Here is a 63,931-nt window from a genome sequence, read left to right on the forward strand (position 1 = left end):
TGTAATATCAAAAAGGCAAGGACTGCAGCATTTGTGTTACTGATGATACTACCAATGAGAGAGAGAAGTAAAGTGAGACAATTAAACGATCATTATTTATACATTTGACGGCTACAACTATACATGTTTTTACAAGTTGAAAGAAGTTATAACTATATACAAGGTTAAGCTGTAGATAATAGCTTTGAGTTTTTATAATATTCAATGACTATATGTAATTAATATTAGGGTGTATTTACATTTTTATATACATGATGAAAAAATATGGAAAAATGGTAGACATAGAATTTGCAATCAATTTAATTATTGTCAATAAATATTCGTTTCACTCTCACTGTTTCAAAATTTTGGGGTTTCAAGATGCTCAAGATGGCAAATCGTAATTTTCTAACAGCTTTAACAGGTTCTACAATTTTAACCCCCCCCCCCCCAAAAAAAAAAAAAATTGTTCAAATTTTAAAGAATCAAAAGTAAATCTTGGATAGGTATAATCGATTTTACTTCAAAATCATTACAAATTAACAAATTTGGTGAATCAAAGAAAAATCAGTGACTTATATATCCATTATATATGGTAAAAATAATTTCGATTTTAAAATACTTCTTAAATATATCCTATCAAAAGCTAAATGCAAAAAGAATCTACAATACTATGGTATAGAAATGTGACAAGTAGATTACTATATATCACGTTAAAGAAAAGTGTACCAATGGACGTCCAAATGGACAGAATGGACGGAATGTACATAATTACAATTATAATTTTCTTTTACACCATTTATGAAATAATTCAAAAAGGAAACATATAATAGACAAATAGAATGGGATTTTCAACAAAACAAACATACAAACATTATTCTTAAACAAAAACATATACTGTACCAATCGAAAACAACGATAATAACAAAAAAACATCTTTACATAAAAATTTCTTTTACAATCATACAGATACTTTAATCGTAGAACTTTAAGCGAGACTAATTTTAGCGTTTTAGCGAGTTTTCCCTATTTTCGCTAAAATAAATCTCGCTAAAACACGCCGAATCGACAGATCGCTAAAATTTATCGGCGCGAAATTTCTGTTTATATTGGCTTGATACATTTTTATCAATAGGAAGGGTTTCAGTGCAAAGAAATGCTAGAAAACGAGTTCAGTCAATAATGTAATACGAGTAGTCGCTAAAATTTATCCAACGTGAAATTTTTTGAAATCGTGATTCGCTAAAATAAATCCAAAAAAAATCAAGATTTTCCTGAATATACGCTAAAATTTGTCTCGCTAAAATTTCTACGATTAAAGTACGTAGTGGACACGTAGGGGTGAATGTAGACTCCTCCAGTGGTATCCTATTACACCCGAACTTTCTAATATTTCATCCAGCTTCAAGGAGTTGAGACACAAGAAGTCTTTGTTGGTGCAACATGTTCCATCCTTTACAAGAAAAAATTATGTACATTAGTTTTCCCTTTTTTCACAATACACAACACTGCAACCGCACTGCAATGAGTTCACGAGATTGTATGTAACTTTTTCGTATGTGTTTTTTCTCCCACATTTTTTATTCTCATCAAAGGCGAATTTTTCCTCATGTAGAAAGACCTTTACTCCTGTTGCAAACGATTGACCAAATTCTCAAGCATTTCCAATTTAAGTTCCACCAAATCACAGTCCATGCTCATTGGTAAAATACCTTTAAACAAATGAAAATTAATATCGTCCGCTAGCGGAACGCTATCAATCTCTTGGCGGTCGCGAATACTCATCACATCACGGCGTAGAAGATCAACAAAGTCTGGATCATCAATTATCTAAGAAAATAATTATTTTAGCTCTTGAAGTATCAATAAAATTTTCTTACCGTAATAACGAACAAAAAGATGATTAAAAAGCACTCTCAGTTGCCTGATAAGCGGGACCCCCGTTAATTGTTCGTGTTTTTTTTCAAACCTCAACCCAACTCCGGGCCTTATTAGGACCCCCTCCGTTTATCAATTTTCGAAAATATTTTCAGCTGTCAACAGAAGAGTTCTTTTTAATCTAAATAGCCAGATTTTAGTCTATAATTACCTTATTTTAGGGGTATTTAGAGGTACAATTTCCAAGCAAATTTAGGTCCCCCCGTTTATTACAATTTGAAGATATTTCCAACTGCTCGTTTGTTTTGACCCCTCCCCGTTTATCAGGCACCTGAGAGTAGACACTCCATTAGTTTTGTTCACTCCATTAGTTAAATAGATAAAACCGATCTCAAGAAATCACTCTGAGCACACCGACATGGTTTTCACATGGCAACAAATAAAGAGTTCAAACTTAAAGCAAATGGACTATAATTCGTTTAATTTAATTTTATCCAAATTTTAGCTAAAACGAGTTTCACCAGGCCACTGAGAAAAAGATTTTGGACTTGGGTGCAAGTCAAGAGTACTTTTCTAACCTCATCCAGATGCATAGCCATGAAGGCTGCACAATGTTGTTCAAGTGCTGGCATCTCATACAGCCTTGCAGCTCGTAAAGTTTCACATATATTGAAAGTATCCAACTTCCCTTTCATGAGTTTCAAACAAAACGTCTTCAAAGTGGGCAGAATGTACATACAAGCGAAATGTAACACTTCCCCAATAAGTTCGTCTGGAATCTGCGAAAATAAGAAAGAGAATAATAATTTTTTTTGTTTTTAATAAGCTTTCAACCACGGTTGAATACATTCAAGGTTATTAGTATATTTTTAACCTTTTAACAATGCTACGTTTTTTGCAAGCTCAGCATTGTTTTCATAGCGATTCAGACCTCAGTTCAAATATCGTTAATCTGGCTTCAAGACAAATTCAAAACTTATACATAGGGGGTTGAATTGGAATATTCCACTATCCTAAAAGAATAATAATGAACAACACAGCAGACTCACCACAGCAGTATCAGTATAAACGAAAGTGTATATAATTGTGAACACTTCAGGTTGGATATCATTCAGTGCGATCACGTGATGTCGTGTACTTGTCGTTGAAACGTCTTGGAAATGGAATAATGCTTTGAAGTATTCACTTCGTCCACAGAAAAATAACTGAAAAAGATGAAAAGAGAAATGGTCGAAATGTTGTACTGTAATCGTTTGTAGTAACAGTGTAATAACGGCATAGCATCAGCCTGGGTTTAGGTCCCAGGCCAAAATTAGGTCCCCCCCTGAGTTTTAAGTCCCCCCAAAGATTTGTGAATTTTTTGTTAGCCCCCAGGACTTTTGATCCTAGACACTTTCAAAAAATTGATCCAGTAAAAACGTTTTTTCGCAATGTAAATTGTGTTCAGTTCTAAGTTTAAGATAAAATATTTTGTACACTTTCTATAAAATTATTTCAGGGGAAAATTTTTCAGATTCATGAGCTTCAATTTGAGTAATTGAAACCAACTATTAAGCTGAATTATTTTAGCCGCCACGTTAAGTGATGAGATTTTAGCTCCCTCCAAGTACATAGGTCCCCCCAAAAAAGTGGTGTACTTCCAGCCCCCTCCTTTTTTGGGAAAAATTTAGGGTGTTAACCCCCCCCCCTCAACCAGCAGGGGCTGATTCAACACTTCGTTATTTCAAACGCAATTTGTACTGTATTTTTTTGCTACTTTTAGGTAAAATTAGTTGCTTAGAGCAAGGCATCTGCAAAACTACAGTGTCTTTGTCTGTTAGAAGCAAATATTGGCTTGCTGGTACTTTTTCTATTAGCGTACATCAAATATGGCGGTTTTTAAGTTATCAATGATGTTTTAAAAACGATGTTACCATACATACCTTATGTCCATAGAATCGATGTACGTTGATTTGGAAACAAACATCAGAATACAATGGAGCCTCACTTTCACGTAATCGACGAAGATCATGTGCTGAAAAGAAATCAATTAAATCCGTCAAATTAAAAATGGATGGAGAGAATCAGTGTTTGGGTATTCAATACTAACCGTCAGTAGCATGGTGTAGCCTCTTAACATTCCTATTCCCACACTGTACAATTAAAAAGCCTTGCCAAGGGAGTCACTAAATTTTAAACCTGAATATCTCGCAAAGACCCTGTAACGACTAGTCGATTACATTTTGTGACATTTCACGCTTTCGCGAATTTTCCCCTTTTTCGCGAAAACCAATATCTCACGAAATTGTGTGAGGTCGTAGCCCATATCAGACGCATCTGCTTTTTCTCTACGAAGTAACGTCTATTCCAATTTGCCAAGTCTTCGGGCTCCAAACTTTCGATTTTTTGACGTCACCTTAAAATTCTAATTCGTCAAAAAAATTTGTAGTTACAAATCTGTAGAAATGCTTTACCTTTTTTATCAATGGTGAGCCATTCAGGAAGTTCCATAAAAAAGATGTCTGGAAAACTTGTCCAGTATTGCTGAAAATAGTGAAGAGAAAGTTGAAAAGATGTGAATTTGAGCTTTGTTCAGAAAAGAGGTTTGACTTTCCTTTTCAAGCAACCCCCTCCACCTTTTTGGCATCCCACAACTTTTCAAAAATTGAAAAGAGTGTTAGAAAATTCACTATCCAAGTTCAAACTTAAAAACTTATAAAAATAATCTAAGGGGCTACATAGGATCAATAATATCAAATTTTTATGCGTTGTCATTCAAAAATGGATGTATGGAAAATTTCAGGCTCGAAATCCTGTTAATTCTGTCACGTCAACCGTACTTTACCAGACAATAATCTGTACTTTAAATGGCCGTATGAGTTGAAGACATGACTTGTTGTAGTTGACCTTAAGGGAAGTTATTTTGGCGGGAACTAATTTTGGCGGATTTGGCGAATTTAGACGAAATTCGCCAAAATTAGTTCCCGCCAAAATCAAATATTTTGCTCACTCGCCAAAATAAGTTCCCGCCAAAATTTTTTGTTTCCTTGCCTAAATAACCCCTGTAATTCATTAAAATTGCTCAAAATAAGGCAAAATAGAACAGATTTACGCTGTCATTCCCCAAAATTAGTTCCCGCCAAAATTAAAAAAATTCACTATTCGCCAAAATAAGTTCCCGCCAAAATTAAAATTTTTTAGGATATTTGCTGCCCGCTAAAATTAGTTCCCGCCAAAATAAGTTCCCTTAAGGTACTTTTTTGCTGAAAATTTCATACTCATCCAATGGTATTAATTTGATTCTCGTTAAATACTTCTTTAAAAAATAGTCAATTTATTATCCTCGGGTTAGGAATCTTTTGGTTATGAAAATTTTTTGTCAGGCGGGGCCCCTCTCAAACAGTCTCTAAACCCTTTTTTATTTTCGAACCAATTACTGCGATTGTGTCTCACAAAAAAATTCACGGTTCCTAAGGTTTGGTTGCTTGTACCAGATGATCATGGCTATTTCTCAACATTACGTGTTGGGATAGAAATACTTTAGGCGTACAAACTTTCGCGAGCAGAAACTTTCGAGATTTTCGCCAATTTTGGCCCTTTTCGCGAAAGTAAATGTCTTTAAAAATTCTAGGAAGGGCCATTCGCGAAAGTTTATGCTCGCGAAAAATTCTTGACAAAATAGAAAATCTGTTCGCGAAAAATATTTTTCCGTTAAATTCGAGAAAGTAAATGTCGTGAATTTCGCAATTTTTCGTCCTCGTGAAAGTTTCTGCTCGCGAAAGTTTGTACGCCTAAAGTAGTCTAAAGGTTTGCCCTACTTCTTTTCTTCTAAGTCAATTCCAAACTATGGTTGTAAAGTATTCCAGAAAAAATGTCGAGGAGATCTTTTTTAAAAAGGTGAACCCCTGGATTTTTTTTTTTATTTTTCAGGACCCCCTTGGATTTTTTTCTTCAATTTCTTTAGAGCACCCTTGATTTTCGACCTCGTTTATACTGACCACCCTGGATTTTCAACCCGATTTTACTGACCCTGGACATCACATCTCCTCGACATAGGGGTACAGAATATTCCATTATACCATACCGATGAGCAGAGATGATACGGAATTCCAAGTTGTGTGATCGATGAATATGATTCGTTGAGTTCTGTTGAATGTAGGGTGGGTTGGAAAGATAATATAGAAATGTTATTTGATGAGGATGTTGGCTTTGTTGCAGCTATAAAGAAATTGTTTGGAAATTTTACAGATATTATCGATATTTTCGTTAGCAGTTCCCAGTCTAATGATGTCTATTTTATAAATAGTTTTTGTGATTTTGATTTCATTGAAAAAAACACGAATTAAATCAAAGGTTGGCAGCTTAAAGTCGTTTTTAAATTCAAAGTCATTTAAATTATTGAGTATGAATAAAATTTCAATTTTGTGCTCGTTGAAAAGATTATCGTGAGTACTACCGGATGCACCAAAAATATATTGTCATTAAAATACTTTTTTGGCGCACCCAGTATGTGCGTAAATTCGTTTTAAACTTTTTATCAAAAATCAATTAAATATACACCCCAAGCTGATCACTCATTGAGTCCAAAAAACTTTTATCTCTAGATTGAATTTTTTTTTTTTTGAAATTTTGTTCACGATGATAAACTTATATATACAGTTGACGCTCTCTAATTCGATCTTCAGGGGGAATTGAATTTTCATCGAATAAGGGAGCTTATCGAATAAGGGAGCGTCGTTTAGGGAGTGGTCAGAAAGTATCTACTAGGGGGGTGGAGGATTCTAGGGGGGGTTCCAAATCTTTTTCGAGGGTTTAGGGGGGGGGGGGGTTCCAAATTTTTTTTGAGGGTTTAGGGGGGGGGGGTTCCAATTTCTTTTGGGAAACTCAAGAGAAAATGTAGGAAGTCTAATTCATAGTTTTACGTTTGAAGATTTCAAAAATTTTTCGGCCTGACGGCCGACAACTCATATTTGATCTTGTTGGATATATGTACATTTCATTTTGGCATTATTTGGGTATCATCGCCTTGCCCTTTTCGTTTGTAACATTGAACTAGGTGATGGAAGTAGATTAGTGGCTCTCACAGCTCATCAGAGTGGTTTGAAAAAGTACTTCTTAAAATAAATTTGTCAAAACAAAGTGTCTTTTTAACTAAAATGGTGGTGAAATATATTGAAATTTTCGCCCGTCGACGCAAACCATGGTTACTCCTCCTTAGCATCTGCTAATGTCTTCTAACTTACATACTAACTAACACACACAGGGCTTTGACAGACCCTGGAAAACCTAGAAAATATAGGTTTTATAGGAAAATTCAAACTCAGAGAATTTTATTTTTCAGACTCCTCTTTTAACAACAGAATAGCTTGTATTTTAGGGTCTCGAGTAACCAATCTTCAAAATTTTCTCTTGAGTAATCGAGATGCCTCTGTAATGTCTGATGAAAAATGCTATTCGACATCTCACCATCAGTTTCAAAATAGACTCGGGAAGATTGTGTACATTATCAGTAATTTTTCAGGAAATCAGTGGCGACCTGGCAGGGGGTGCAATGCACCCCCCAGAAAGATCTGAGAGGGGCGCCAAAAAAGCTTTTCAAGGGGGCGCCAAAATTTGGTTGATGTTTAATTGGGCAATTTGGCACCCTTCCACACGTTTATAGCGCCTTTTATAAAGTGTTATGTTAATTTTTTTTCGCGTCCGGCGCTTTTTCTTTGCGCTCTTGCATCTTTTCTCTTGAGTTTTTCCGAAACTACCATCAACATTGAATCGCGAAAAGCCGAAGTAAGGTGTTGTGTATCAACCAGTAGTTCAAGAGGATGCTCACCCCCAGAGAGAATACCAAAAAGATCGAAACTTGTTGATGCTCGCTGTGGCTTTTGTGGTCTTATGCCTGCTTATGCTGACTAAATTTCTCCTTTTTAGTAACTCTTTTAAGTTGTTTGACCCTTCTCACCAAAAATTTTCGTTCCCCTTATCCCTAGCCATTGATCTTTAATGAAGAGTAAAGTGGTGGCGCAAAAGCTTAATTAAGATGATCAGGTAATTTTTCTGAGAAAAATTACCTAATAATTATCAGGTACAAAACTTCAATTTCAAGTATCAACAGCTTATGTATTTTATTTGAGTGGCTTTATTTTTGATGCTATAATATGGGGCATTTTAGACAGATTAAAAGTTGAAAATTGAAAAATTTTCCGCCGGCGCAAACCATGGTTGCGCCTCCTTTGTTCAAAACACCTTAACATTTCAAATTACAAAAAACAAATTCCAAGTTTCTTGACTCAAAGATTCCGGGCGTTACTTTCAACCATACCGCTCTTACAGCTTAATATTTTCACTTAATAATGGAGGGCGCAAATAAGGACAAAAAATACCAGGGGCACCAATTTCATAGTTTGCACCCCCAGAAAATTAAGCCAGGTCGCTACTGGGGAAAATAAGCCGTAATTGTTTCCAAATCTTACAGAAACTCAGAGAAAACACTTGATGATTCTTGTCTTAACCCTGTTATACTTTAACTTAACAGGGCTAAACTAACTCCCTTACCTTATTTTGACATAAAAAACTGTCATACAAACAAATAATACTCTTTGTACCGCATCTGTATGAATTCTTTTTCGCGTAAAAATTTTTCTAGTAGGGGGGGGGGGGGGTGCGAAAAAATATTGGGCCTTATGAGGGGGGGTTCGAAAATTTTTTCCAGGTTAGGGGAGGGGGTGCGAATTTTTTTTTGGATTTTTCAAAATATCCTCCACTCCCCCCTAGTAGATACTTTCTGACCACTCCCTTGTGAGAGTTTCATGTTGACGGGGACTTTCAAATTTCATCGAATAAGGGAGCATATCGAATAGTAGAACGTCGAATAAGAGAGCGTCAACTGTATTATAAATATATATTTTCTGTTTTATTACTTAGTCTTTACTTTAGCGTCCATCAAAAGCATAAAGTCTTAAATACTGAATACTGAATTTCAAATCCAAAAGAAGTTGGATTAAGTTTGAGAAACTTTGTTGTCCCACATATACCCAGATTCTTCATTACTTACAATAAAAGTTGAATTCCTTTTCCATTCGTTCGACTTTTTCAGCAGCTTGGAACAAATAACATTGTTTCAACAATATCTTGATATCATCGAGCTCTTCCACGGGAATTTCCATACGATCTTACGAAAAAGAAAGAAAATTGAAAACAATACATCTTTTCGACCGTAGCTACCAATTGCCGCGCGGGCATTTTTATCCCACTTAAACCATCTCAGTCCTTTTTTCGCACCTATAGACAATAGAAAAATGTGTTAAAAAAGGACTGGGACGATTTTAGTGTGATAAAGTAGACAATGCCGCGCGGCAATTGGCGGCTACGGTCGAAAAGGTGTATTAGGATAAACGATAAACTTTGGAAGGTCGGATTCATCAACCCTCCATAGATGTAATTTTTTCAGTCTTGTAAGTGCCTAGAATTCCACAAGGTTGGAGCGTTTATAGTTGATGCTACAAAGAGGGGTATGTCACAACAGGTTGGACCTCCTCAACATGGATTATAATAAGGTTTTTTATTGAAAAGCCCGATACAAATACCAACATGGGACATACAATAATCACATCAGATTCCAATTTCATGTATAAACAGCTATGTTGACGTCACTTTTTCGCCCTGGAATTGAGCCCCGCTAAGGATTATCAACCCATTAACCTTGCGCGTGTATTATATTACACAGTACAGTCTCCATAACTGGAACCTTTCTGTAACTCTAATCAGTAGCGTGGTGGGTCAAGTAAACTGGGGAGGCAATTTTAGAAGATTTAGATTTTGGCGGCCCCTGTGAAAAGTAAAAAGTAACGCGAGCGAAGCGAGCACGAAAATTTTTGGGTAATTTCTCTCTTTTTGGACGAAAACTGCCATATCTAAGGTGTAAAAGAGCAACGGGGCGCCGAAATTAGTAATTAGAGGCGTCTTTTTGCACCCTTTGTATTTCGGCGCCCCTTTGAAGAACATCCGCTGCCACCCCCTGCCACCACGCTAATGACTCTAATGTCTCCTTCACTCGGACAAGCTTGTTGATGCCTTCTAGTAACAATCCCGTCCAAACAATTCTCTATAAATCGAACGAATTTCAATTCAACGTGCGTGTTCGAGGTATGGTGATTCTATTGTGATTTTTTCAGCCAACAAAGTTAAAGAAGTGGAAAAGCTCAATGATTTAGAAAGCTTAGTAGTAGTAGTATATTCACCTGGTGGCTGTCGGCGAAACCCGGAGTGAGGGAGTCTATCCCCTTTTCTATTTGCAAAAGACCTGGGAGATCGAATGCTGAGGTGGAGCGCCACACCTACTCTCAGCTCCCAGTAACTTACCGCCTAGATCAGATTACCCAATCTAAGCTACTCATCCGCTGAGTTGGCGGTGACCGGGGATCGAACCCACAACCCTTAGATTGTAAGGCGAATGCTCTACCGACTGAGCTACCCCACCAGAAAGCTTACCAGTATAGATGTATTGGATGAGTAACTCAAAGGCCTTCGTCGTGACCTAACAAAAAGAAGTATATTAGTTTCAGTTTAACTTGTAACCTGGTTATTAGCCTACGAAAATCCCATTTCATGCTAATTAATTCCCGCGAAATAGATTAATCTTGTGAAATTAAAACACGTGGAAATATGATTGTGCCAAGTTCACGATGAAGATGACACACGAGAGGCCATACATGAGGCGAGATTATACCATTCCTCCTTATATTCTCTTATCAATAACTGACCGAATTTATTGGTCGGAACCTTTTTGAGCAAAATTAAAACGATGAAATCATTAAAACCAAAATTTGTTAGAGTAGGGTCCCTTTATCAGGAAAAAAGGGTGGGCTAAAGAAAAGTCGGAGAAAAACATCGTTAGTTACAATTGAACACTCGAGTGTGTTATAAATCACCAGAGATATAAACTTTTCACCTTTTGGTTATTGATTCGAATGTTGTTTCTTTCTTTCCATTTTGTGGTGAACATGTGAGCGAAGTAAGGTGAACGAACGGACAGAACCAATCGGTGGGCAAAGAAATTGACACCGTGAACTGTGAAGCAAACATCTTTATACGTATGCTCAGATAAACATCTGAAAGGGAAAAAAGGAGGAATTCATGATATGCACCACTGGAGAGTCTTCTGAGAACTTTTAGAATCTTCCACTTAAAACTCCTTTTAGAATCGTCACTTAAACAATAGAAAAAGTGACGTATTGGGTGGAACAAAAACAGAAAAGTTGCATAATTTCGTGAAATCATTGCAGTGGTACATCATGATTTTAAACCAAAAGAATATGGAATTTGCGGCTCGGGAGTGCGGGTATTTCGTACACTAACAATAGTGATCTGTCATTAACAGTAATGTAGTACCGTCTCTGCGTCTCTGTAATGTAGTCCCCGTATATCTGGCCTGTTCTTAGACATGAATTTTTCCATTTACTCTTGACCCTTTATTTTGAAGACTGAGTTTTAAGCATAGGGGCATCAGAAAGATTTTTGAGGTCCTTTGTAAGAACCAGTAATACACGATACGGTTTGAATTTTTGCTAAATTTTGGCCAAATCTTATCTGTACAGTTATTTCCAAGATAGAGTGCCTCTTGGGTCTGTATAACAATCGTAGTGCAAAGTATTCGGCTACGGTACGCGAGGTCTTGGATTCAATCCCCGGCCAAGTCAAAGACTCCGTACTTGGTACAAAAAATTGTGCTTAATCCCTAATTGCTTGGTGCTAAGCAATAAAGAGAATGATTAGGGTTTTGGATTCTGACTTAGAGGCGTTCAGTCATAATCCAACAGATGGTAGCTTCGCACCATTGCCTTTTCAAGCAAGTGCAAATGCCAATTGTCTGAATCTGCGGTTCCTCTCGTACTGAGCAGAATTACTATTGCAACAACCGTACTCATCAGTAGGGTAAAACTAACCTGTCTCACGACGGTCTAAACCCAGCTCACGTTCCCTATTAGTGGGTGAACAATCCAACACTTGGTGAATTCAAGTGGATTAATCCATGGAGAGTAGCGAGATTGACACCCTCCCTACATTCGCGTAAGCATCTATCGAAAAGGAGAGTCTTTGGTGTACCTCCGACTCGTGGCAGCAAAGTTTAATGAGGAGAACATATACTTGATACCTTTTGAAAAATTCCACATATGCATTTCTTCGTATACAATCTTTGGATATTGCTTTGTAATCTTTTAACATCTTTTTGATATTTTGCGTCAAAGCAGAATATAAACATCTTTCACCATCGAAAGTATTGGCAGCACACTTTGCACCTGTTGGGAAAAATAATTCTACTAATCATTGTTAGTAAAACTAAGGACCATTTCTAGAAAATATTCGGGTGACCCAGAAAATATGCTTATAAAACATGTATCAATTCTTTATCTGAAGTTTTTTTTTATGGTTAAAGATAAAATCAAAATAACAAACAAAAAACAAAAGGTTATCAACGAAAGCATCTAAATAGTTAGTACACTGTGCAGCTAATTTTATATGGATACATTGCATCGGTCAGTGTTCACATTTATCATAGAGGCTTAAAATATAATAATTATATTTAAAAAAATATTAAACAGCTCCAACCAAACGACATCAAAAAATAGAGTAGCCAATAAAAACCTAAAAAAATCATGAGAATAAGCAAATTGAAAGCTTACCTTTTTGTAACAAATATTCCACCAGTTTCTCATGACCACATAAACACGCATAATACCTGAAACGAGAATGAAGAAACGGTCATTCATATTTCATATACACTCAGGCAATTTACCATACCCTTTCAGCGACCGGTTACCAGACGCTGCACACTTTCTGAAATCACTAAAATATTGGTAAAAACAGCCTTTTCAGTCGGAAAATACTAAAAAGTGTCCTTTTTGGACATCAACAGACGCTGTCCTACCTTTTTAAAATATGGCCTGACACACTTCGCCCACTTGCTTTTAGATTATCAAATTATATGGAAAGATTTAAGTGCTTGTAGAAGACATCTGGAAATTTCAAAAACTCCACAAGAACTACTTTATTTTGCTGCTCAGATTTGTTTTTAGCACAGCAATTCTTCAAGCAAGCTCACATGACATAATTCTAAGTGGCTCTGAGTCTTCTTACTGCTTATACATTGCTATACAATAGAATATTCTATTGACAATATCTTAAAAAGTAAAAGGCCCTTTTATTAGAGTTTATACCATTCCACTCCGAGTATATTTTCCTACTTTACTTTGTCCTCTACAAATAAGTATCTTGTATAAATGAACATACAGTGGAGTACTGTCCCATTTGTCTCTTACGTTGACATCAACTTCTTCTGCTTCCACTATGTTCCTGAGAAGAAAAAAAATTATTTCAAAATTGTGATTATTTGTGACGCACTTGTCAATCGGTACCACTACATGAAAAAGGCAACTAGAGCCTTAACGGGAAGTATTTCCTGAACGGGAAGGTGAAAATAACCCGAAAAGGAAACTGTTTCCAGATTGAAAATTTCATAACTTTTCTGTTTCCAGTTTTGGTCAAGTACTTTTCATCGTTCCAGAACGGGAAATAGAATTTTTGTAAACAAAGTAGATTTTTGTTTCCCGATCGAGAAAAAGTTTCCAAATAGGGAAGTTTTTAATTGGGAATGGGGAAAGTAGAATTAAGAAGCGATTACCCGGTGGATTTCTTAACTACCTGGTGAATATTATTTATTTTCCCTCCTTTACAAGAGGGACAAGTTTTTCACCTTCCCATTCGGGAAATATTCCCCGTTAAGGCAATAGTTGCCTTTTCCAAAAGAATTCTTCTTCTACAAAAATTCTTCTTCTTTGTAAGAATAATATTGTTTCTGATGCCCCCTTTTTTGGGGTTTTCATGATATGCAATGTCTTCTAACATTACATCCGTACCTAACAGCTGATTGGTTGCAAGTGACCTATTGACTAATTTTACGTCACTAACAACCAATCAGCTGTTGTTGGGCCTATGGTGTGAAGACATTACAGTGATGCATATCATGAATAAACAGAATTCTTCACCATATCGAAGCTCTGATGGTTTTACTGGCAAGTTTTAACAAATCTTTGGTTGTTCTTGGGTCTATTTCATGGAATTTTAATACTCAAATTGATTAGAATTAAAAGATTAAGAAAGAGAAAGGGTGAAAGAATAAGATACGAGATAGGGGATGTGGAAATAAGCCCAACTATACAGTAATGTGGATCAATAATTTTAGTTTACAGACAGTCACCAACCAGCACCAACCTAACCCTGGGTTTAGGTACAATCAAGGTACGCCGGACTCTAAAATTTTAGAAATGAAGGATGAAACTTTAGTTTTAATTCTAAAATTTTGAGTGAGGATAATCAGACTGACTTCTATTTTACAAGACCATAGTGTGCAGAGGGGTCCAGCCCCCAGAATTTTTCAAAAAAAGCCCTGGCTAAATTCTAGAAACATAGCCCCCACCTTCACAAAGCAAAATATCAAAGAAATTTTGCTTGAAAATTCTCGATAAATTTTTTTTTTCAAGAGGGATAAAACCTTCCCCACAGCTTAGATTTTTAACATAATTTAAAATATCTTCAACCTATCAGCTCTGCCGCCAGTTCTATTACACAACATTCAGCCCCCCCTAGCAAGGTAGCCCCGCAGTATTTTTTGAAAAATACAGCCCTAATCAAGCAAAATGGTTTATCCCCCCCTAAGCTCAGGGGGGGTGCTACTATGCAAGGTATAAGTTACTTACTTTAAATCAAACAAATTTCCAGTGCGACAGAAATCAAACAGCTTGGTGATATTCTTTGTTGACATCTGAAAAAGTCAGTTAATTTTTTTTCCTAAAATTGTATTACAACAAGACTAAAACACACAAAGAAATACAGCCGCTTGAAGTTCAAAAATATACCGACGTCAGTGCGATCAAGACAAAATCACAGTAGAGCTGGCAAGTTAGTTGGTCTTAAAGGGGCTGTATTTCTTTGCGTGTTTTAGTCAGATAGTTGTTGTAATACAATTTTTTGCACAGAATTTCATGCTCTATCAGATACCTATCCTACTCCTTATTTTCGGCCTAATCCGCATCCCCCCACTCAAAAATATCTTGTAATATTCTGTTCTTTGGAATGGACTAAAAATGGCTAGGTCGTAGAAAAGATGTCACGGAACCCCAGGCTTGGCCCCCTACTAAGTTGTAATTTTGTAGATTAAGATTATTTAACTCAGTTACGGTTACCAAAACCTTGCTGCTGCTCAAGCCACTCATCAAAATAAAAAAGACAAAATTCTTTACAAAACAAAATCAAAAATTTGAAATAATAAAACTACTCTTAGGTACCAAATAAACAGCCCCCCCGCTTGTTAATTTTTCGATTTTTTTCCAACCCTCCTCCCGGACCTTATTAGGACCCCCCCCTGTTTATAAATTTTTGAAAAAATTCCCAGCTACCAAAAGGAAAGTTCCTTATTTTACTCTAAAAAGCCTATATTTAGTCTATTTTTATCCTTTTAAGGGTTTTTTTAAGGTCCAGGTAAGGTTTTGCAACCCCCCGGTAATTAGGTTCCCCCATTTATTTAATTTGAAAAAATTTTCCAACCCCCCGTTTATAGGAACCCCCCATTTATTTGGCACCTAAGAGTAACCATTGATTCTGAATTCAAAATTTGGATTTCGATTCAATGTTTGACTCGTTCGTTGTGTTTATTACATACAAAGTTTCAAAAAACCCAAAGTTAAAGAATAAGCATTAGGCTGTACTAAAAAATGCCAGTTTGCCCTCAACTGACCGACCTTACCTCAAAAGGTGTTGTGGTATAGGGGTCATCAAATTTGGCTAATGCAGAAGCTACTAAGGTTTGATTCCTACTTGCAGTGGATAACGAGGCAAGTGAACATACCTTACCCCTGGTCAACCCATGCTACATGAGGAGGGGAATTGGGTAGTCAGTCTAAGGTGCTGACAGGACATATAGTTCCCAAAATAGGCCTTAGAGAGCTACCTCCTGCAACTCAACCAAATAGAGATAGAAATAGAAATAGAAAAACAAAACCTGCTAACCTAAAAAATTGTAATATCATTTTAAAGAAGAATTCTTTTTTCTTCAAATCAAAACGTCTAATTGTCCCTCTTGTTCTATCATAAGCTTAAGAATCGTGAGTTGCCTTCTAGCTCTTCTCTTTTCATTTTACCCAAATGTAAAAAGAACTTTTATAAATCGACCAGTGGACCCACCTCAAATAAATATACCTACCTATACGGTAGTCTAAGATAAATTGTTACAAAAGAAAGGAAAAGTAGCCGAGTAGAAAATAAAAAGTCGCGCAGGAATTTTGTCTGTGCCCGGGTAAAAATTTAGAAGGGGCTCAATCTAAAGTACGTTAATTCATCATTTCCGCAACACTGTTCCTCTGCAGCCATAAACGGCTTTAACCCTCGCACAATATTTTTCCAGTGCGCTGATTGATTGTTTAGGTCAGGTGATGACAAACAAATGATAGATCATGTATATTCAAGGTAACTCAAGCCATCAAAACAATAATAAGAAAGTATCTAGTACACATGTTTACTAATAGACCTTAAAAAAGGTTTATTACAGTACATAGAATTTGACCGTTTGATTGAGATTCAATTGTTTTTGTTAATCAAATTTCAATCAGCCGATTGCTTCCTTCGATGAAATCATCCGAGCATAGACCTTTTTTTAAAGAGGCAGCCATGTTGAATAATTATGTACTCCAGCATAAAAACAATGATACAGCCAAGCATAATTACTGTATCATGCATATTTTAAAAATTATGCATGGCTGTATCATTGTTTATATGCTGGTGCTGGAGTACATAATTATTCAACATGGCTGCCTCTTTAAAAAAAGGTCTATTGGCCAGGCAATGTCAATCAAACTGTCTGATTACCAAACTAATCGAACTCAATTGAACTTAATTACCAAACCAAATCAAAATTCCGGTAAAATTTGAATAGTTCGATTGATGTTCAATGTGTTCGATTTACGGTTTTTGTTCACAAATCATTCTCGGAGCGCTTAAAACTTTTCTGCTCATCCAATGATTGTCAGTCAGGCGCATCCTGGCAAATGAACGGGGTATTTTTCACTTGCGATTGGTAGTAAATGCAAGGGGTCGAAAACAAAAGTGATGTAATAGCGCTTAATACCCCACGCAGTCTATGTATGGTCAGATGATAATAACATGGAGTTTAATGCTGTCAAGTTTGAGCTGCTGAGATATGGCCCAAACACTGAAGTTAAAGCTGAAACACACTACACAAGCAGTAGCAACATTGAAATCAAAGAATATGAATATGTCAAAGACCTTGGAGTACTGATGTCCAATGATTGTAAATTCAAACACCACATCAACAATGTTCTTATCAATGCTCGTAAAACCTCATCCTGGATCCTGAGAACTTTTAGAACAAGAGCAGCTACACCAATGCTCACTCTCTGGAAATCTCTTGTTCTTCCAAAACTCATATTTCTCAATCTGGGAACCCATGGCTAAAGTGATAACAAAGTCTTGAAATTCATGGAGCTTCATTCAAAAATCATTAACCCCGAAAAAATCATACTGGTCAAGATTGAAGGCATTCAGCCTTATCGCTGAAGAAGACGTGAAAGATACATGATCATCTACACGTGGAAGATCCTTTAAAACCTTGTGCCTAATATCAATCAGTCAGACGGGTTACGACCTGTTTTCCAACCCAGACTTGGAAGATTGTGCTTTGTGAAAGCCCGAATCACAGAGAATCAGTTGCCCTACGCAATCCGACTTTTTCTTATCAACCCGTGGGCAATTTGTTCACTCTCCCTAAAGAATTGAGGAATTTAAGTGGATGCCCTGTGCTAGAATTCAAAAAGAAGCTAGACAAGTTCCTTGTTTCTGTTCGGGATGAACCTTCTGTTCTAGGTGCAACAACAAATGCTGCATCCAACTTAATCAAACATCAAATCAATAATCCGCAGGCCGACATTGGATTGTTCACCTAGATGGAAGAACATCGAAAGCACTTCCAAGTATTCCAAGTAAGTAATTTAACCGGGTTGGAAATATTTTTCTTCATTTTGAAGAACCGCATAGATGAATTTTTTTTTCCATGGGTCAATTTTTTCTTCGAAGATTGAAGAAACTTTTAACAAAAAAATAAAGTTCCCGGTTTTCTTCCTTTTTTCCCGTTTTCAGTTTGAAGTTCATTTTTATTCATTTTCACGCTTTTAGCCCCAGACGTCCTATCTCATTTGCACTGGGTGACGAATACCCCATGCAAATGCTCACCCCGTTCATTTGCCAGGATGCGCCTGACTGGTTGTTGGGAGTCGTTTAGGCTAGAGCTGTTGCGCTAGCAATAACTGGAACCATTTGAGCTACAAAAACACTGATCGAACTTAATCGAACTGCGATAAGTAATTGAACTGAAGATTTTCCGGTAAAGTTCGATTACTGTTTGATCAGGTTGGGTAATTGAACACCTATCATTTGATTTTGTTTGATGAAATTCGAACACAGTCAAAAATTGTGTGACATTTTTGGAAAGTCAAAAAATTGCTCTTTTTGGTAAATTTAGAATAAAATCTTAAATAATCATTTTTAGGCTTTGAAATTTTACACCCAGGGTCGATGTCTTAGCACGGTATTGTCATAAATTTTTCAGAAGATTTATGGGGATTTTGGGACCTCATTTTATAGTCGGGTACCTTTGAAACACCACACTTTTAGAAAAACTATTTTAACCTCTAAAAACTTGAGACATACTCTATCTGACATGGCAACAGTGGTCAAAAAAGGTGCGAAAATATTGAAGATTTGGTGTGATTTTTGAGGTTACTTTCGGTGGATTGTAGTAACTCAAAAAACCATCAAAATTTGAAGATTTGATTTCTTCTAATTTAATAATCTATCTTGAGATTGTGATTTAGTTTATGATTGATGTTATAGTCATGCAAAACAAATAATATGATCTTATTAATAGCCTTATTAGCTTTAGCTTCACACAGGAACAGTGAAAATGGTGCTTTCTACAAGAGTAACCTTAAATATACAAACCTTTTTGTTTATCAGTCATAATTTCCATGATGAATTAGCTTCTATTACCTTATCAAACAATTGCCAACAAATATCCACTTTTTTTTAAGCCAATTAGATGAAAAAGGGTTTATGAAAATTGTGAATTGGTACCTCAATTTTAGCCCCAAAAATTACAGCTTATAAGAAATCCAAATTAGTTTTTGCTTAGAATGAGGCCTACTTGAGGCATATTTAAATTTTGAGCAATTTTGCTTCAGTAGGTATTGATTTATAAGCTTTAGAATGAGGTAACCTCATTCGGGTAACCTCACTTAACCACATCATATTTTTAAGTATACTCAGGATTGAAGTAACCTCTTAAATTCGTGTTTCTTCTAAAACAACGAGAAATTTCTATACTTGAGTTCTTCAAAGTTTTGATATGGTAACCTCAAAATTCCACCAGATATGGTATCAGATATGACAGGAGGTAGAAATGTCACAAAACCCCCCTTTATTTTTGACTGTGTTCATTCAATGGTTTGATTACGAAAATCGATTCGATAAGGTTCAGTTGACATCACCTGACCTGGCATGGTACATAAACTCAATTTGAAATCAGCAATTTTAATAGCCAGACGATGTCAATCGAACGGAATCGAACGAAAATTCCAATCGAATCATCGAAGCCAATCGAACGCAATCGAATATCAATCGAACGAAAATTATGGGTAAAATTCGATTGATTCGATTGATATTCGATTACGTTCGATTGATATTAGATTACGTTCGATTGATATGCGATTACATTCGATTGATATTTGATTACGTTCGATTGATATTTGATTATGTTAGATTGATGTTCGATTACGTTCGATTGATGTTTGATTACGTTCGACTGCGTTCCACGGGTGGTCGATATAATTAGATTCCAATTTACCTCAATTCCTTTCAAGGTGATACAGAAATCGCGAACCGGCCAAACAGCCATCATAGATTTTGCGGGCAACGTGACATACAGCCGTCTTTTCTTCGATTCATATCATCTTGTTTAACGCTTCAAATGTTGAACGAGAATCAACGTTAATCAACAGAATCAATTAGTCGAACCAGTCGAATGCATAAGCCAATCGAACGTAGTCGAATCCATCGAATACATTAGTCAATCGACGCAAACGATCAATCGAACACAGTCGAATCAATCGAATCAATCGAATCCCGGCACTAATCGAACGCAATCGAATCAATCGAGAAAATCACGATAATATTCGTTGGCATTCGATTGCGTTCGGCAATCGAATTTCATCATTCGATTGCGTTCGATTGCGTTCAATTGATTCGGCGTTCGATTCGTTCGATTGACATCGTCTGGTAATACCAGGCGTAGTTAATCGATATAATCGATAATCTTGAGTAATCGATAAAATTGATAAAGTAATCGATGGATTAGATATCGATTAACCGATAGAACCGATAGGTGATCGATACTCAGATTTTTCCTAAGCTCGATTATTTATCGTCAATTTTGTCTCTCAAAATTCCACCAGATATGGTATCAGATATGACAGGAGGTAGAAATGTCACAAAACCCCCCTTTATTTTTGACTGTGTTCATTCAATGGTTTGATTACGAAAATCGATTCGATAAGGTTCAGTTGACATCACCTGACCTGGCATGGTACATAAACTCAATTTGAAATCAGCAATTTTAATAGCCAGACGATGTCAATCGAACGGAATCGAACGAAAATTCCAATCGAATCAATCGAACGCAATCGAACGCAATCGAATATCAATCGAACGTAAAATTATGGGTAAAATTCGATTGATTCGATTGATATTCGATTACGTTCGATTGATATTAGATTACGTTCGATTGATATGCGATTACATTCGATTGATATTTGATTACGTTCGATTGATATTTGATTATGTTAGATTGATGTTCGATTACGTTCGATTGATGTTTGATTACGTTCGACTGCGTTCCACGGGTGGTCGATATAATTAGATTCCAATTTACCTCAATTCCTTTCAAGGTGATACAGAAATCGCGAACCGGCCAAACAGCCATCATAGATTTTGCGGGCAACGTGACATACAGCCGTCTTTTCTTCGATTCATATCATCTTGTTTAACGCTTCAAATGTTGAACGAGAATCAACGTTAATCAACAGAATCAATTAGTCGAACCAGTCGAATGCATAAGCCAATCGAACGTAGTCGAATCCATCGAATACATTAGTCAATCGAACGCAAACGAATCAATCGAACACAGTCGAATCAATCGAATCAATCGAATCCCGGCACTAATCGAACGCAATCGAATCAATCGAGAAAATCACGATAATATTCGATTGGCATTCGATTGCGTTCGGCAATCGAATTTCAATCATTCGATTGCGTTCGATTGCGTTCAATTGATTCGGCGTTCGATTCGTTCGATTGACATCGTCTGGTAATCCAGGCGTAGTTAATCGATATAATCGATAATCTTGAGTAATCGATAAATAATTGATAAGTAATCGATGGATTAGATATCGATTAACCGATAGAACCGATAGGTGATCGATACTCAAGATTTTTCCTAAGCTCGATTATTTATCGATCAATTTTGTCATTGATTGTTTATTGATTATAGATCGATTATACTTCGATTAAATTAAGTATCGATTAAAAATCGATCGGCTATCGATTACATATCAATCAAAAATTGATTAATCATCGATCAAATAGTTAATTGATCAACTATCGATTCGTGATCGATTATTTATCAGATTTTAGGGATTGGTACTTTATTACACCGTTTAACAGTGTCGACTGCGCACGCGTATGAACAATTTTGAATTGTTTTGATTTTGGCAACCACGGGAAACTTCACTCTCCCCCGTAAAAAATGGTAGGTAAACATCCAGTTCTCATAAGAAAACCCAGCAGAGAAATGGTAGGTAAAGAACTCCTTTTAATCATAACTTCTTTTCCTCTGGATCAATTTTTGTGAAATTTTCAGGAGAGATCCATAAAATTATCATTGATATCATGTTCAAATATCTAAATTATTCTCTCTAAAGGAAAGAAAAAATGGCAATGTTTACATTTCTCTAACCTTCTACAGTACTAAAGTGAGCATTTTTACCTACCGCCCCTACGGTGGAGATGGCGAGACTGTTAAACGGTGTATTGGATTAACTTTCGCCTTCGCGAGATTAAATTTCTCGATTTCTCGAATTTTCGTCATTTTCGCGAAATTAAAAGCAACATTTTTCGCTGATCTCGATTGGGATGTACTTTTGAATTGAATCCAATCCCCTGGTAGCATAGGGCCTAGAAAAGCTACTACACTCATTTTTTTTATACATACAGTAAATTTTGGCTGAAGCATTCTCAAACCCTCTGAAAGGCTGAACAAAAAAAAGTTAAAAAAAAAACAAGGTTACCGTTTTATTTAGAGAAGGGGCGTTATTGAATGGTTTGCCTTTTTGGAGGAGCATTATTAATTCCAAAGCGGGCGTTTATTCCAAGTAATACGATATGTATGAGATTTGGCGAATTCCAGAAATTTTCTTTACTTCATTAAATACCTTATCTTGGCCCTTTTTACGCCGGACCTTATTAGCGTTATTTTTGGGCTCGTTGGTGGAATAAGGGCCGGCGTAAAAAGGGCCCGTAATGTAGTCAATAGTCGGTCACAATCGATATATAACCGATAACGATACGTGATCGAAGATAAGTAAATAATAGACTTTTTTTTAAAGAGGCAGCCATGTTGAATAATTATGTACTCCAGCATAAAAACAATGATACAGCCATGCATAATTTTTAAAATATGCATGATAGAGTAATTATGCATGGCTGTATCATTGTTTTTATGCTGGAGTCCATAATTATTCAATATTGCTGCCTCTTTAAAAAAAGGTCTATTGATAAGTAATCAATGCATGAACGATAAGTAATCGATGATTGTTAACAATCGATACATGATTGATAAGTAATCGATAGGTTGTCTGTAGTCGATATGTGATCGATAAGTGATCGATAGCTTGGAAATAATCGATTGCTGATCGATACTCAAGATTTTTTGAAGATCTGATTACCTATCGATTCTATCGGTTAATTGATATCTAATCCATCGATTACTTATCGATTATTTATCGATTACTCAAGATTTACGCCTGGGTTAATAGATGGCAGATGGAAAGGCGAAAAAGTCTATCGTGCATTCATGTGTTATCCTTGTAATGCCAGAGCTTTTGATTACTCAATGACATTAACCCAACAAAAGGTCTTATCACAGAGGCCTTCCCTAAAACCAATTAACTTAAACAATGTCAATGAACAAATTAATTGTAGACTCACCTCTTTTTCTTTTTGTTAGAAATTATCATTGGATATTTATGTGTGAGCGATTGAGACATCCAAGAAACTATACTGACCAATGTCCTATTGTTAAAGTTGAAGAAGAAATCAAAAATCTTCGTTTTTTTTTTCAATTCTAAAGTTATAAATTTTTCTGTTTCACCTCAGCTTTCAGTCCACAAACTCTTCTATTTTTTTTTAGCAAGCCGGTCTAGCATTTTTAGTTCGAAAAATAGTTTGTTTACATTTTTCAATGGTGTTTTGCGCATGCGCGATATTTTAACACGCGCGTTGAATTGATTTCCGCGCGCGCGTGAAGGAGAACGCGGATCTTTTATTTCAGTGAAATCGAATTAAATTAAAAATTGTTTCAAAAGAAATTGGCAGTCCTCTGCACTGAATTTTTATTTTTTGAAACTTTTAAAAAATTTTGAAGTCTTAAAATCATCCACTGAAGAATATCTTTTCAACGAGGTATTTCTTAGTCTGAATCGCATCGCAGACCTCTACAAAACCCCAGGTAGTATACGGAGCACGAATCCGTTAGTTGATGCCAGCAGCCTAGGTATTTCTGTTGTGTTATTTTGATTATATTCTAAGAGCAATGTAGTAGAATTGCCGACTACCAATTTTTCGGGGCAGAGTCTAATTACTCGCGTGGCGGTTGTTTAGCACATTCCAGGCACTTTCATTCTCAATTAGAAAGTATTGTCATCTTCGAGTCTTTCGAGTCAAGCAATCAAAATAGAACTATTTAAAGGGGAATGAATATAGCATAAGATAAAATAAAACTTTTCTCTGTACAATTACGCAATGGGAAAGTCTCGTGAATGCGGAAAAAAATCCTTGAAATGCCAAAAGATCTTAAGGGTTTTCTTCACAGGGGAAAAGATATATTGGCACAGGAGAACACCTCGTGTGACCCTTATTTCATAATATATCATCCACTCTGTGCACACCACATCAATGAAGTATAAGCCTGAAGGGCTATAATCGAATCTCCTTGGTAGGGTTTGAAGCCTACCAAATACTATCAAAGTTGGCGGCCTAGCGCAGTTCGCCTAGTTTTTACACAAATGACAGATTGAAGCTAAAATTTACACCTATAAATTTCAAAAAAAAGATTTCACTCAAAAACAAAGGAATTGCTAGATTTAATCCGTCGTAAAAAAATACGGCGTATATTTTAAGGCTTCACTTTTTCTTGCCTGAGAAAGGTTAAAGATTCGATTCTAGCCCTTCGGGCTCATACATACTTCATTGCACCACATAAACAACTTATGTATATCTATCTGCTATCTATTTTTTCCGTGCGTTTCTCTTTACGGATGATAACACCGCCTGAGAAGTCTGCCATATTGTTATCCCTCTAAGCGCTTTCGGATAAAAATATATATCAACATTGTTGTTTGTCATCGTAAGTACTGCTGATGACGTCAATCAGATGTTTAGGTTAGATTTACTTATTCTAAAATTATCACGGAAAGTTTTGAGGCCGCGTTATTACTACTATCATGAATTTAATATATATAAATTCATGCTACCATTGCATGAAAAACTGGGATTTCGTTTTTCTTAAATCTGTAGAAATCCGTTTGAGAAAGATCAGAAAACGTCTAAATGTGAAATTTCTGTCGTGTTTACTTTTGTAGTAAATATGGTATTTATTTTGAGGAAATGTTTGAATGTGAAATTTTGGCATGTGAAAATATGAATGAACATGTGTTTATTTTATATTTACTGCAAAAGAAATATCATATTTCCAAGAAATTATATTTCTACTGGGAAATGCCAAAATAAATCAAATTTACATACAGTGCAGGATTGGGAAATCCCAGTTTTTCATGCAGTGATCTTGGATGTTGACTCATGAGAATAAGGCTCCACTCTACCCAACAAAAAAAATTACATCAGTGGATAAATAGCCTTATGTCGGTTAGCCGCAATATTCTTATCTAGTTTCGAACCAGTCATCCCAGGCAAAAGCACGAATTTAATCTCGCCCACAAAATTAAGATGGTTAAAGAAATCTTTTTTATTTCTGTTCAATTTACTGGGGAAATATGCACAAATCTGTAGGCAGATAAAGCTTTAAGAGAGACGATGAAAAAAATAGACAAACGGATTGCAATGGTATCAACAGGTATCAACAGAATAAAAGAAACGGTGTATTAATACTTAATCAGTAGTTTCGTCCTGTCCCTTCTCCCAACACAAATCATCCTCAAGTAATAATAAAGCAAGAGTATTCTTTGATAAAGATGGTTGATGAGATACAAAGACTTCAATGCATCATAGTCCATTTATAACAATTTCTTTATTGTGCAAAAATCAATTACAAAATTTACAAGGTTTCTTGAGAACAACCATTTCGGCTAAGATTTCACTTCTTGAACTGAGATTCTACTGATCAATCTACTACACAAAAAATATTGGGACACTTAACGGAGGATACACATCTGTTTTGACTCTTTAATAATAGGGAAAAGTAGCTTCAGAATATTGGTCAGTCTCATGCTATTTCGCATAGCTTTGGAAGCAAACCCTTTCTATTTTCAGCCGGTAAGCCTGGAAAAAGTTATTAGAAACATGAAAGATTAGTGTAATTTTAGCTTTGGAAGTAGAATCTTTACAAAAACGACAGTACCATTGGTAGAGCAATAACTTCTCTAGTTCTCAATCTAATGTTCATAAGATTGGATAAATGTCTATCATTGTACCATAATATTTTAGATGAATCTACGGCATTTGCAATGAACTCTACATCATCCATAACCGACATAGCGTATTTTGGACTTCTGCTTTCATAGAAAGATTTAATCTAACGTCAGAAGAAAGTGTCAAAATCTCCCAAATTTGATATTGATAGTTAGTTGATCACGAGTTCATAATTTCTGATGTTGCTTATTTTAATTTGACTTTTTACTCGTTCTTGAACAGTTCACCATTTTTCAGAGCGTTGTCTGTATTTCCTGGTTGTGAATGATAACTAGCTGTACACTGCTCTCGTTCATTCAACTAACTTGCTAGATCGAGCCTTCGGAATTTATCGACATTGTAGAAGGATGCAGAGACGGATCGTCCGCCGAAAAACCGATTGTTCAAATCCATCAAAGCTGAAATAGATAATGTAAACAAAGAAAAATAGTAAAAATCTTATTTTTTTTCATCTTGTTTTGATCCCTTAGAATATTCTCCTCGTAAATATCTTTCCAACGGTGTAACGACTTTTTAATATAGAATTTTAAGTGGGTACTGAGAAATCGTGAAAAAGTTGAGTGTCAACATAATTTTGAGACGGACTTTGAAAGGATGGGAATCTTTTGATAAAAAAGAAGCGTTTATTTGTGCGCAGTCATGATTACCTTAAGGGAAGAAATTCAATTTCGCAGTTGGTCAAATTATTTTTTTTCGCGGGAATTTAATTTCGCGGTTCATCAATTTTCGAAAAATTCGCGGGAATTTAATTTCGCGGTTGCAGGATATTTTTGACCAAAAACGTTATTAAATAAGCAAAAAACCTGTTTTAAGGCTTATAATAGTACGAATTTGGGGGAATGCGCGAAACAAATTAAATTTCGCGGGAATTTAATTTCGCGGATTGACGATTTTCTAAAATTTCGCGGGAACTTAATACAAATTACAAATAACGGGGACTTGAAACAAGGGAGCAAATTGATGAAACATAACAAAACAAGGCTGACCTAAAGGACTAAAATTTTCTTCCAGCAAATACATGTGTGTGCAACAGGCCGTCCCAGGAAAAAATTAATTACAAAGAGCCAACTTCCTTAGACGTCAAATCGAACTCGTTGGGTAACATGTTTTCAGGGCTAAATTGATTAAAAAGATTAAATCTTTTAACAATACCTTTAATGGCAGATTCCATTCTTTTGAATTCGACAAAAATACGAACAGCCTCTTCTTCTGGTGCATTGGGGATCTTCAAGACAAAAAGATAACTAAAATTTAGCCTTTTTATACCGAATGAGTTGGCTCAGAGGCGAACATAGTGAAAAAATGAAGGTTAAAATTAGGCTTTAACGATTTAATCAATAAAATCTTTGATAGTTTCTAATAGGAATGATCAGGGACTGCTAAGTTGAGTGAAAAGTTGAAAAGGAAAAAATTCAACAGGTTTTGGGTATCTTCAGATTAAAACAAGCTAGATGCTGAATGGACCTACCTGATGATGAAAGTTAGATAGCAATGCGATGAGAAAAATGAAAAAAAATCAGTCAGAAAACATAGCGTTTAGCGAAAATGCACAACGCAAGAAATTCATCATTGATTGATGATGGGGGGGGAGAGGGAAGGGTTGTAGGGAAAAAATAAATAGAAAGTTCTGGTCGCAAAAATCAGTTTTATTGATAATGGAATCATGCTCGATGGTGAGCATTGTTATCAATAATGTTTTTGTGTGAAAAAATAGAAATGATATACGGCATTTTCAACCGGAAAAAATTTTTTCCCAAAAATCGAACTCGGCCATGTTTTGAGCATTGCGAATACGCATCTTTCTGCAAAAAATCAGAAAAAATGAAAGATGAAAATTCGACAAAATGTCAAAAAACCGGTTTTTCCGACATATATCCGGCATTTTCGGCCGGAAAAATGTTTTTCGAAAATCGAGCTCCGTCACATTTTAGGTATTGTCGTATTGAAATCTCGAGAAAATGCCAAAAAACCGGTTTTTACGGCATATTTCCGGCATTTTCGGCCGGAAATGATTTTTTTTCAAAAATCGAGCTCCGTTACATTTTGGGCATTACCATTTTGCATCATTGTGCCAAAAATCAGAAAAAACTAATGAGCCAATCTCGAGAAACGAACGAACGAACGAACGAACGAACGAACGAACGAACGAACGAACGAACGAACGAACGAACGAACGAACGAACGAACGAACGAACGAACGAACGAACGAACGAACGAACGAACGAACGAACGAACGAACGAACGAACGAACGAACAGGTTAATTTATAGGACAAGACTATTTAAGTACCTCGAAAATGATGACTTTGATGATATCACCGTATTTTGTGGTGCATTCTTCCTCAATCTCCGGCTGTAATTCGTCATCCACTTCACCAGGACCAACCATGTTCTGTGGAAAAAGCAATGAAATCGAAAGTGAATAAAATCATCGAGCTTAAAGTTAGAAATCTTCAGCCTTTTTCAAAGCAAGAAAAAGTGAAAACGCAATTGGGGACAGTGTATGAACTCTGGCGCTGTATTTCTTAATCGCGCGACAAAGTTTCCATTATTGCTATAGATTTTTACTTTCAATACGGTGTTCACCTGTAATCCAGAAAAGACACCTTGGCTATTTTAACTAGTTTATTAGCTTATCGGTGAAAGCATTCTTCGACAAAAAGTGACGATAAATCCCCTTTGGACGAATTTTTTTTCCTACGATTTATTATTGTCGACGAATATCTTTATGAGATATATTTTAGATCTTTTAAAATATTTCAAATTAACACGAACTACTTGTTTTTTTACTTTGACACTTTATTTAATCAAGAGAGCTTTTTCTCATTTGTTCTAATTATTATGTATCGTGTAATAGGATAAAACAATGACTAACCTTCAAAAGGACAACTTTCGATGGGTTCTTCATTAGATCCGCCATCTGTGAGTCATTACCAGAAACGTCCGGTGGTTGTGGCTGTGAAGGTGAATTCGGTACACTACCCATGGCACCGCCCATGGGTGGAGGAAAGGAGGGTGGTGGGAAAGAAGGCGGAGGGAACGAATCTTTCTCTTTGGCCTTTTCAACGTCTTTGTTGATGATTTTGCCCGCCCTTTTACCAGTTTTCTCGACTTGTAAACAGGTGGATAGACCTTGTTCTTCACGACCTAAACCTTGACCTTCTTTCCAACCGTATTTCGCCATGATTTGAGACGCGATAAGATTTCTGTAAAGATAAGGTTGCAGGAAGAACCGTCAGTGATATAAAGAGTAGTCAAGTTGCTCTGGGAATGGGTTAATCATGGTTGCGACAAAGTTAGTTTTATGTCTATCTGCGTCAAGCCAAAAGACTTACAAATACAAGACTTACAAACTAAGACTCCGATAGAAACATATATTGTCTATAAAGTAAAAACCGCAGGTAAATGGGAGAATTCGGGAATTCAAATATAATAACCAATCATGTTCATGCATACCCTGTAGAAAAGCCACCTGTTCCGGCACTGTTTTCCTTCTTTTGGATGATTTCCACATTCACAGGCGTCGTTTCTAGTAATGAGGGCGGAGGTGCGATTGCTGCACGCCCTCCGTAATCTAATGAACAGAATAATATTTCGATAATATAAGACTGACAAGAGTTTTTCACACATATAAATGCGTTGATTTAAAATTCAAAGAAAAACAATTCAAACAACATTGACAAATAAGAATCAAACCTCTACTACGATCGTCATCGCGTCTTCGTTTCCGGTCACGATCACGATCTTTGTCTTGATCATCACGATGCGGACTTCGTCTCCTAATAGAAAAAGTTGAGGAAATTTGGGGGAAATTTAAAGAAGAAGAGCAAGAAAATGCAATTCAAAAGTGTACGAAAAACATTTTGTTGATATATATCAACAAGTATATACTCAAGGATTATCAGAAACTTAAAAAAAGCAGATGTTTAAATGAAAAAGTATGATTACTAAAGACTTCAAGAGATTAAGTGAAGAATGGAAGAGACTACAAGAGGTTAGGAGTAAGTGACAAGAGTAAGATAAGAAGAATGGATACAAGCGAGAGAAAGTGCAATTCAATTTTTATGATGAGTGTTAACCGTTCATCACGTCGATCATTGCCGTCTTTATTATCACGTCGTTCGCGTTCCCGTTCACGTTCTTCCCGTTCCCGTCGCCGTTCTTTATCCCGTCTTTCACGTTCCTCTTTTTCCCGCATGCGTACCTAGAATGAAATGTAAACTCTCGAGATGCAATTGTTAAGATTGTGAGAGATTGCAGAGTATGAGAAAAATTAGTCTACACAATAGACAGCTCCAGGCTTTTAGGCCTTACTCTTGGTCTATAGGCACTGCTATTGGCGGCCACTAGTGACCCCCAGCGGGATTTTGCTTATTAATAGCATAGTTCGCACCCCCCCCCCCTTTATAAAGGGGGGTAGCGATGTTCAGAAAATCTCAGAAAGGGGGGGGGGTAAGAGAATTTTTTCTAGAAAGGGGGAAGTTTTCAGAAAGGGGGGGTTCATCTAGAAAGGGGCGGGGGGTAAGAAAAAAGAAAGTTATTTTCAATTTAGTGTATATGTACCAGTTCTGGTTACACAGTCTGAAAGAAGTTCACTTTTACCTTTGATCAAAGCGTACACCACCAAATTCAGATTTCCTAATTATTTGCTTATTTACACTGAATGTTCTTGCTTTTTCACCGGTAGAATTATGGTAGGATTTTAAAATTTTGAGGGGGGTAGCATCAAATTTTAAAAGGGGGAAGAACCTAGCGTAGGGGGGGGTAGCTCTAGGGTAGGGGGGGTAGTGACCCCCTTCCGAACTATGATAGGCTTAAACATAATAGAAAACTTTAACAAAAGATGTTTATCAATAGAGATTTCAAATAAAGAATGTTTAAAATACAGCTGATTGGCCTAGGTTTCGAAACTCTCTATTGTTTCATTAAAACCTCAGTGCGCATGCGATATATCCGGAGAGATTCAATATTCAAAACAAGAGCAGTGCGCATATCCCGAAGAGTGGGTAAGTATGCTGAAAAACTTTTCTCTTCTTTTCTTTTTTTCAATATTTAGAGCAAAATATCTCGAGATCGGAAGATCGAAAGTTAACAAACCATAACATTTTTAAATTCAGGGCTATCTAGCTATGGGAGATATTTTTTCTGAAAATGCTCCCAGAAAAATGCTGACATCATTGGAAAACGCCAAAAACATCGATTTTTCGCCTTAAAAATGCCATTTCTTGGCACCATTAACAAATAACCCCATTTTTCTTTATCTACTTTTCACGCTGAATCCGTTGGAAGCATCAGATATTTAAAATTTTCGGACCTCGAAAAAACATTTTGTAAAGGGGGACTCTTGATAAGTTCTATCGATTAACTACAAATCGATTCACTCGAAAACTGTCAATTCCACACCCTATAGGAGCATAATATCAAAATTTTGCCCTGATCTAAGGAGTGCTCTACGAAAACCTGTTTTAAGGCCTTTTATGAATCTAGGACACTGGTCTAATTCAAGAATTTAAATCTTTTTCTTTTCATTTTTCGAGTTTGTTTTCTTAACATTTTCAGTATGGTACAGTGATTGTTATGGACCTGGATCATACTAAATGATAGAACAAACACTTTGACGGACATTAAATTTATTAACCTTGAAGTCGTTATAATCATTCGGTCGTAATGGATTGTACTCATCGATCAAAACAACTTGTTTGTCTGCCGGTGCCATTATTGAAGACTGAAAGATAAAAAAACGTAATAAAAATGACCACTCTTTTATAACTCGAAAACTTAAGCTGCGGATAAGATAGCGTATGTCTCAAAATGGTAACTTGAGGGATGAAATTGGTTATTAGATTTGCTGATGTACATTCCACTCCTTATTTTAGAGTTTGGTGGCTGTATCTCAACGTAACTCACTGTAAACAGTCTGGCTTGTAGGGGATCTTTAGGTTAATGGGAGGCAAAAAATGTATTAGTAGTAGTTTCTTGTCTAGTATTGAATTGTTTACTGTGTCAGGTTTTCTTTTACATGACCATATGGTTAAGAGGAATAAGTTCAGAGTAATATAGCTTGAAGGACCACAAAACATTTGAGATATGGAGGTTTGAGTAACAAAAAATATACTTTATCACAATATCACAAAGGTTTAACTTTTACCAGTACCAATACTGGATCGAGTTAAAATGAAAGTCCTTCGCCAAAATGCGACAACGAAGGATACTTACTAAAGTCATATTACCAGGCCCTGTGGATAAAACTGATTTTCCACCTTTCTAAAAAGAGAAAAAAAAAACGTTTGTAAAATTTTGAAATAATTCATCTATCAATATGAACAGGACGAGACATTGAAAAAACCAGTAAGTTTATGACGATGTTCAGTTCGCTCCGAAAAGAAATAAAGCTATTGTACTGGTTAGAAGTGACGTAAGCAATAGAACCAATAGAATGGTTCTTTTCGATTCGGAGCGAAACAGAACCGTGGCGTGTGAACGTGGTCTAAATGATCAAGAAACATATAACAATGTTTGAACCAAAAACCCATGGGGGTGTGCACTCATATGGTCCGACCTACGGCATGTGCCGCCCGAAAGGGTAGGTTTTTTGAGACCCGCAAATGCACTACAAGGGTCTTTTTTGAGCTGATATACTGTAAGGGTGTGTTTAGGAACTACTGAATTGCAAGTCTGATAGTAAAAAACTGATGTATATTTATAGTTTCGACTCGCACTCATTTTGATTTGTTTTGCAAATTATGTCGACAGCTCAGGCTCATTTTCAAATGGCTTCAGCAAAATTAGATATGAAATCAAACTACACTGTAAGGGTGAGAAGTTTGGTAAAATGCATTGTAAGGGTGCCTTTTCAATGTTGAAAAGCTGCATTTTTTGGCGGCACATACCGCCGTTTAGAAATCGAGTGCCCCCTCCCCCCGGGACCAAAATAAAAGGATTCTTACGATTCCTTTAGAAGTGGATGCCTTCTTTAACTGTAGTTGTGTTTTCATGAATTGAAGATTGTCTGACCAACCAGCTAAAATGCAAAGAAGTGAAAAGTGAAAAAAAAGAAAAAGAAAGTAAACCCTCTCTATCTCCAACTTTTAAAAGATCAAATATTTTGTTCCAGATAAAAGGGTAGTACAGTCCAAACAGATCCAAACAAGTTTAGTGCAAGATTTTTGAAAATTCTGTGAAATTGTCAAAGAGTGACATGACCGGGACAAGCTGGAGTTTTTACAAGCTCTTATTTGATCAACCCCCCCAGCAGTCAATATTACAACAAAAAAAGGACCGAAAGAAAAACTACATTGAAAAAATATTTTAAGCTTACCAATTTTGGTTGGGTTTAAATTGGCACTTTTTTCTTTGTCTTTGCCAAGGTCAACTCCATCATAAAGTGAAGCTAACGCCATTTTGATCCAAAGATTTTATATTTATTGTTATCTAATTTTAGTTTTTTGTTTTTGATCTAAAGGATGAATAAAATGACTGAATGTAATAACTTTTTTAGGTGAAAAAAGTGTGAAAAAAGATAAATTAAATGAATTCTGGGAAACCACAACAAGATGAAACCAGTAAAGAATTGGATTGCTGATTCTGTTCAAAAAAGAATGACACATTGGAAAAATGCAATTTTTGTTGATTTTGGATAATGTCTTGTAACTTTTTAGCAAAAGTCTTCACGAGAGATGGGAAAATACAGGATTGTGGATTAGGACTCTAGTAATTCACTGGAATTTTTTTTTATCAAAATGTGTAGTTTTGAGGCTAATATTACCCTTTTTCTATCTTTTTTTGAAATAGCCTCAATTAAGCACTTATTGAATATCCACATTTAGAACTGGTTCAAAGTTGAAGATCACAGATTGAACTTTTCTAAGATATACTTATGTGAAAGAATTTTAAGTGATAAATGTGAAAAATTGTGGCTCGAACTCACTGTATTTATATTTTTTCAATAATTAAAAATACAATATAGCAAATAAATACTAGTGATGGAAATAATGAATCTGATGTTCTTGAAAAATTAGTAAAAAATAGAACATATTCGAAGTATTTACTTACTAATTTGTGAAATCATGCGGCTAATATCCACACTTTTTTGAAAAAAGGTCCTTATTTTAAATGGTAGCCACACCCATTCACAAAGGAATTCCAAAGACCTGAATTGTATGAGACTATAGCTTGAAGATCAAATTTTCACTTTCTGAATTCAAAAGTATCAACTAATAGTTGCCCTGTGATTCTACGTGGCTAAAAAGACTTACTAAAATTTCAGGATTGTTAAAAAGGCTACCCACATTTTTTCACATTGTGAGTGAAAAAAATAACCTTGTCTAAACTTTCGAAAATTCCATTGGCTTACTTTTGATACCTTGCATGCCTTTCTTTAAAATTGATATGTGATTAATTGTGGCAATAAAACATGACAGGGGAAATCTATAAATTAGGCTTAAAATGAAGAAAAACTACTAGTTACTAAGTATGCAAATAGCCACATATTTTAACACAAAATCATACAGGAAGTGTTACAAAAAGTTTTTATATGCAATTAGCCACATATTTAGCACAATGTCCCAAAATTTCATAACTACAGCTTTTTTACATGGTGAATAAAGTCAGTACGTTAAATGCCTGTTGAAACGTGTTTCCTCAAGTCAAACATCACAATTGCATAGGAGTATTTAGCCACTTAAATTCACATTTTTGATGTTGTATCCTTAGAAAATGAAAACAAAACCATTCAATAAGTATCATCTCAAGCAAAAAACTTTCAAAATCCACGATTAGACTTTTTTATTCAATACTTTTGTCTCTAGGTGCATTTTAAGTCTATTAACCACATTATTTCACTTTCAAGGATCAATAGCCCTCATTTTTTCACATAATCTCAAAACTTTATTATTCAATATAACCTGTGCAAAATTTGGGTGACTGATCTTTTAAATTGAAGTTGCTACACCTTTTTGAAATTAGTTGGTAGAATTAGCCACTCAAAAAATTAGCCACAATCTTTCACACACTTTAAAGGCTAATTACTAGCCACTGAAGATCACTAGAAATTTCGTTTCAAATGCAAAAGAAATTTTTGTCATTTTGGGACTTGGGAATAAATTTTTTTAACTGTAGCCACAAAATATCACATTTTATAGGCTTTTTAAAATCATCACTAAAAAAGTTGAATTGTGTCATTCTTTTTTGAACACGATCTGCTATATCTGATATTTCTATAGAAACTTTCCAATTTTTTCTAGTGAGAAGTCTAATAAAAAACATAAAAACCACAGAAATAGCTACAATAATAAAGAAAATCATAATAGAAAAACAAGCTAATTCATATTCATTCATTTATGCTAATAATTATAACTGACACATTATCACCACTACATTTCCGCACAGCTTCATTGCACAGTTCACGGCTAGCCTGTTGAAACCGTTCAGTTGAATCACCCTTGTCTGATTCTAAAATTTTATCAACAAAATCAACAGCCTCTTGTGGATTGAAGGCTTTCCAAAGGCCATCACATGCTAGGATCATGTAAGCGTCATCTTTAATCAAAGTGCATTTTAATATGTTTGGCGTACATATAACATACTTTTTAAATCGTGCATCACCAAAAGCTCTGGAGACTTCTAAAATTCCTTTAACTCGACCATCACGTACAACACCACCAGCATTTTGAATGCGTTGTCGTTCTTCATAATCTGTCGGTGAGTGATCTCTAGTCAGTGGTATAATTCTACGTTTTCCTTCATAGGAACTACGCACTAATATGGCCTTACTGTCACCTATGTTGGATACATACAGGGTATGATTGATTTGCAAAATACATGAAGCTGTTGAACCGTCTTTCAAAGGTGGAGATACCTTATAAGCCTCCTTAATAAAACCTTCGTCAGTATCCTTGTAAGCCTGTATCAAACTTATCTTGAGCTCCCGATCAAAGTTTTTAACTGTTTCTTTAGGAATTCTTTCCATAATATTCTTAAAAAGATGATTTTTTGCATATAATGATGCCTTATTCCCTCCATGACCATCAAAAACACCAATAAAAGCTGCCCGCTTTTCAGAATCACAATTTGGTAATGATTTCTCAACCAGCGGGAAAATGTCCTTTGTGCAATCATCTAATATGATAGTGTTGTCTTCCATTCCATCTCGTTCTCCTTGGCGCTCTGTTAAATAGGAGCATAATAGAAACGTGGGCTCTTTGTCTGGTGAGGCTTTGAATTTTTCTTCTTCATCTGATTTTGATTTCTTTGAACTTGTGACTTCATTTGTTAGTGTGTCAATTGACTTTCTTTTTTCAACTTTATTCGCTTCATCTTCTTTTACGCTATTTGTGGATGGAGGTGGTAAATCACCAAATAAATCCATTTCTCGTATTTTTGTTTAAATAGATTTTCTTTATATACAACTTTTAAAAAATAAAACAAAGATTGTTACTTTGCCTTTTTTCATATAGGATCCAAATTATATAATTCCTCCAAAAGTATCTGAAAATCAGAACACTTTTTATCCCAAATATCGCTCAATCACAGAAGCAGTGAAATGCTATGAAATAATCAATCTCAAACAATAGAAATAGCTTCCAACGCTGGGTGTTACCGTATTAAGATTGCGGCAACATGTATAATAAATATAATAAAATATCACACCATCAAAACTGTCTTCAATTTCTTTCACTTTTTTTCTTTCCCACGGGTAGCATGTACGGTACCACAATAGCAATCAAGTTCTCAAGCTATATATGGTGAAGATCAGAGATCTGACCTCAAGGAGAGAAAGTGTTGAAAATACGAAATAAAATAAAGATGAAACATAAAAAGGCACTAATATTTTTATAATTATACGTTTTTTTCCATTTTTTTGAATTTTTCTAAATATATAAATCAAACCAATCAAACATCCTGTCAAGAAATGAGAATTTTATGCGAAAAAGAACCAACAAACCAATAGACATAAAGTTTAAAAAGCCAAGCAGAAAAACACAAACACCAAAACCCACTCAAAAACCCAACCAATGCAATCTGGAGTCCCTGACTTGCGACAGGTGCAGCGGCTTTAAACATGTTTTATGGACGTCCAACACTCAGCCTCCCCCAGATTGCATAACCCTGAACCGACCCGCAGTCCAAACAAACTAACAAACATAGAAAATAAACACAAAAAACTCCCACACAAATACAAAGAAACAAAAAAGGGTAAACAACAGACAAGAACAAGAACAAGACAAACGACAAAAAACACAAATTTTTTAAAAAGTAGGCCCAGAACCCGGTTCGACACCTAATGTCCGTGCAGCCGTCTGTACGGGAAAGAACGAAAAAGAAATGACTGAGAAAACTAACATACAATACATAATAATGAAAAAAAATTTAAAAAAAAAAAAAAAAAAAAAAAAAAAAAAAAAAAAAAAAAAAAAAAAAAAAAAAAAAAAAAAAAAAAAAAAAAAAAAAAATGATTCAATTTTTCAAAAATGCAGTTGCGCTAAAAAACCATTTAAAGATTCTCCGAATTTCATAAAAGTCTCTGGAAATCTATCAAAACACTTTACTATTTGTTTTCGCAAGAAAGATCTTTCAGCTCCCTGATTGAGCATGCGCTTGAAAAGTTCTGAAATTCTGGGCAGAACATCTTCAAAAAGAAGAGTGCATCTAGCAATGCGTAGGACCTCAGAATATATAGAGCTGTAAAAGATGATTGATGGTAAATTACTATCTTTATGTGGCATTCTCACAATGAAAAAGGGAAAGGCGTCTCTCTTGTCAAACAATTTGTAGCGAAAGATGTTATTTTCAATGCTTATATCTAAATCCAAAAACGTTGCATGTGTTCCATGATGTTCAACTTTCAACTGTAGCTCTTCCGGATATATATCATTATAACATGAGAAAAAAATCATCTCTCTATCATTAATAGCGCAAAGGTCATCAATAAATCTACCAACTGAATGAAAATTGTATGCTCTAGGAGAACTAGTAGATATCAAATTTTGTACATATTTAGATTCGTAATAATAAAGAAAAAGGTTAGCCCAAAATGGAGCTGGATCTATTCCCATCGGGATACCGATGTTTTGTCTGAGTATATGATTACCAACTTTGAAATAGCAATTCTTGATTAAAAATTCAACACACTCTGATAAGGAAATGTTGGTAAAAAATCTGTTATCTTTTCCTTTTGCTGTCCAATAGACTGAATTTGCAGAAAATCCAAGTTTATTGCGACATGCCCCATCAAAAACGAAATTAATGATATCTGTCAAAGTTTTTACAAGTAATTCATGAGGAAGAGTGGTATAAAGTGTAGCAAAATCGAAGGTAGAAATTCTTTGTGCTTTTTTCTTAGCATTTATCCGATTTAGATGTTCAATAACCGGTGAAGAATTTTGAACCACCCAAAATTTGCTAAACCCAGAAAAGAATCTTGATTTTCTGTGAAAACTTTCAACATGTTTGTAGAGAACTTTAAAAACATTTGAAACAACTGCGGTCAACGGTTTGTGCTACAAGTTTTAGAGGCTACAATAAATCTGAAACCAATAGGATTTTTATGCATTTTTGGCATCCAATACATGATGGGAAGAGTTTTCATTTTTTCTATCAATCCTAAACCAAAGCGCTTACACATTTCCTCATTTGTATTGATGATGGTATTGAAGTCTATGTCACTAGGCAAGTATGTATTATTGCCTGAAACCTCAGCAATGAGTTTGGCGACATAGAACTTCTTACAAATAAAGGCAAAGTTTTTGGAAGCTTTATCTATCGTCACTATGACGTATTTACGATGGAAGGATTCAAGATATTGCTGTACATTTTGATCTTTAAGCACAGAACTAGTTTTGAAAACTTTAGTTTTAGGTTTCCAAATGTTGATTGTATCTCTTACTTTTGACATAATTGCTTCTTTCCACTCATTCAAGGTTGACTTTTTAATACCAGATTTTGCTTCAATGTTAGTTATACAATCATCCAGGCTTCGAAGAATCTCTTCCAAGGCTCTATCAAAATTTATAATTCTAGGTTCTCTATAGTTGGGACCCTTGGCTAAAAGTTTTCTGAGTTTGTCATTCTCAACAACACGCAAATCACCAGTGATAACATGTTTATGAAACTTATCAGAAAATGGAGAGTTACAACAATCACATGGGTCTGAGTCAAGGGAAAAAGAAACATCATCATCAATGAAAATGGAATCAACAGTCTCTTTATAATTCAAGATTTTATTTCTTATTGTGTTACCTAATTTATATGTCACAACTGGTCTATTTTCTTCATCGCAGATTTTGTTTGGTAAAAGAGATACGATAGCAGGGTGCTTTAGAATAGAAGGAAGATGTATAATTTCAATTGCTTTATTATGGAAAAAAACACTACAGATATGTTTAGGCACACGCTTTGATTTTTTCTTACTTTCAACAGGAATAAAGAGAAGAGTTTCGATAATGTCAAGAACATAAAGATAGTATTGTTCAGACGGAGAATTGAGTATAACCAAAGGACTATGCGAAAGGATGCTAAAGGCAATCTTCTTCAAAGTTGACTTTTTCAATCTATTTAAAGTGACACGCAATTGATAGAAAGCATTGCTCTTGTCATTCGAAATGATGTTGTCAAAGGAATGAAAGAAATTTTCATGTGAAGTAACGATGTCATGATTATTTCTGTTATTCCGGCTATGAAAAGTACGTGGTACAGTTCTAGCTATTTTTGAAAATAATTTACCAACTGGAAGGGTCTTTGTCATGTCCTCTGGCCCTTTCATTTAGACCATAGGGATAAATAGTTCGCAATTCTTTCATCCAAAAATCTTCTCTATCTACTCGCGCTTTTCTTGCAATAGGACAAACTTTTTTACCGACATATCCGTTTCCATCAAACAATTCAATAACTTGAATAGAAAAAGAAGCATCAGGACATGCTTCTTTGAAATGTTTGATCATGTGTTCGCATCCAGTTTTTGCTGTTCTATGGATATTCATTCTACTACTTAGCTTTATGGTTGTTTCGCCCACATATTGGACATTGCAATTCAAACAGGAGAGGAGGTAAATAAGGTTTTGAGAATTACAAGCGACAGGAATGTTAGAATGGTTGATTAAAGAATAAGATTTTTTGGTCACATTTGAGACAAAAGTGGGTTGATTGACTAAGGAAGGACAAGTAAGACATCTTCTTAAATGAGAAGCAGTCTGACCGGTTGGTTGTTTCCCATTGGCAGATGGTAAAGATGTGGAAGGACTTCCTTCTTCCGCTGAACCAACTACTACGGCCTTACCCTGGCGAGAAACAGCCAACCTCCTGGGGCGGTTCCAACCATCCCCAGGGGAAGTCACCCGGGGAGGGGGCTGCCCTCCCCGAGTTTGCGATCTGGTTGTAGGCATGTAAAAATAAGGGGTTATAATTGTTTAAAAGTTTAATGTCAAAAATTTATTTAAAATAATTGTTGTTCAAGCTGAATGCATATTGGTAGTATATGTGTCAGATGTTGATAAAATGAAAGTGTGGAGAGGAAGGAAGATCAAGGGCAAGAAGAAGTTAAGAGAAGAGGTCACAATGTCTAAAGGAACCTATGGATCCTGCAAAAGAAAGTTTAAGAGGGAGGAATTCCTCAACACTGCATAAACAAGACTAATGATAATATATATGGTGAAGATCAGAGATCTGACCTCAAGGAGAGAAAGTGTTGAAAATACGAAATAAAATAAAGATGAAACATAAAAAGGCACTTAAGGTATGTCATTTAAGGTTAATTGACACCTTCTCTTCTTTTGTTAATAACTTCCAAAAAATAAATTTTTGAGCAATAAAAGTATATATATTTTCTGAGCCCATAAAATTTCCTAAATGATGGTGTTCATTAAAATCTTATCATTAGTCATGATAATCTATTCTGAATAAGAGTAATTATTAAAAGACCAAATTTTGACCTAGTTACATTCAAAAGGGATGAATTCACTTTAAGCTATCAAGATTTTTTTTTTTTTATATGATTCAGAGAAGGTTGGTTTTTTCTAATTGATCGGTTCCCAACTTATTCAATAAAACATAAAAAAATCACATTAAAATTACTATAATTTTGTTAAATGAAGCACTTTCAAAAGCGTAACAGAAGGAGCATAAAACATCAGATTTTCAACAACTTGAAAATGGAAAGCGATTATCAAAATGACTATTTTTAGAAGATAAGTAGAACGTAGTCGTCTAAGAAAACGGCTATTCTTTTTTAGAATCAACCTTACAAGCTAGTTTTTATATTTATAAAAACTAGATTGCTGACGTGTGAAAAGGAATGTTGGCGTGAATGATCCTTTTGTTTCGATAATAACATCAAAGCAGGAACTAATTTTCTTCTTGTTTCTTTCTTTCCTTTTTCTTTCTCATAACTTCAAGCTTTCCCTCAGACTCTCCCAAGCGTGGTTAGCTCAAGTGGTCAGAGCATCTGTCTCATAAGCATGGGTTTCCGAGTTCGATCCCTCTGGGTGTCAAATTTTTCAATTCTTCAAATTTCTTATTTTAATTCTCTTTCTATTAAAATGAAGGTCAATCAAACAAGTAACTAGCATATATTACCTCCGCTCTCTGTGTAAGGTTTAGATAAGCTATGATAGCATCACTTAATAAGAACTTTTTTAAGTTTTTTTTTTCTTCAATCTTTTTTTTACCACAAGCGATTATTCAAGGCTGAGATATAGAAGAACGGGTATAGGCGTATGCGCCTGCGTTTGGTGACTGACAGTTTCAGTTTCAGTTTCACTACTTTCACTTTCACTTTCAGCCAGCGAGTGAGCGAGCATGATAATTGATTTCTGGGTCAATGTTTGACACTTGATCCAATCGTTTGCTTATCTTTCTTGCGTGGTCGTCATTTGAATTTCAGTATTCAATGCTTATAAAATACGGTTGTTATCAGGGGGGGGCACGCAGTTACTACAAGACAGTATGACACTTACTACCGTGGTGGTACTGTATTCAGAAGTTATGAAAACAGTTACTACACAGTGTAGTAACTGCTGTTTGGGGGTGGTGCCAAACACTAAAACTAGTACTTTTGGTGTAGTAAGTGCTTATTTATATTTCAATTCTTTTTAAAGAACTTTCAAAATTTTTCACAAAAAATGAATTTTTTTGTGAAAAAATTCTTTGTTAAAAAAAATATTTTTGTTAAAAATGGACGAAAAAAAATTTGAAATTTTTCTCAGACCCAACTTTGAAATTGTGCTTTCCCTAATTATCATTAAATCGTTCTCAAGAGCTGTTAACCAAGTAAATTAAAAGAAAATCTAGCACAAAAATGGCTTTAGGTTGAAAAATAATCGCAATTTAGGGTAATTTCGAGCATGTTTTTGATGATATCACTCAAAAACAGGGGTGGTACCTGGAAATCTTTTCTGAAAACAGTTACTACCAAGGTGTAGTAACTGCAAAGGGTGGTGGTCCTGAAAAAAAGTGTTGAAAAAGCACTTAATACACATCATGTCTTGTAGTAACTGCGTGCCCCCCTGTTGTTATAAGGGTATCAAACTCCTCACTAAGAGGGAACAGATCATAGATTCGAATTGAACGCGTAATTACTAATAGCAATTAACATTACATAACGCGTCGATATCTCTTCACTCCCGTGAAATGTGATTCAAAATTAAAGTGATGAGCACGAAAACAAAATCAAGAAAAGACACCCAGAGGGATCGAACTCGGAAACCCATGCTTATGAGACAAACGCTCTAACCATTTGAGCTCTAACCACGCTTGGGAGAGTCTGAGGGAAAGCTTGAAGTTATGAGAAAGAAAAAGGAAAGAAAGAAACGAGAAGAAAATTAGTTCCCGCTTTGATGTTATTATCGAAACAAAAGGATCAGTCACGCCGACATTCCTTTCCATAAATATAAAAACTAGATTGTAAGGTTGATTCTAAAAAAGAATAGTTGTTTCTTTAGACCACTACGTTGTAGATGGTTTTGCTTCAATTTGGTTAAATGAATCTTCCTGAACCTTCTCAGAGAGATTAGAATCAAAGTTTCCAGCTTTTCATTTGAAATATTTGATCAAAATCATGAGTTTTTGTTCAAAATTTATTTTAAATTTTGGGTGGTTGAAGGGCTGAAAATTATCAACACCTTGACTGAAATGGTTTAAAGTGCAGTACTTGAGTACAATGGATATTGTTTTTATAGTTAGTAGCATTGAATAGCTTTAACTCAGATAAGATATACCAGTCCAATTGATTGATTGTACAACTGGGGTGTGGATTATACTATTCAAAATCTCTTCTTCACTTTAGACGGCAATCACAAATATCTTCATTTCACATCCTCGTTGGGTCTAATAAGTGAGTTGGTCGGTCGGTTGGTCATAAAAAGTTTCGGGTTTTCTTCTTCTCGCCCGACCTCCATCATCCATTTTTGGAGTGTATTCTTGAAGGAAACAGTCAGCCAGCCAGCAGCCAAAACAAACGCGTGTTTGGTTTCAAATTATGACCTTTGAACACTGTGACCTTCGACCCAAAATTGCGCATGTAATGATAAACAAAGTCAAAATGTTGGGAATGCACTAGAAATCGCTCGCAAAAAATTGTCAATAATAAAATTTTTGCACGAAGGAAACGTCATCGACAGAAAAAGTCCGACAAATTTACCGACTCACAACTCAATTCTACTCAATTTTCTCGAGTCGGTCGGGCGACGCGAAACGAGAATATTTGTGATTGCCGCCTTAGACTACAATTTGATTCAGTTATGCAACTTTAAAAGTCCCAAAACTTTCTGTGTAACAAGAGGAATGAACATGGAAAGGATCTACAGTGCTTTTTATTATTTTAGATTTTCAAATTTTCTCATATTTCTCAAATTTTTCGAAATTCATTCTTGTGTATATGAATACATGAAAAACCCAGAAGTCAAATAAATCTTCTGGGAGACCCAAAATATCAAACAGAATTGGAAAAATATGAGTCCCCTTAAAATGTTAGCAAAAAGTTGGTCATATCAAAAAAGCGTAACGACCTAGGTACTGTGAGTGGTCCTAAATCCGACAGCCCTGCCTAAATCCAATGGGGTCTTTCAAAGATACAAACTAAAATAAAAACAAACCTTTCGCTGTGACGCAACAAGATACCAAAGTGTCAACTAACCTGAGAAATTTGATACACTGAACCAAATAACAATAATTGCTTTTATACAAAACATAATTTTTTACTACAAAATTGTCCGAATTGTTAACGTTAAACATGAGCAATGGATTCAGAATGTAATTATTCTTACAACTCACACGTTTTTGATTACATTAATTGACATCTTGACATTATAGTCATATTGTTAGATGTTTTGTTTCGAGAGTTCTTGCAATATATATAGTTTATTGTTCAACTTGGAGAGGGAATGTTTGTAAACATAGAATTTTTTTTCACAACAGTTATTTGGGGGGTCGGATTTAGGCATGGCTGTCGGATATAGGACCACTCACGGTAACGGAGGGGGCATCTAGATACACATGACTGTATTTGTCGTTTTATCAGTTTATGACCTAATTCTACCTGACTAATATTACAGCAATGGAAGTTTACATATGGGGATGATTTCCATGAAAATTAAATAGCGTAACGCCGCATGTGCGTTTGGTCTGGGAATGCGAAATGCGAACGCAAACTACCGACGTCTAAACTTTTCAATATATCTCCAGAACTAATAGGTTTTTTGCAATTCTGTAAAAAGGTCCAAGTTCCTGAATAGTTTTACTATGTTCTGTGAAAAAATCATAACCATCAGTGAAATACTCGTTCATCTATTTAAGATTGAAGACAAAAATTTGCAAAGAAAAATAAACCTTTTTTTCATCCAATCAGATTGCGCGATTCCACTTTCGCTTTCTCTAGTCCAATAAGACTACGGGATTTAAGTCATGTGACATCTCTATTGAAAAACCCGCGCGGAATAAAATAGAAATACAGGGGGTCACACTATTGGCTGTAGGAACTGAAAGCAAACAATTAAGGCCAATATGTTTAGTTTTTCTGAAGGAAAAAAGGTATAGGAAGCTTTACTGAAGGAGGGATAAGGCTGGGACCATCTATTTAAAAGAAATGGACAAAAAAGGCACTTATTTGGGTGATAATTAAGATTTTACTTAGAAACTTTAATTCTCTCCGTCCCGGGCCGCCTTGATATGAGCGAGGGAGCCATGTTGGCCACCCCTACTGAAAATTTCAGATCAAAATAAACAAGGAATTAATTCCTGTAACTCGATGAAAATAGGAAAAAGCTGGTTTTTGACTATTTCTGATCCTATAGTGCTATTTTTTGGTAAAAGCTTTGCAATTTATGTTTGGATTTCTAGAAAGCTTACCCATTCATTGTCAAACTAAAACTTGAATTTTGTCAAAAATAATATTAGATAAGAAAACTTTTTCAATAATTTGAAGTTTGATTTAGCTTTTCTTTCTGAAGAAATATTATTTTTGACAGAATTCAAGTTTTAGGTGAGGCGGCAATCACAAATATCTTCATTTCGCATCCTCGTTGGATCTAAAAAGTGAGTCGGTCGGTCGGTAGTAAAAATTTTCTGGTTTTCTTAAAATTGGTCTGTGAGGCGGTAAAAGGTAAAAGGGCGTTAACTGAGGTGGCAGGAGGCCCAATCGCGTGTATGTTTTGCGTGGTTTCAGATTATGAAGTTTAAACACTGTGACCTTTGACACAATAATGGCATGTGTAATGATAAACAAAGTTAAAATACTGTGAATGCGCTAGAAATCGCTCACAAAAATCAGCAACAATAAAATTTTTGAGCAAAACGTCATCAAAACAAAAAGTCTGAAGATTTTACCGACTCTCCGACTCAATTTTACTCAATTTTCAGGAGTCGGTCAGGCGACGCGAAACGAAGATATTTGTGATGGCCGCCTAAAATGTCATCAATCTTTGGTCAATATTTAATCTTTAGTCATCTTTAATCAACATGGATTTTTTAAGAATTTAGTGTGAACATTTGGGAAATTCAGGTTTCAAAAAAGGGCCACTCAAGCCAGCCAAGGTCCAAATATGGTCATGGAGGTGCCATTTGTCTAAATTTATATAGGGGCACCACACCATCATAAAACTCAAACCAAAAAGTTATTTACCAACTTCACCTTGCATTTCAAAATAATAGACACAGAGAAAGTTTAAAAATGTAACAGAAGAGACAGTGTACCAAAAATTTGTTCGTTTTACCCATATATACGCCATACAGACTGACAGTCGGCCATATTGGTTTTAAAACGATAAACGTGGTAGCTACCGTGAGATCGGGTAACTTGCATCAGTGGAGGCAAACATGCATAGCCCTCAAATGAATGACCTGCCTGGTGGGTCATTAAAATACAACTATGCAGCTCTGCCAGTTACATCAAAATGCCTAGAAAATGTCAATATGAAAATTGCGTAATCAGAGAACATATGTCTCGCTCATTATAAAAAGGCCGAAACAAACTTTCAATAATTGGATTGTAACATTGAGTTAAGTCTCTTTTGTTAAGTCACCAGGGGGTAAATAAAACAGACCTTGATACATTTATCGTTCGTTTCAACTTGACCATTTGTTTAAAACTCAGCCTCCTAAATATTTGGGGTAGGTAAAATATGTACAAAGAAATTCATACTTTTCTAACCCGGCCAATCTTTAAAAAAGAAGCAAACAATAAAATATAATTACCTTTTCCAAATAAACCTCTTCGGTGGCGAGCGTAGTCTACTCTGACGTAATTGTAAAATTTATGTGATGGGAGTTTGAGATAGTAATGTTTGGGGAATTATGAAGTTCTCTGGAATTTCGATTGCATTTATTCAGGTTGATTTTTTATGACTTCTAATGGTACTTTTTCTAACGAGTTTGATTACTCTGTTCTCACACTTATGTCTTTTTTTTTTCGCGTCCTTTTCCGTGATTACTTTTATCGACCGCGGAGCGGTGTACCTTATCGGTAGAAATTTCGTCGGTGGAAAATTTCGTCGGCAAAAAATATTCGTCGGCAAAAACTTTCGTCACTTGCTGGTTTTGGTAAGCGCATTAAGGCCGGGGAAAATATTCGTCGGTAAAAACTTTCGTCACTAAGCGATTTTTTCGTCACTTTTTACCGACGAAATTTCTACCGATAAGGTATTCAGAGACGTTTTGTATGGTGAAAAATCTCGCATATTTGCGCGCGGTAATCCGTTCTCTAAAGTCACGGAAAGCTGACGAAATCAACAATCTCGTTTCTCTATCTTTGAAGTCTCTGAATAACACTCGCTCGGAAAAAGTAATTATCTTCCTTAGATTTCTGTATGTGCAAAGTATTACGGAGATAAAACAGTTTTAAAGGAAAAAGTACAATATACTCCATAGTTTTTCGACGCGACTGTTACAACAGCATGAAAACAGTGTCCCCATGTGAATTTGTTCCTTTTCAAAAGAAGATCAAGAATTAAAGACAAGACTAGGGAACCAATTAGCACTTAAAAGTAATTATTTTTTAATTATATTTGTATAACTTTAGAAATACAGCTTAAATTTGGGAATACATGTAGCTTTTCATGTGTTTATTAATTTGGATTGCAGTGAATACAAAATCAAAACTTTAGCTCAAATATTTTGGGTATTCACTAAAGTTAAAGAGTATGGAACACAAAACCTAGCATGAAAGCTGAAAAAAGAGTATGAAAACTCAAAACTAGCATGAAAGCTAATATGAAAGCTCGAAAACGTAGCATGAAAGCTAAAGAGACTATGAAAGCTCGAAAACTTAGCATGAAAGCTAAAGAGAGTATGGCCACTCAATCATCTAATGTGAACAGTTCAATTGAAAACCACCTGAAAAAGCAAAGTATTCCCAGATTTACAAATGTTGTAATTCGTGAGTTACATCTTCCTAATTCGGTACGTTCTACCCCAGGGACATACAGTTGTGCGATTGATTCGTTCATTGATCTTTTTTACCATAGTATATTTGGTCTCTTAGACAGAACTTACGTTAACAGTCCACTTTTGATCTCTCTTCTTGATGTGTGTGACAAATATACAGAATTAAAAACTCTTCACAAAGATCGCATCTATAAAGAATCAGAACTTAAGTATCTAGTGTCTAATGAAGTTCGCAATCCAATTTGGAGCCACATTATTGATCACTGTCCTAGTTTCAGAGCAAGAGATTGTCATGCCGAGTTTTCACAAATTTTTCAAGAATCTGTCTTTGATTTTAGAAATGACTTAGAGAGGATAATGTTTTGTAGCACTTATAACTTCAATCAAATTTGCATAAATTGTGGCCAACATTGTGTAGACTCGGTCTCAACATTTTTGCAATATTTTTCTTGGAATGAAACTATAAATGATGCAGTGATCAATGAATGGCCAGACTTATTATTTTCATCGAATTTGTTAGTTCAAGAAATTGTGTGTCAAAATTGTCAAACCAAAATACCTGCAAGTAATTTAGACATTGTTCCATCGTCAGTTTTGTTTATTGAGTTTGCTGAAAATCTCATGAACTTGGTGGTGAAAATCCATAGCTCTCTCAAAATCAGAAACATTTCTTATAGTCTCAGGTCTTCAGTTCGTAATCATGGGGCCCACTTTACAATTGCTTCGTTTGATTCGAATAGGAATAAATGGTTTTATATTGATGACCTCTTAGAGAGCATAGAAGTTTATCATTGTTTTGAGGATATTCAGTATCAATACCAGGAAGGATGGTTTTTTTGTTGTTATGTTCAGGAGGATGTAATTAACAGTGTTGATGAAAAATATAGATTTGGTAATAGAAAATACAGAAGTGCCTATTGCATATGAATCATCCGTCTCTTTTCAAAATAAGGTACATGATCATGATTATTGTAAAGGGGTCAAGTGTATTTCCTCAGAAGTGGAATTTGATCACAACTATTGTCTCAAAAAAGACACTGAAAAAAAAGTTGAATTTGAATTTAAGGGTAAGCAAAGACAGCAAACAAACAATAAAAATCAGATTCAAAAAGACTCTGTATCAAATGTTAAACTTCAGGGTTCTCAGACTTGCATAAAACATTCAATTGGAAAAATAAAAGAAAATTTAACAAACAAAAAAAATTGAAAGTCAAAAGAAAGTTGAAAAGAAAATATCCATGAAATCGTCAGGTGCTGTAAGCTCTCATCTCGAACAGACAGAACATCTTACTATTCTAGACTTCTACAATGAAATGTATAAAATGCAAATAAAGCAATGCGAAGTTTGTGCAGAGGCTTGGTTTAATGTTTCTAAACAAGAGTGCACTCGATGTAAACGAGATAAACAATGGCCTAAAAAATTCAGTCGTGAGAATAACATGATCCCGTCACCAGTACCTCATGAGCTGAAAGATCTTTCGCAGGTTGAGGAAATGTTGATTGCTAGAGCATTACCTATTATGAATGTTTATTGTAAACCTAGAGGTAGACAGAGAGCATATAAAGGTCATGTTATTACATTTCCTTCAGATGTTCAGACAGTTGCAAATGTTTTGCCAAATTTGCCCTCTGATATACCAATAATTAAGATATCTAAAAAGGGATCTTGTGTTGACTCTAGAGATTTCAAGGTCAGGAAACAAAAAGTTGTAGATGCTCTTGAATGGCTTGTGAAGAATAACCCTGTTTATTCTGATGTTACTATTGATCAAAATCGAATAGAGGATCTCCCTCTAAATGGACAACTTTATTCCTCTATTAGTCAAGAGTCCACTGAGGATAGCTCTTCTGAATCAGAAAGTGAGCATAGTGAAGATGAAATTACAACAGACCTTGGTCCTGAAAATGAAGAAGACATAAGGCCTGATGAAATGAGTTCATTTGTACCTTCTTCTTTGAACACACAAATGCATAAAAACAAAATTTCTCATTTTATCAACAATATCCCTGAACTGGATATTATTGGTATTGAACCAATCAATGAATTCAATACTCCATTTTTAGCTACTATGGCTTTTCCAACTCTATTTCCTGATGGCAAAGGTGATCCAACTAACCTTGCCTTGGAAAGAACTATAGCGTCTAATGAACTTGAAAACTTTTCATTAAAGATTCGTCATTTACTCAAATTCTGTGATGTCAATGATGACAATTACTTCTATCGTTTTGCTGCACATCCTAGATTTGCCTACTGGGCTTTCAACATATTGTATCGTAGTAGAAGAATTTTGAGCAGGGGAAATTTGTACATTAAAAGGAATCCAGGGGAAATGAATTTTACTTTGGATGAATTCAATGAAATGTTAAACTCTAACTGTGCTAATGAATTGATGAAAAAGGTATTTTATTACACCAAAGATGTAAGTGGATCACGTTCTTTTTGGAACAAAGTACGAAACAATCTGACAGCAACAGTTAAACAAGTTGGGGTATTTACAATTTTTTTCACATTTTCTATGGCAGAGTTTCACTGGCCAGATCTTTTGAGTAAATTTAAAGTAGATGTCAATGATGTGAATGGAATAAGAAAATTTATTACAGAGAATCCTCATGTAGTAGACTATTACTTCACTGAGCGTACAAACAAATTTGTCAAGCATTGGCTTTATAATTTGCTAAAAGCTACATGGCACTGGTACAGGTTTGAATATGCTTCTAGAGGTTCCATTCATTGTCATGGTGTTGCTAAACTAGAAGACGATCCAGGTTTGGTTGAATTAACAAATATTGCTCTGAAAGGTTACCTTGCATCGCAAAAATTAAAATCTGAGAATGTTGCTTTTCAGGAAAAAGAGTTGAATGAAATTATTGCTGAAGGTAGCCAGGCTGAGAAACAAGTGTGTGATTATGTTGATAAGCTTCTTTGTACTTGCAATCCTATGGAGGGAGAAAACTGGGTCAAACCCCAGGTACATCCCTGTAAAGTGGATTATAGAAACTTAAATCCAGAGGAAATGAGTACAGATTATGCCAATCTTGTTAACTCTGTCGAAAAACATCTTTGTAGTTCGGCATATTGTCTTCGGCAAAAAAATGATGACACAACATGTCGATTTCACTTTCCTTTTGAAGTAAACGAGAAAACACATTTGGAATTTGAAAAGGTGAAATCTAGAGATGGTGTTGAAAGGTTCAGAGCAAAAGTTGTAACTTCAAGAAATGACCCAAGAGTCAACAGGCACCAACGTGTTTTATTACAAGGATGGAGAGCCAATGTTGATATCAGTGTAGTAGTTGATTACCACTCATGTGTTGAATATTTGACAAAGTATGCTTCTAAGCCAGAGAAGCTCAGTGATATTACACAGGATGCGTTCACTCATGTGGCTTCAAAAGTAAACTCTGATAATTTTTCCCCAAGCTCTGCAATAAAGAAATTAATGATGAGATCGGTAGGTTTACGTGATATGAGTGTTCAAGAGGTTTGCCATCAAATATTAGGATTGAAGTATTACAGTAGTTCTTATGAAGTTTATTGCATGTCCTTAGATGGTTCTCGACAGGTTGAATTGGTTGATGGTGAAGTTAGTACAAAAAAATCTCACTTGGATATTTATGCATTTAGAGAGGACTACTCTTCTGATCCAAGGATTTCTGAGATGAATTTTATCCAATTTCATGCCAATTATGTTTTGGTCAATGAAGAGTTGCATAAAAGGAAAAAAAAAGAAGTTGTAATCCGAACATTTCCTTCTTACTCATCTTCTCCAAATAGTATTCACTATAGTAAGTACTGCAAGTATAGTTTACTAAAATATAAAAGTATGGAGACATACTCCAAATTCAGCTTGGGGTGAAATAGATGCAACTGATGAAGGTTTTATTATGTGTTGGGCTACATTTCTACGATCAGATGCTGCTGTTAGTGTTCCTAATCATTTAAGGGAATTAGAAACAATTGAAAATGCTATGATGAGTAGAGAAACAGGTACCGATTCTCAGGACTCTGATTCCGAAGATGATTCTGAAGTAATCAATGATGAGATAAGCAACTACAGAGAGGAATGGATGTTTCTAGCAGATCATTTCTCAAATCCCCAACAAGAAGATAATTCGAGTGGTAGTGAAAATAGAAACATATTGGCTGGATCAGTGTTCCCAGTATAATTCAATATCTAGATTAGAAATGCCTGCTTGGATAAATAGCAAAAAAGCTACCTTAAGAATAGAAGGTCAACTGAATGACGAGGACACTGAATTACAGAATGTCTTAAAACTAAATGATCAACAGCGTAAAGCATTTGAGATGGTAAGGTGTCACATTAATAGTAACTCACAACTGTTGATGATAATTTTTGGAAAGGCAGGTTGTGGAAAAAGTTTTTTGATTCACAGACTTAGACATTTATTAGGAGATGCACTCATCATTTCATCATTATTTGGACTTGCAGCTTATAGTGTAGGAGGTAAAACTTTACATCACTTGTTGAGATTGCCTATCAAAGGCAAGTTTAACTCCGAACTTGAGGGCTCGTCATTGATACAACTTCAAGAAAGGCTAAAAGGTATTAGGTACATTATAATTGATGAATATTCTGTAATTAATCGAACAGACTTAGCTTGGGTGAATCGGAGATGCAAACAAGCCACTGGAAAGTTTGATGTGCCATTTGGAGGTATAAATATGATCTTGTCTGGAGACTTGGGACAACTTCCTCCTGTGAAAGGACATCCTATTTATTACAACAATCCTAGAAATGAACTTGAAGCTGAGGGATTTTTCGTTTATCAATTATTCAATACAGTTATTGAGCTTACTGTGAATCAGCGCTCAGATGGAAGCAGTTCTCTTCAAAAAAAGATTTCGCAGCCTCTTGAGTAATGTTCGTGATGGTAATGTGAGCATAGATGATTGGAAATTGTTACTGACACGTTCTGGACCTAGTATTAAAACTAACTTTTCAAATGCCTTGAAGTTGTCCTATGGAAATAAAGATGTTGCAGAAAACAATTTCAAGGCCCTTGAAAAACTGAACCAACCGATAGCTAGAATTTCTGCTTTACACAATGACAAAAAAAGCTGCAAAATGCTCTTTAGATGATATGGGTGGCTTGGCACCTACTCTCCTTTTATCAGTTGGAGCTAGAGTAATGTTAATGAGAAATTTGTGGACTGAATCTGGTCTCTGTAATGGAGCCATGGGTACTGTTTGCAGCATTGTTTTTAAGGATAATGAAACTCCACCATCTTTTCCAATAGCAGTGATTGTACAATTTGACCAATATTCAGGTCCAAGTTTTTCAGAATTACAACAGAATTTGGTACCCATACCACCTATTGCAAATACATCTGACAGCCTAGGTAGTAATTATGAAAGAATTCAGTTTCCCTTGCGATTGGCATGGTCAATAACTATACACAAGTCGCAAGGCCTTACTCTAGAACAAATGTCAATTGATCTTGGAAAATCTGAACGAGCATCTGGACAATCTTATGTTGCTCTCTCAAGAGCAAAGACTTTAGATAGTATTTATATTGAGCCAATGCCATATGAAAGATTGAAATCCTTAGCAAAAAGTAAAAGTTTGAAAAAGCGTTTGGATGAAGAAAGCAGATTACGTCAACTTGGTATGACAAAGTAATCAAATTAAAGTTTTTATTTACCAGCCGTCTCCTCTAAATAGTTTGTATATAGATTTGCAGTTTTTGTGATTCTTTCATTGTTTTTAAAAAAAGTAAAGGGGAAATGTGGATATTTTCCTGAAAATTTGTTTATTTATCATTTTAGTTTCTTTTAATAACAAAAATTATCCTGTATCTTTATTACAGTGGCAAAAGGTGACAGAAAGAGGAAGCAAACTGCTGCTGATGCTAAGATGGATGACTTTGATGCATTAGCTAGCACTCAAAGTAATAACACCACCAAAAGTTCAAGTTCTTCTCCCAACGCCAGTGAAAGTTTGAATAACAATGAGACACCGGTGACTCCTAAAAAGCAGGCTGTTGAAGGGATGGTCAATACACCATCACGTTTGTTTGGGTCTCCATCACTCTTGCCGTCCCCAAGATTTTCACCTTCCATTCCACCCAATGCCAGAGGTAAGAAAAAGTAAAATTCAAGAACATTTTTCTTTAATTTTTTCTCAAACATTTCAGAAATGCATTATTTAATTCTTACCAGCTTTTACTAAAATAGTAAACCCATTAAATACAGTGGGACTGGTTTAAGTAAATGGTTTATGTATAAAGTCATTGCCTGGTCATGAAAAGTTTTGCGTTAATGTTATTTCTTGTGCTTATGTCAAGCCTTCTCTTTCAACACAGGGTATTGCAAATTGATTGTTACTATTCTTCTTTAGACATCCTTGGATTTGTTGGCGTAGTTGCAACGATCAGCCAAAATCAAGCTCGTACCAGAAATTTCTTCACGGTGCATCTCAAAACTGGCAAAACTGATTTTTGCAAAATAATAATCAGCAACCATAAAGACATCAAATCAATAAGGCAAAAATTTCTTGACGCCTTTCATAACAAAACTGCCATCCGTGCCGGCAAATTAGTACCAGGGAAAGAGGTATATTTTTTTAACAGCTACTCTTCAATCTCGGACATTGATGACAATGAACTCAGCTTTGGTTTAAATGATGCTGATGCTGTTCATCTTTCTGATATCGATGAGAATGGAACGGTTCTTTCAGCGGTTGGAAAAATCAAATATTCAGGTCCCACTGAGATGAAAGAATATGATAAGTTCGGCAAAACCAAAACAAGTCTTATGCGCCCTTGCCTTTTCTCTGATGGCGTGAAAACTGTCAGTTTGTCCCTGTGTGGGGAGACTTTGTTCATCTGGTTAGAGAAAACACACTCATTCAATTGACTTCACTTTCCTCAAAAGTGATTAACGAGGAGATTTGTCTTGGTACCACTTACTCATCTTCAATTTGTTACCTGACAGCAGATTTGGACGTTGAATTCCCAGAACAGGTTCTCAGCGAAGTTGACTTGTCTACCAAGCTAATAACAACGCCTGTTATAGCTAGCGTTAAAGTGGACAACTATTGGTCATGTAAATCATGCCAAAAAAGGTTAGCACCATCCACACAAGGTATGACTTCCTGTTCTTCATGCAGTAAGGATTTCAAGATTAGTTACCTTAAATTGCATCGAAATCTATTTAAAGTTGTCGTATTCGTTGAATTTGATGCTCCGGAAATGACAGTGAAATTATCAAACAACATCCTTATCGATATGTTCGGTTCAGAAACTCTGAATAATATCGACACAGAAGATGGTATGAACGACCTCAAGCTCAAGTTGCTTAATTCTGATTTCAGTTATGAAGTTGATGTTAAAAAGAAAATAGTTATGGAAATTGTGAAAGCTGAAGAAAGTTAAGACTTCTTTTTTTCGCACAAACTTTTGAGAGGTTAAATCTCTTAAAAGAATCCTTAGACCATGATTTTATTATGCTTCTATTAAAAAACGTAGTAAAGACATATTTTCATCATTAAAGATTTATCAATGTACATTTTATCTTATAGTGTAGGTGGGTTGTCAGATTTCAATCTTCGTTTGAGTATAATGGGTAGAGCTAAGTTTTCATTGACATTGATTCTATGGGACCTATGACTCTTTGAGCCTCAAACTGTTCTTATTTGGTTCTTATTCTTTGGGGTATTTTGGGTCCTTTTTGCCTTATTTTTATTTTTTACCTCATCTTACCTCGTTTGGACCCTTATTTGATAAAAAATTAGACATCCCAGCCTTCAACTTGTTCTTATTTTTTGGGCATTTTAAGCCTCATTGTTTTTATAAAAAAGAGTATTAGCTTTTTTATTTTCCCATTTTGTTAATAATAAAAGAGGCGTAGAAAACAGATTTTTACCAAAAAAGATTTTTTTGTTAAGATTATTTAAAAAAGAGACGTAGAAACAGATTTTTATGAAAAAAGATTTATCATTTTTCCCATTTTGTTAAGATTATTTAAAAAAGAGACGTAGAAGAAACAGATTTTTATCAAAAAAAGGTTTATCATTTTTACCACTTGTTAATAATTTTAGAAAAGGTTTGTAGTTTTTATTTAGTTTAGTTTTTTATAAGCAGGTCATTTATGATATAACATTTGTATCAAAATGATTCCTTTTTTTTACAATAAATGGATTTGCTTTAGCCATTTAGAAGTTTTATTGTTTACGTATTTTAGCAATATTCCATACATGTACACATTTATCACCATTATACCCTTGCAAAGATTTATCAAAAGTTATTTACCTTTTAGTCTATCTTCATCGTTATTCGCAATTTTCCTTAAATTTCTTCCCAAATTCATTTAGTTGCTTGAAACTGCCCTTTTGTATCTCTAAAGTAAGCAACGTCAAACTTTTGTTTTGGTTTTCATATAGACTATAGACAGAACTTAAAAACACACATGTCACGGGAAAAATGAAAATTGAAAACTGGTCCAAAAGCCTAAAATTTGTACTAAATTTCCTAATTTCTAGTCTATTTTCGTCCTAATTTGTCCTATTTTACTAACTAAATGGCAAAAAAATTGGCTTGGAGGCCTGAACGGTTTCCCTAGCCTGTAGGCCACTTGGAGCTTTTTGATAGACTGGATGACGCTGGTAGCCAATTTTTTTTGTTAATTTTACTTTGCCAGCATAAGTTTTTTGTGCCTACTCAGCTTTTTTAAGATAAATCGATAAACTTTAAGGATTTTTTAAGAATGTTGTTCAGCTTCAAATTTTGTCTGAAATATGGTTCTGTTGAGAAAGTTTCAAATTCTTGTTTTCCATTTTGGTTTTTATGTTTGAAGAAATTTAATCCCTGCAAAACTTAATCTACAAATGGTATTGCAGGAAAAATCTTATTTTTGAAATGAATTTTATGGCAAATTTAGTTAAATTCACTTTTTTTATTTTTCAAGTCTTAGAAACAAAAGAATTTTTTAGGGCTCAAATTCGTGACATTTTCAGATCGCGAATCACTTCGATTTATATAATTCTTATAAAAAAACTGTACTTTGTATATCATTAAAAATTATATTTTGATTAAAAAAAAACTTGGAAAAACGTCTGGTTTCAAAACTAACTGTAGTCAAACCAAACTTTCTATAAGATTTAAGGATTTTTCTATGTACTGTTCATATTAAACGGTAAATGGTGTACAAATTCATAAATTTCATAAGATTTGACCGCGGTCGCCTCAGTTTCCTTAGTTTCGCGGAGCGGTGTTCAGAGACGTTTGTATGGTGAAAAATCTCGCATATTTGCGCGCGGTAATCCGTTCTCTAAAGTCACGGAAAGCTGACGAAATCAACAATCTCGTTTCTCTATCTTTGAAGTCTCTGAATAACACTCGCTCGGAAAAGTAATTATCTTCCTTAGATTTCTGTATGTGCAAAGTATTACGGAGAGATAAAACAGTTTTAAAGGAAAAAGTACAATATACTCCATAGTTTTTTCGACGCGACTGTTACAACAGCATGAAAACAGTGTCCCCATGTGAATTTGTTCCTTTTCAAAAGAAGATCAAGAATTAAAGACAAGACTAGGGAACCAATTAGCACTTAAAAGTAATTATTTTTTAATTATATTTGTATAACTTTAGAAATACAGCTTAAATTTGGGAATACATGTAGCTTTTCATGTGTTTATTAATTTGGATTGCAGTGAATACAAAATCAAAACTTTAGCTCAAATATTTTGGGTATTCACTAAAGTTAAAGAGTATGGAACACAAAACCTAGCATGAAAGCTGAAAAAGAGTATGAAAACTCAAAAACTAGCATGAAAGCTAATATGAAAGCTCGAAAACGTAGCATGAAAGCTAAAGAGACTATGAAAGCTCGAAAACTTAGCATGAAAGCTAAAGAGAGTATGGCCACTCAATCATCTAATGTGAACAGTTCAATTGAAAACCACCTGAAAAAGCAAAGTATTCCCAGATTTACAAATGTTGTAATTCGTGAGTTACATCTTCCTAATTCGGTACGTTCTACCCCAGGGACATACAGTTGTGCGATTGATTCGTTCATTGATCTTTTTTACCATAGTATATTTGGTCTCTTAGACAGAACTTACGTTAACAGTCCACTTTTGATCTCTCTTCTTGATGTGTGTGACAAATATACAGAATTAAAAACTCTTCACAAAGATCGCATCTATAAAGAATCAGAACTTAAGTATCTAGTGTCTAATGAAGTTCGCAATCCAATTTGGAGCCACATTATTGATCACTGTCCTAGTTTCAGAGCAAGAGATTGTCATGCCGAGTTTTCACAAATTTTTCAAGAATCTGTCTTTGATTTTAGAAATGACTTAGAGAGGATAATGTTTTGTAGCACTTATAACTTCAATCAAATTTGCATAAATTGTGGCCAACATTGTGTAGACTCGGTCTCAACATTTTTGCAATATTTTTCTTGGAATGAAACTATAAATGATGCAGTGATCAATGAATGGCCAGACTTATTATTTTCATCGAATTTGTTAGTTCAAGAAAAATTGTGTGTCAAAATTGTCAAACCAAAATACCTGCAAGTAATTTAGACATTGTTCCATCGTCAGTTTTGTTTATTGAGTTTGCTGAAAATCTCATGAACTTGGTGAAAATCCATAGCTCTCTCAAAATCAGAAACATTTCTTATAGTCTCAGGTCTTCAGTTCGTAATCATGGGGCCCACTTTACAATTGCTTCGTTTGATTCGAATAGGAATAAATGGTTTTATATTGATGACCTCTTAGAGAGCATAGAAGTTTATCATTGTTTTGAGGATATTCAGTATCAATACCAGGAAGGATGGTTTTTTTTTGTTGTTATGTTCAGGAGGATGTAATTAACAGTGTTGATGAAAATATAGATTTGGTAATAGAAAATACAGAAGTGCCTATTGCATATGAATCATCCGTCTCTTTTCAAAATAAGGTACATGATCATGATTATTGTAAAGGGGTCAAGTGTATTTCCTCAGAAGTGGAATTTGATCACAACTATTGTCTCAAAAAAAGACACTGAAAAAAAAGTTGAATTTAAGGGTAAGCAAAGACAGCAAACAAACAATAAAAATCAGATTCAAAAAAGACTCTGTATCAAATGTTAAACTTCAGGGTTCTCAGACTTGCATAAAACATTCAATTGGAAAAATAAAAGAAAATTTAACAAACAAAAAAATTGAAAGTCAAAAGAAAGTTGAAAAGAAAATATCCATGAAATCGTCAGGTGCTGTAAGCTCTCATCTCGAACAGACAGAAACATCTTACTATTCTAGACTTCTACAATGAAATGTATAAAATGCAAATAAAGCAATGCGAAGTTTGTGCAGAGGCTTGGTTTAATGTTTCTAAACAAGAGTGCACTCGATGTAAACGAGATAAACAATGGCCTAAAAAATTCAGTCGTGAGAATAACATGATCCCGTCACCAGTACCTCATGAGCTGAAAGATCTTTCGCAGGTTGAGGAAATGTTGATTGCTAGAGCATTACCTATTATGAATGTTTATTGTAAACCTAGAGGTAGACAGAGAGCATATAAAGGTCATGTTATTACATTTCCTTCAGATGTTCAGACAGTTGCAAATGTTTTGCCAAATTTGCCCTCTGATATACCAATAATTAAGATATCTAAAAAGGGATCTTGTGTTGACTCTAGAGATTTCAAGGTCAGGAAACAAAAAGTTGTAGATGCTCTTGAATGGCTTGTGAAGAATAACCCTGTTTATTCTGATGTTACTATTGATCAAAATCGAATAGAGGATCTCCCTCTAAATGGACAACTTTATTCCTCTATTAGTCAAGAGTCCACTGAGGATAGCTCTTCTGAATCAGAAAGTGAGCATAGTGAAGATGAAATTACAACAGACCTTGGTCCTGAAAATGAAGAAGACATAAGGCCTGATGAAATGAGTTCATTTGTACCTTCTTCTTTGAACACACAAATGCATAAAAACAAAATTTCTCATTTTTATCAACAATATCCCTGAACTGGATATTATTGGTATTGAACCAATCAATGAATTCAATACTCCATTTTTAGCTACTATGGCTTTTCCAACTCTATTTCCTGATGGCAAAGGTGATCCAACTAACCTTGCCTTGGAAAGAACTATATAGCGTCTAATGAACTTGAAAACTTTTCATTAAAGATTCGTCATTTACTCAAATTCTGTGATGTCAATGATGACAATTACTTCTATCGTTTTGCTGCACATCCTAGATTTGCCTACTGGGCTTTCAACATATTGTATCGTAGAAGAATTTTGAGCAGGGGAAATTTGTACATTAAAAGGAATCCAGGGGAAATGAATTTTACTTTGGATGAATTCAATGAAATGTTAAACTCTAACTGTGCTAATGAATTGATGAAAAAGGTATTTTATTACACCAAAGATGTAAGTGGATCACGTTCTTTTTGGAACAAAGTACGAAACAATCTGACAGCAACAGTTAAACAAGTTGGGGTAGGTATTTACAATTTTTTTCACATTTTCTATGGCAGAGTTTCACTGGCCAGATCTTTTGAGTAAATTTAAAGTAGATGTCAATGATGTGAATGGAATAAGAAAATTTATTACAGAGAATCCTCATGTAGTAGACTATTACTTCACTGAGCGTACAAACAAATTTGTCAAGCATTGGCTTTATAATTTGCTAAAAGCTACATGGCACTGGTACAGGTTTGAATATGCTTCTAGAGGTTCCATTCATTGTCATGGTGTTGCTAAACTAGAAGACGATCCAGGTTTGGTTGAATTAACAAATATTGCTCTGAAAGGTTACCTTGCATCGCAAAAATTAAAATCTGAGAATGTTGCTTTTCAGGAAAAAGAGTTGAATGAAATTATTGCTGAAGGTAGCCAGGCTGAGAAACAAGTGTGTGATTATGTTGATAAGCTTCTTTGTACTTGCAATCCTATGGAGGGAGAAAACTGGGTCAAACCCCAGGTACATCCCTGTAAAGTGGATTATAGAAACTTAAATCCAGAGGAAATGAGTACAGATTATGCCAATCTTGTTAACTCTGTCGAAAAACATCTTTGTAGTTCGGCATATTGTCTTCGGCAAAAAAATGATGACACAACATGTCGATTTCACTTTCCTTTTGAAGTAAACGAGAAAACACATTTGGAATTTGAAAAGGTGAAAATCTAGAGATGGTGTTGAAAGGTTCAGAGCAAAAGTTGTAACTTCAAGAAATGACCCAAGAGTCAACAGGCACCAACGTGTTTTATTACAAGGATGGAGAGCCAATGTTGATATCAGTGTTGTAGTAGTTGATTACCACTCATGTGTTGAATATTTGACAAAGTATGCTTCTAAGCCAGAGAAGCTCAGTGATATTACACAGGATGCGTTCACTCATGTGGCTTCAAAAGTAAACTCTGATAATTTTTCCCCAAGCTCTGCAATAAAGAAATTAATGATGAGATCGGTAGGTTTACGTGATATGAGTGTTCAAGAGGTTTGCCATCAATATTAGGATTGAAGTATTACAGTAGTTCTTATGAAGTTTATTGCATGTCCTTAGATGGTTCTCGACAGGTTGAATTGGTTGATGGTGAAGTTAGTACAAAAAAATCTCACTTGGATATTTATGCATTTAGAGAGGACTACTCTTCTGATCCAAGGATTTCTGAGATGAATTTTATCCAATTTCATGCCAATTATGTTTTGGTCAATGAAGAGTTGCATAAAAGGAAAAAAGAAGTTGTAATCCGAACATTTCCTTCTTACTCATCTTCTCCAAATAGTATTCACTATAGTAAGTACTGCAAGTATAGTTTACTAAAATATAAAGTATGGAGACATACTCCAAATTCAGCTTGGGGTGAAATAGATGCAACTGATGAAGGTTTTATTATGTGTTGGGCTACATTTCTACGATCAGATGCTGCTGTTAGTGTTCCTAATCATTTAAGGGAATTAGAAACAATTGAAAATGCTATGATGAGTAGAGAAACAGGTACCGATTCTCAGGACTCTGATTCCGAAGATGATTCTGAAGTAATCAATGATGAGATAAGCAACTACAGAGAGGAATGGATGTTTCTAGCAGATCATTTCTCAAATCCCCAACAAGAAGATAATTCGAGTGGTAGTGAAAATAGAACATATTGGCTGGATCAGTGTTCCCAGTATAATTCAATATCTAGATTAGAAATGCCTGCTTGGATAAATAGCAAAAAAGCTACCTTAAGAATAGAAGGTCAACTGAATGACGAGGACACTGAATTACAGAATGTCTTAAAACTAAATGATCAACAGCGTAAAGCATTTGAGATGGTAAGGTGTCACATTAATAGTAACTCACAACTGTTGATGATAATTTTTGGAAAGGCAGGTTGTGGAAAAAGTTTTTTGATTCACAGACTTAGACATTTATTAGGAGATGCACTCATCATTTCATCATTATTTGGACTTGCAGCTTATAGTGTAGGAGGTAAAACTTTACATCACTTGTTGAGATTGCCTATCAAAGGCAAGTTTAACTCCGAACTTGAGGGCTCGTCATTGATACAACTTCAAGAAAGGCTAAAAGGTATTAGGTACATTATAATTGATGAATATTCTGTAATTAATCGAACAGACTTAGCTTGGGTGAATCGGAGATGCAAACAAGCCACTGGAAAGTTTGATGTGCCATTTGGAGGTATAAATATGATCTTGTCTGGAGACTTGGGACAACTTCCTCCTGTGAAAGGACATCCTATTTATTACAACAATCCTAGAAATGAACTTGAAGCTGAGGGATTTTTCGTTTATCAATTATTCAATACAGTTATTGAGCTTACTGTGAATCAGCGCTCAGATGGAAGCAGTTCTCTTCAAAAAAGATTTCGCAGCCTCTTGAGTAATGTTCGTGATGGTAATGTGAGCATAGATGATTGGAAATTGTTACTGACACGTTCTGGACCTAGTATTAAAACTAACTTTTCAAATGCCTTGAAGTTGTCCTATGGAAATAAAGATGTTGCAGAAAACAATTTCAAGGCCCTTGAAAAACTGAACCAACCGATAGCTAGAATTTCTGCTTTACACAATGACAAAAAAGCTGCAAAATGCTCTTTAGATGATATGGGTGGCTTGGCACCTACTCTCCTTTTATCAGTTGGAGCTAGAGTAATGTTAATGAGAAATTTTGTGGACTGAATCTGGTCTCTGTAATGGAGCCATGGGTACTGTTTGCAGCATTGTTTTTTAAGGATAATGAAACTCCACCATCTTTTCCAATAGCAGTGATTGTACAATTTGACCAATATTCAGGTCCAAGTTTTTCAGAATTACAACAGAATTTGGTACCCATACCACCTATTGCAAATACATCTGACAGCCTAGGTAAGTATTATGAAAGAATTCAGTTTTCCCTTGCGATTGGCATGGGTCAATAACTATACACAAGTCGCAAGGCCTTACTCTAGAACAAATGTCAATTGATCTTGGAAATCTGAACGAGCATCTGGACAATCTTATGTTTCTCTCAAGAGCAAGACTTTTAGATAGTTTTATATTGAGCCAATGCCATATGAAGATTGAAATCCTTAGCAAAAAGTAAAAGTTTGAAAAAGCGTTTGGATGAAGAAAGCAGATTACGTCAACTTGGTATGACAAAGTAATCAAATTAAAGTTTTATTTACCAGCCGTCTCCTCTAATAGTTTGTATATAGATTTGCAGTGTTTTGTGATTCTTTCATTGTTTTAAAAAAGTAAAGGGGAAATGTGGATATTTTCCTGAAATTTGTTTATTTATCATTTTAGTTCTTTTTTAACAAAAAATTATCCTGTATCTTATTACAGTGGCAAAAGGTGACAGAAAGGAAGCAAACTGCTGATGCTGATGCTAAGATGGATGACTTTGATGCATTAGCTCACTCAAAGTAATAACCCCACCAAAGTTCAAGTTCTTCTCCCAACGCCAGTGAAAAGTTTGAATAACAATGAGACACCGGTGACTCCTAAAAGCAGTGTTGAAGGGATGGTCAATACCCATCACGTTTGGTTTGGGTCTCCATCACTCTTGCCGTCCCCAAGATTTTCACCTTCCCTTCCACCCAATGCCAGAGGTAAGAAAAGAAAATTCAGAACATTTTTCTTTAATTTTTCTCAAACATTTCAGAAATGCATATTTAATTCTTAC

The 63,931-nt window shown here is 35.2% G+C and overlaps 4 protein-coding genes across 4 annotated transcripts; 1 reads left to right on the forward strand and 3 right to left on the reverse strand.

The window, feature by feature from the left end:
• Positions 1-1,354: 1,354 nt before the first annotated feature.
• On the reverse strand, positions 1,355-23,429 carry LOC136809736 (ankyrin repeat and BTB/POZ domain-containing protein 1-like). The gene is made up of 14 exons (XM_067066284.1): positions 23,215-23,429; positions 14,586-14,650; positions 13,120-13,182; positions 12,513-12,568; positions 11,984-12,128; positions 10,781-10,940; positions 10,321-10,366; positions 8,885-9,001; positions 5,921-6,054; positions 4,311-4,380; positions 3,780-3,871; positions 2,907-3,062; positions 2,436-2,636; positions 1,355-1,809 (listed from the first exon to the last, which is right to left on the reverse strand). Exons 2-14 carry the CDS (start codon positions 14,648-14,650, stop codon positions 1,603-1,605), a joined length of 1,512 nt encoding a protein of 503 aa, XP_066922385.1. The 5' UTR covers positions 23,215-23,429; the 3' UTR covers positions 1,355-1,602.
• A 2,083-nt stretch (positions 23,430-25,512) lies between these two features.
• Positions 25,513-33,390, reverse strand: LOC136809737 (splicing factor 45-like). The gene is made up of 11 exons (XM_067066285.1): positions 33,249-33,390; positions 32,878-32,951; positions 32,147-32,194; positions 31,569-31,655; positions 30,010-30,134; positions 29,627-29,709; positions 29,387-29,504; positions 28,806-29,136; positions 28,221-28,322; positions 27,085-27,157; positions 25,513-26,330 (listed from the first exon to the last, which is right to left on the reverse strand). Exons 1-11 carry the CDS (start codon positions 33,328-33,330, stop codon positions 26,233-26,235), a joined length of 1,221 nt encoding a protein of 406 aa, XP_066922386.1. The 5' UTR covers positions 33,331-33,390; the 3' UTR covers positions 25,513-26,232.
• A 1,744-nt stretch (positions 33,391-35,134) lies between these two features.
• On the reverse strand, positions 35,135-36,354 carry LOC136809738 (integrin-linked kinase-associated serine/threonine phosphatase 2C-like). Its single transcript, XM_067066286.1, has one exon. It carries the CDS (start codon positions 36,294-36,296, stop codon positions 35,259-35,261), a length of 1,038 nt encoding a protein of 345 aa, XP_066922387.1. The 5' UTR covers positions 36,297-36,354; the 3' UTR covers positions 35,135-35,258.
• A 10,699-nt stretch (positions 36,355-47,053) lies between these two features.
• On the forward strand, positions 47,054-55,193 carry LOC136809721 (uncharacterized). The gene is made up of 4 exons (XM_067066259.1): positions 47,054-47,397; positions 53,628-53,897; positions 54,158-54,625; positions 54,754-55,193. Coding segments are annotated over exons 1-4 (1,179 nt in total). The 5' UTR covers positions 47,054-47,396.
• The last annotated feature ends 8,738 nt before the right edge of the window (positions 55,194-63,931 follow it).

The sequence above is a fragment of the Clytia hemisphaerica genome, unplaced genomic scaffold (assembly GCF_902728285.1).
Source record: "Clytia hemisphaerica strain Z4C2 unplaced genomic scaffold, Clytia hemisphaerica genome assembly, whole genome shotgun sequence".
NCBI classification, from domain to species: Eukaryota; Metazoa; Cnidaria; class Hydrozoa; order Leptothecata; family Clytiidae; genus Clytia; species Clytia hemisphaerica.

Bases quoted from the DNA above. Each gene is read 5' to 3' on its own strand.
- LOC136809736 (XM_067066284.1), bottom strand. From the start codon at position 14,650: ATGTCAACAAAGAATATCACCAAGCTGTTTGATTTCTGTCGCACTGGA. The intron at 10,367-10,780 runs GTGAAAAGTTTA...TCTTTTTGTTAG, and splicing joins TTCGAATCAATAACCAAAAG to GTCACGACGAAGGCCTTTGA. The intron at 2,637-2,906 runs GTGAGTCTGCTG...TTATTTTCGCAG, and splicing joins TTTATACTGATACTGCTGTG to ATTCCAGACGAACTTATTGG.
- LOC136809737 (XM_067066285.1), bottom strand. From the start codon at position 33,330: ATGGCGTTAGCTTCACTTTATGATGGAGTTGACCTTGGCAAAGACAAA. The intron at 29,710-30,009 runs GTTAACACTCAT...TTTTTCTATTAG, and splicing joins AATGATCGACGTGATGAACG to GAGACGAAGTCCGCATCGTG. The intron at 28,323-28,805 runs GTTAGTCATTGT...CTTTTTCCACAG, and splicing joins CGAAAGTTGTCCTTTTGAAG to AACATGGTTGGTCCTGGTGA.
- LOC136809738 (XM_067066286.1), bottom strand. From the start codon at position 36,296: ATGGATTTATTTGGTGATTTACCACCTCCATCCACAAATAGCGTAAAA.
- LOC136809721 (XM_067066259.1), top strand. The intron at 53,898-54,157 runs GTAAGAAAAAGT...ATTCTTCTTTAG, and splicing joins CATTCCACCCAATGCCAGAG to ACATCCTTGGATTTGTTGGC. The intron at 54,626-54,753 runs GTGGGGAGACTT...GTTACCTGACAG, and splicing joins AACTGTCAGTTTGTCCCTGT to CAGATTTGGACGTTGAATTC.